The following is a 72,089-nucleotide window of genomic DNA, read 5'->3' on the forward strand; positions in this document are numbered from 1 at the left end:
AACTAAACTTTATGTCACAGCTACCATATCATATCATTTCCTATCCTGTTGTCTTCACCCTTATCCTTATGACCCCAACCATCCTAACCAAGGTTCCCAGAACCAGTTAGCGCCTAACTGGGAGCAGTAATGTAATAAATAGGAGAAATAATACATACTCATAGAGGAGAACTTTTTTATTGTACTTGGAGTCAGTTATTAACAGCAGGGAAGCTCTGAAGAGAGATTGTTCTTTTTATCATATCTTCTACAATACTGACCAGCCACAAAATTTAAATTGAAGCCAGAAGGCCAAAGGGTGGAAGGGTTAAGAAAGATAAGAGAACTGCAAGAATAGAGGAAGCCAGAAAGCATAAATCAGATCCCATAGCTATTAAATCATCTGTAGGGTGAGAAATGATTTAGGGGAAGGAGATGTACAGCGTGCAGGAAAATAACACAATGAAAAAGCTGAACGGAGTAATAACCGATCTTCTAACGTAACAGAAAAAAAAAGCGGAAATTGTGCAATGGTTTGGTGATTTAAACACTTTCAAATAAAAAAGTTAACTTAAATTTTGTGGTTTTGGAATTTATGATCTTCTTATATTTATTTTAATTTGGTCAAGTTTCTCTATAACTATGAGACAGATAAACACTGAAATAAAAGCTGCTTCACTACATTTCCAGTATGGCAGCTCGGGGATTGACATTTTATCCGTTCTATATGTAGGATATATGGATCTTTTTAATAAATAATTATATGCTAAATTAATGATAAAGTTGGGAAGGTGACAGGTTCCTTTAAAATGTTAACCTAGCTGTACTTAGGATCTTCAAAAAGGGCCAAGCAAGGAAATATATCGCTATTTGCAACTTTTTAATGGCAGACGGATGCATTATGACAAATACATTGTGCCAGGCACCATGATCTAGACTCTAGAGTGTGTTCGCCTAACACTGTATAGGCGTTAGAACATGATATTTAGTCTGCTGTGTCTGAAGACTGTATGTTCTCCATAATATCTCAGCAGGTATATGAGAACACAGCATATGTCAGAACAGAAAGTGATAGCAAGTGACACATTTATATTCTTATTTATCTCGTTTCTGGCTTATCTGAAAACATTGTTTACACAGTACAGAGTATTGTATGTGAATAGTTATGTTCTGCCAATAAAACAGGTATGCGACCAGACAACAAATTGGGATATTTGCTCTGCTTCGATCTATTACCGTATTTGCTCGATTATAAGACGAGGTTTTTTTCAGAGCAAATGCTCTGAAAAATACCCCTCGTCTTATAATCGGGGTCGTCTTCTAATCAGACCTCAAATAGAGGTCTGATTAGGAGACTAAGATCCAGATCCCCCGCACCGCTGCAGGGGACCTGGATCCTCCTGTCGTCGCCCCCCCCCACTTACCGGTGCTTCCGGAGGTGAAGTTGGCAGCGGGGGTTTGTATGCGTCCGTCGCAAATACCTTCCCCGACTGTCAGAGATCAGAGTTCCAGAGTTCCTGATCTCTGACAGCCGGGGAAGGTATTTGCGACGGACGCATACAAACCCCCGCTGCCAACTCCACCTCCTTCCGGCTGCCGCGGAATGAGACGTCAACCCGCTGCCCCGGCAATACAGCAGGAAATTGGAAGCACCGGTAAGTAAGTAAGTGTGTGTGTGTGTGTGTGTGTGTGTGTGTGTGTGTGTGTGTGTGTGTGTGTAGGGCATTTCTGGAATGCCTTACACCCCTATATGCCACTCTGGCACTTAGGGGGTTAAAAGGCATATTATGGGGCAGAGTGGCATATAGGGAGGTATAAGGCATTTCAGGAGGCAGAGTGGCGTTAAGGGGGCATTTAATAGTGCACTCTGCCTCCTGAAATGCCTTATACCTCCCTATATGCCACTCTGCCCCATAATATGCCTTTTAACCCCCTAAATTCCAGAGTGGCATATAGGGGTATAAGGCATTTCTGGAGGCAGAGTGCTCTATATAATGCCTTTTAACTCCCTTAATGCCACTCTGCCTCCTGGAATGCCTTATACCTCCCTATATGCCACTCTGCCCCATAATATGCATTTTAACCCCCTAAATGCCAGAATGGGATATAGGGGTATAAGGCATTTCTGGAGGCAGAGTGGCACATAGGGGGTCAAAAGGCATACCATGGGGCACAGTGGCATATAGAGGGTTAAAAGGCATATCATGGGCCACAGTGCCATATTGGTGTGGCAAGCCTGGGGGCAGATGTGCGTAACTGGGGGACAGGTTGGAAAATACAAGAAATAAAAACAAAAAAAAAAAATTTTTCTCAATCATAGCTTTTATTAAAAAAAATAGTTTACATGAATTAACATTTACTGGTAAAACTTTTTTCCTTTAGGGTCGTCTTATATTCAGGCTTTTTCTTTTTTTCCTAAGTTAATATTCAGATTTTGGGGGGTCGTCTTATAATCAGGGTCGTCTTATAATCGAGCAAATACGGTAATATGAATGTTATCAAATTGAGATTCAAAGAGGATATCTCGCAATGCACCTACGGTGAGCGAAACCTGCCAGATGGTTGCTATCACATTTATTTGTTAGAGGAAACTCTTTATTCTTTATTCTGGCTTTATTCTACTTATCGTACAATACATTATATATATAATGTGTTTCTGCGGGAATTGGCCCATTCAGCCAAAAAAGCATTTGTGAGGTCAGGCACTGATGTTGGATGAGAAAACCTGGCTCGCAATCTCCATTCCAGTTCATCCCGAAGGTGTTCGATGGGGTTGAGGTCAGGGCTCTGTGTGCCCGATCAAGTTCTTCCGCACCAGACTCATCCAACCGTGTCTTTATGGACGCTGCTTTGTGCACTGGGACACAGTCATGATGGAATAGAAAAGGGCCTTCCCCAAACTGTTCCCACAAACCTGCATTGCCTAAAATGTCTTGGTATGAGGAAGCATTAAGATTTTTCTTTGCTTGCTCTAGCTCAAACCCTAATTCCAATAATTAAGAGGTGTGTCCAAATACTTTTGACCATATAGTGGTACACAAAGTCCATAAAGACATGGAAAGTCATCACAGAACAGGATCAACTACATATATATGTTTATGTATTTAGAATACAATGTCATCAACGTCCCTGTTGGTGTAATGGTAAGGTACACATCCTTTTAAATTGAATGTATAATTAGTCTTGAATGTACTTCTTGCGATCACTTCCTTAGTGTAGTCTTTTGCTTGACGTTTGGTTTAATCTTCATGCCAGCTGACATTACGCCTTTAATTTTAGCTTCCACTGATTTGGATGCTAGATAAAGAACAGGGTTACACATGCCTTTCTATTAATATTTATTGATGTACATAGCGCCATCATATTCCGTAGTGCAGTACAATGCTTTAGGTAAATGTTTTAGTCCATTTATTCCTGTCTCTTTCGGCAAGGCAAAGTTGCAGATGGCTCCAATGATCTATGCCCACTTTCCAATCTAGTTTATGGAAAGTAGGTTAAATTCTATATATGAGTGACATCTTAAGTTCTTAGTATGAGTGACATCATAAATTCTATGTATGAGTGGCATCACAAATTATTTCAGCCCTTGATTAAAGTTGCATAGGTTTATACAGAGATGTTACGCTTGTGATTTCTAACTGAATCAACACTTGATGGTCAACTCTTTAATTAACCTGTTGACTATTTGAAACTGGTTTTAAAAGGTTATCTCAATGTGGAAACTTTCTTCTGTTCTGATTATTAATATAATATTTTGTTTCATTTTGATCCATTTTTCTATTTTCGATATCAGGAGCGCATAGCAGCTAGTAAGTCATTCTGGCAATCATGCATTCCATAAGTCGGATGATTCACAATTTCCTGTGAAACGTGTCCTATAGGTAAACTAAACATAAACGGTTATGTGTGTAGTCACACAGTACACCCTTTTAAAATGTGGCTCCGATTGTCTGATATGCAAAGTAGTCACATGTGTGTCAGTCCTGAGACCTTATCATTACATCTCATAAGATATGCCTAATTGAACATCTTTACATAAGTAATTATTCTGGGATATAATTTGGAATCAGACGAGATCTGACTCATAGTTTTCAGAAGGATGAAATTATAGTTCTTGCTTTTATGTATTTTACTGCCAAATCAGGAATGGGAGCAAAGACATACAATACGTACTTGACCTGTTCCGATAAAAAATACATTGGATGGACTTTCTTTCTTATATTAAAAAACGAAACCGTCACTTTAACGCTTTGGAGTGCAAGTCTGGCAGTATATTAGAAAACGACCTGTTAATGAATTGTAAACATACGTGGAGAGTGTATTCTACGCGAAGCCTATAGTGACTGCATGCTGGCAGCTGATCTATGGCTAAGTTGCCAGCATGCAGGAACAACTGTCTGATCCCTGTATATAAGGGAACTAATGGGGGATTTTGCAAACAAATAATTGGTTCACCCCCCAGGTGTAAGAAGTCTGGCCCCGCGGCACTCAGAAGATTAAAAGTAAAAGGTTTGTTTGTCCTCCAATACACTTTCAAATCTCTGAATATAATGACACTTAAAAATAACTTATGATAAAGTATTTTTAGTGCAGCTCCAGTGGTTCTCTTTTGAAAGAACAGTTTGTTAAACGGTCATGAAATATGCATTGCTTTCTTAATCATGGATGACCGTTCTGGAGGCAGTGTCTGAAAGGCACGGTGCTGTGAAACCTCCGAAATTATGTTTAGCGTGACATTTAATGCACAGATGGTAAAAGGCCATTAGCAATAACAACAATAAACAATGGCTTTAGTTCATTGGAAGTGTTTTATTCAACATTCCACTTTACAGAAACTCTCAGTATGCAGGATTTGTATACATCACATACTATCTTATGCGAACATGTTACCTTACTACAGTACCGTATGTAGCTGTCAATAACGCAGCGTATATGTTTAAAAAAATATATTTCTGTAATTCAGAAATAGGACAAACAGGCAATAATCTACGAAACAGTTAATGTCGTTAACCGCGGAAGATTTTTTAAATATATCCACTGCTTTGCTATAAGGTTGTACTTTAATCTTCTCCTTCTGAGAAAAAAACCGTTCTGATCTTTCAGCTTGTTTTCCCAAGATGTGAAAAGCTACAGGGTAACAGAGCAGCTGAATGGAAAGGTCAGTTTTTGATCTTGTAATAAACGATGGTTTGAAATAAAGTTTGTAGAAGGATAGTACAGCTCGGATAAAGAGACATTTCACCGAAAAATGGACCTAAAACCTGCAGTGAAATGAGACATAAATCAATCTCGGTATCTAAACTACCGTATATACCTCTAAATTACACACGCTCAATGAATGCAATGTCAGGTGAGAGGCATGTACACCCGCCACTTTTTCCAGTTGAATTCTATCCATACTACCCAGGACACTAACTCAAAGAAACATTTGATTGATTCTTTTTCCCCCCAGTTTTTATTACAGGTTTAATTTTCCTTTGAACCCCCAATAATAACCAAGGACGGATCCTATTCTGTAAGCATTGAAGGGAAGGTGGGAGGCAGGACGTCAACCATAACATTTCTGCATTTCAGCCACTAGGACGTTTTAGACCCCGCGGCTAATCAGAAACTATGTGATGACTGCACTGTTATAAGCACCTGCTCCACTCTTTAAGGCGCATGCGCAGATTATTGGCCTTTAATATGTTGTGTATTAGACGGTAAATATTTTGTCACAAGACAACTGATTTTGCCATATGCTGCAGAGTCTTCCTACACCATCGATAATTAGATCTTTGCCCGCTTATCAGTAAAATAACTTTGGTATGACCTTGAATATAGCGTGTGTTTTCAGACCTGACCCCTTGGACTGTTTTGTAATGTAAACACGTGCGCACAGACCTACACCTTAAGTATCAAAGGGCTATATTGTATCCCGTTTTATACTATCAGATGCAGAAGGTGGATAGGAATAAGGCTCAGGCGTGAGTCGTTTTATCCGACAATGAATGTGTTGAAAGGTGGAAGTTTCAGGAGTTCATGTTAGATCATCTTCACCACATCAGCAAATCCATCCTTATAGATAATGATGTATCATCAATTATTTTACAGAGAATATCCACACTATACAACTCACCTAAATTATTAACCGTACTAACATTCACCCACTAAAAGTAACCAGTATATGCATGTACATACATACACCCAACTAGCGCCATCATGATAATATGTTAAAAAGGAATCGCCTCTTCGTTTCGGCAATGGTCAATGCTTTATCATTATGATTATTTTGATTTACTGCCTGTAAAATAACATAGAAAACAAGCGTGTATCTCGTTAACATGAAGTTGCAATACAGAATATCCATTCTGCTCACTTTTCCAGCTAAAGAGGAGAGCGCTCATGTATAGCATAAGTAGAAACTATCCTTTTATGATTAATAAGATCCATACCTCCCAACACTCCCTCTTTAGGAGGGAAAGTCTATATTGGGGACCCAGATCCATCCTCTATGTTCCCCTTAAGTCTCTCTTTAGTAATGATGTCATGTACGAGTGTATCATAGTGTTCTACGTTTGTTGCCATAAAACGTCACAATAAACAGGTGATGTTTTTGCAATTAAAATTGTATAAATAAAATCCATTGTTCTTACAACGTTACTTAAATAGTTATCTATAAGTTACAAAGTTGCGTAAAATAACCAGTCTTGGTAAAGCCCTGCGTCAAAGCACGTTCTCTGATTTTGTCCTTTGAAATGCATGGCTCGATTGTGTTTGTTCATTGACTAGACATAAATTTCATATACAAAGCTTGCTGCGACGCAGTGCATGAACACAAACATACAATATGCCAGTATATACAGTGTAAAGCTGTTGGTGTTTGTGTTCTGCGTTGCGTCTCAGCATGCCTTGCATATCAAACGTATGTCTTGTCTATGAATAAACTCAATCGAGCCGACAGTGTTCCAAAACTTTGGCGTTATCACATTCTTATTCTATTCGCCACACTATGAATGTAGATCATGACCTAATAATAATAATTTTATACTTAACTGTAGGGCTGCAACAACTAATCGATAAAATCGATAATAATCGATAATGAAATTCGTTGGCAACGAATTTCATTATCGATTAGTTGAATCGATTATTATCGATTATAAAATGAGGGTTTTTTCAGAGCAAACGCTCTGAAATATCCCCCTCATTATATAATCCGTTTAGTCTGACTCACCGTCTCACAGCAGCAGCTCCTACTTACTCCCCCTCCCTGTAATCACTGTGACAACTGGCCCCGCCCCTTCCTTCTCCAGGCCAGAACCACATGGCTGTGACACTCATCTAACTGTAAGTATATGTACATATATATATATATAATGTGTATGTGTGTATATATATATATATATATATATATATATATAATGTGTATATATATATATATATATATATATGTGTATATATGTATGTAATATATATATATATATTTGGGCTACTGAAAGTTAGGGGAGGTGGGGGTTAATTTAGGGGCAGTTATGGTTAGTGGGGTGTTTAGGGTTAATTTAGGGGCAGTTATGGTTAATTGGGTGTTTAGGGTTAATTTAGAGGCAGTTATGTTAATAGGGTGTTTAGGGTTAATTTAGGAGCAGCTATGGTTAATGGGGTGTTTGGGGTTAATTTGAGGCAGTTGTGGTTAATGGTGTGTTTAGGGTTAATTTAGGGGATGCTGTGGTTGATGGGGTCTTTAGGGTTAATTTAGGGGATGCTGTGGTTAAGGGGTGTTAAGGGTTAATTTAGGGGCAGTTATGGTTAATGGGGCGTTTAGGGTTAATTTAGGGGAATCTAAATCCTGGGGGCAGTGAAGTGACATATCTGGGGGTATAAGGCATATACAGTATATAAGGCATATGTGGGGAGGGCAGTGTGGCATGTCTGGGGAGGACGGAGTGGTGTATCAGGGTGTATAAGGCATATCTGGGGGTAGAGAAGTGGCATGTCTGGGAGGCAGGGTGGCATGTCTGGGGAGGATGGAGTGGGGTTTCAGGGGTATCAGGCACAGTGGCAGATGTGGGAGGCAGCGTGGAGTGGCAGATGTGGGAGGCAGGGTGGCATATGTGGGAGGCATTGTGGAGTGGCAGATGTGGGAGGCAGCGTGGAGTGGCAGATGTGGGAGGCAGCGTGGAGTGGCATATGTGGGAGGCATTGTGGAGTGGCAGATGTGGGAGGCAGCATGGCGTGGCATATGTGGGGAGGGCAGGGTGGCATGTCTGGGGAGGATGGAGTGGTGTTTCAGGGGGTATAAGGCGTATCAGGCACAGTGGCATGTGGGGGGTAGAGTGGAGTGGCAGATGTGGGAGGCAGCGTGGCGTGGCAGATGTGGGAGGCAGCATGGTGTGGTATATGTGGGAGGCAGCGTGGAGTGCTGTGGTAGGCAGCGTGGCATATGTGGGGGGGCAGCATGGCATGTCTGGGAGGCAGCGTAGCAAGCCTGGGCTCAAATGTGCATATATTGGGGGGCTGGTTGGGAAATAAAGACAAGAAATGTATCATCAAAGTTTTTTTATTCTGCTGTTTGTATTTAACATCATTTGTTTAGTAAATTATTTTAAATAAATGAAAAAATTACATTTTTTTATCCGATTAATCGATTAATCGAAAAAATAATCGGCCAACTAATCGATTATTAAAATAATCGTTAGTTGCAGCCCTACTTAACTGAATCTTCATTCTATTGTTATCAACAACATCTATCATAGTTTGTCTATATGTTTTCCGTCTCACATCAATAGCCATGGTTTTAAATGTTTACATTTTAACGGATTGTTTTATTGTTTATTATGAAAACCCTTTATATGCATAATAAATGTATATAAAATGGAAATGAGTCGTTAGTAAAACTTGGAATGTAATTGCGGCACGTATATTTGATCAATTGTCTTAATTAAATCAGATCAGTCATCATTCGCAGTAATTATGCCTAGCAGCACTATAATTATGCTGAGACTATAACCAGGTATGTGTAAGCAAGCAGTCGAAGCTTATCGGCGTTGTATCCAGATTTTCACGTGTATTGAACTCGTAGCGCTATCTGTTAATTACTGCGTGTTTTCTGTTAAACCCTAAATACTAGAGGTTTCGGTTTATCTAGAATACCCCAATGGGTCATCTGACGTCATTGGCATCTGAGAGTTCTGTCCGGCTGGCGCACACAGAGGGCAAAGGAAAGGAAACCATGGAAACGCTCAGGGAAGTTCACCGGCACACGGCTGGGACAAACGCTTTAACCGGACAGCAAAGCCTCACCTCTCTACACCAGAGCAGAGAATTGTGAATCTGGCGGACATTGTGGAGGACCAGGGCTGAAGTAGACATTTCATATACACAGCAAAGGCCTAACTCGCGCCAGCTTGGCTGGTCTACAGGGGGTCAAAATTCATAGGTTTTTTTAATTTTTTTAATTTTTTGAACAATTATGTATAATTTGTAAAATCGCGATACTTTTCATCTCCACAATAAGTAATAAACTAACTCACCACTTTACATTTTTTATTTAAAAAGCAACACATCGTGCAGTAAACAGAGCCTTGTGACTGAATAACACACCGGTGATACATACAGCATGTGCACGTGGCGGAAGTAACGCAGTTACTGTTGTTTATTTAGAGTTTTACAGGAAATCAAGAACGAGCAACAACAACAAAACAAGTGCATACAGATGAATAGAGGAGCGCTGTCCAATGAGCTAATTATAGAACATGCATTCCTCCTATCCAGCAGCTGTAGCCACAGCAAACAGCCAATCACGCGAGCATCATGACTGCTCGGCCCGCCCCCTTGCCAACCTGCACCAATGAACGCGAGGAGCGATGTATCTCCCCGTGTAGAAGGTTAGACGCGAGTGGAGATCGCCCCGCCCTCTTCTCGCCGGCCTCTGACTTCCCAACCTGTTCATTATTGTTGTTGTTCGGGGTGTGGTGACGTCATCGGGCTAGGCCTGCGCTACTCTGTGTTTTTTTTTTTTCGTGGTCGCGCTTCGTCGCGGGAGCGCGCCTCAGTGTCCCGCCCCGGATTTGGCCGGACAGTTCGCACAGTGCCGGGAGATAAGAACTTTTTCTTTATTCTAGTGTACCTGTCACCGTAACCGGGAGGCTGCGGCGAGCCGTTCTCTGGTACGAAGTTTACTTCCGGTTTGTACTGTGTAGTAGTTGGTTCTAGGGGCTGCTGGGGCATGGCTGCTGCGGGGCTGGGGTAGCTGGGCCGCGGTGGGGTAGGAAAGAGTCCCGTGGTCTGAATGTGTGTTTGCCCTGACAGGAGCTGTGCTGTTGGAGGAGGCATGGAGTACCCCGTGCCTAGGGGGGATGTAATGACTTCGCTTCTACAAGACCGGTAAGTTGCCCCCTCCTCATTCGTGCACACGGGTAGCTGCTGTACGGACGGAATACACACTTTCTGACGGTTGTTGCTACTTCAGCTAATTTTTGTTTATTTGTATCTATTTTTTTTGTTACACGAAGAAGAGACCTCTGAGGTCCATAATTTCATTTATAATGCGCCAACATTTTCCGTAGAGCTTCTTCCGGTCGGTACGTTCAAAGTGTCCGATAAAACTAGTATTAACAGACTTATAGAAAGCGATATGTTTGGGGCCGGCTCGCAAGCTTATCATCTAGAGCCGTTAACGACTAAAGATGCTCTTTCTTGGACCAAAGTCTGTCGCTTTTACGGTTACATCCACCCCAAGCACAAAAAAGTGGATCTGTGTGAATGGTTAACATCCGCTGCCAAGTGACTTCTTCCCTTTTCTTCACCGGGTTATTTAAGTTTTCCTGGAAACGTCTGATATGAATGAAAGTTACCGCTGCCCTGTAACCCGGTGAAGGTAGAGCCGTGATTTGGAACGTTTCATTGGTTTCCATGGTGACTACTTTGCCCCGTTATTACTCTATAAATTTGTCATATTGATGTTTTTTTGTCTTGCGTTCTCAGTTTTTTTCATACTTCCTCAATGGCTTTTTTTTCCCCAAGGTTACGCCAGCCTAATGTTTTTTTTTTTCAGATGAATAAGACGTTTCTCAAGAGCGTGACGCTTCCTCCATCTGCAAAAATTATATTAAAAAACACATACTTAAGGGCCTGCATTAGAACCACGACTGCCCCGCACTGCACATTATTTTCTGATGCCCACATCTCGTACAACGGAGTGCCCGGCGTGACTCGCCGTATATTCTGCAGCACTTCTTTGCTTATACAAGCAGTTCATTATATATAATTTATTATATATATATATATATTATATATTATTGAATATCTGTTAAGTGCTGAGCAAAGTTGTGTTTTATGTTTACTTTAGAGGTGGAGATCGTTAGGCCGTATTAATTACAGTCTCTGCCATCGTATGGAAATTATATATATATATATTACACATTACACTCAGTTAAAATTGGTGGTGTTCTGCGTCACTGAAAACGTGTGGGATTGATGAGCGTAACATTTTATGTTTAGTGCCACAAAGTGCTTGAAAAGAATGAAACTCTTATTGGGGAAAAAAAATACAAAAAGTATACCTGTCAAAACTGTTCTGGGTCCAAAAGTTTGACTGAAGTTTTTATTTCGAGTATCATATATATTAGTTTTTTACAGTTTTATTTTTTGCATTATGTCTTGAGGCAGCCACTTGTTAGCTGTTTTGTGTTCTCTCTGTTATCTATGGATCAGTCTGTGGAGGAAAGGATTTCATGGCACAAGCGGGACTTGTTTAGCAGTGCGGTGTTTATCGGCCCGTCTGGTCTGCTAATTCTTCTGCTGTAAAGACTCAGACTAAGAGTCCTCGGTCTCGTCTTCACGATCGGTTTCTGCCCATCTCATGCATGTTTTAGTTCCCTCGCCGTATTAACCGCTTGGACAGGGAACACGATGGGACATATATCACGAGTGACGACAGGTCTGCAGCTTTTGGAGCAAAATAAGCTCAAACCAGGTTTTTGTGAACACTAACCCGCACTTCTGTATATAGCACTGTATTTTATACCCCAGGCGGAAAATGTTTTTTTTTATTGGGCTTCCCGTTTCGCTTGCCACGTTTGTGTTATTTATTCTACTTCCCCTTAACCTATACAAGTGTACATTATTAATTGTGTTAGATCCATACTCCTTTTATGAAAGGAATTTCTCGGCACTTTATTATTTGAAATGGCCGGTGTTATTTTGCCCCGATTTAATCGTGTCACTTTTTTAAGACTCGTATCTTTAAATTCCCCCAGATTGTATTGTTACTTCTTCTAAGTTGTGTAGCACAGCAAAGGTTCCCTCTTTGTTGTTGATCTCGAAACAACTGGCTTTCATTGTCCACGCAAAGAAATAACGTTCCAAACCTTCAGCAGCCAAGGACTGCTTAGTGCTGTGATTATACAGAGATTTCTGAATGACTTCACCGTAAGAAAATGTCATCGCTTGTCTTCCAAATAGTCGTTTGAAATATTATCACCTTTTCGCATGCTGCCTAGCACAGAAGCCTTATTTTAAGTGCAGTTTTGATTCGGTATTCGCTGTTTGCCCTTGAAAAGAGTTCTTCGTTTGGCGAATGTGGTTTAGTTTTAAGCAGTTCGGGTATCTGGGCGAATCGTATGTCTACGGTAAGATTTTTCTGCAGGCATCCCTGTTAGTGTCGCAGACAGGATACTTGAGGGTGGCTGGAGATGGCGCGTGTGTTTGGACTCCACACACATCGGCGGTACATCACCTCGGGGGGCTTCCTGGGGGAGTGATGTCTGTTGTGGAATTGCTGGTCAGATATGGGCAGACCAGGACCCAGGCCATGACTTTTTTTTATTTTTTATTTTTTTTTATTATCTAGAGAAACTTTTTATCTTAAGTTGGCAATGACTTTTTATATTGTTAAGTACGACATTCAAACTTCGATAGAGAATTTAATTGGAAGCAAACATAGTTTGGTCGTGCGAGCTCTCACGCGGTGATAACGCTGGTGGGTTCACATTTGCTTTCTCTTCTCATCACGCGTAACGTTCTGCTTACATCGGCAGATCTGCTTGTAGCGGGAGCGGCCACTTCGTTGTTTTCGCACTTGTTTACACTATGCGATATTTATTAAAGACTTAAGCTATAGAAGTAACGTTAATTTCCCTTTGGGTTTGAGGCTTTCGGTTACACACATGTAGGGGTTGAGTTACTTTGTGACACAGAAAAGCTTCTGTCTGTTCTCGCCGTTGTTTTTGTTTCCTTTCTCTTCCTGTTCTCGACACCATTAATAAATTCACAGTTCATTTCCAGATATCTCCTTTCATCTCTGCGGCTGACTGCAGCCTCGGAATCTGTGAGCCAAGGTTCCACTTGTAATATTATTATGGTTTTTAAAGCAGTCGCTATATTTAATGCAGCTTCTTGTCATCGGAGACTTTCTGTATGTGTCACGCATGCATCAAGGATGTGCAAGTCATTGATTGTCTAAATTAGGGCTCTCAGGTTCCAGTCCTTGAGGTTTGGACACTTGTCAGCTTTTAAGGGTAATGACTATAATGAGATATAGAGTCACGCTAGGTTGTAGCCCTTAAGTAAATACGGGTCACCTCAAAATGTTCCCTGCATTAAAGAGAGTATTACAGATAGTTTGACGAATGCCTTGTTTCCCATTCAGTGTTTGTAATTGTTTCATTGAACCATGTTTAGATATCTTGAACCAAAAATATGATTGAAATAAGTGATTTGCCATTACTGAAGGATTTTTCAAATACATTTAATGAAAGAAAAAACTTTTTTATATATAATGATTGGGTTAAATTAACTATCATATCCTACCAAAATTACTCTTCTCACTTAGACTTATTCCCATTAGAGTTAAAAGTAATATCTTAATGGAATTTCATTTAAAAAAATTCATATGGAACTGTAAATGGCCAAGGGTTGCCTTTAATTGGATGTCCAGAGGACATAAGCCGGGCGGAATTGAAACCCCAAATGTGGGAAGAATTGGTGAGGCCCACACTGTTGGCCCTTTCTGGCTAAATGGGCGCTCATCAGAAAACTTCCCCTTGCTTTTGTCGGGACCAGATAGTATAAAATATAAGGACATTAATGCTATCGTATGGAAAGCTGACAGTTTTTAAACTATTAGCAATCCATTAGTTCAAGACTGTGATAAAATTTAAACAAAAAAGGTTAGATGACATAAAAATAACTGAATCATCTGTCCATTGTAAGAACCTGTTTGAGATTTATTTTTAAACTACTTTGTAGATGTATCTGAAATCTAGCAAGTTAAAACATATATATTCTGATAGCAATCCCACCTGTTGGATATGTAAACAAAAAACAGATGGGAATGTACAATCGTACACGGTGGGAGTATGAGGACATAAAGCCGCTTTGGAAAAGAGTTGTTGTGTTGATATCTAACTGACCGCAGCATACAGATGGATCCGCAATGTGCGTTAAAGGAATTACGATGGCTGCAGTGTCACTTTGGTGACTTCAGTGTCCAACAAGCTGGAGCCTTCTTAGTCCCAATTTCTAAAAGAAGGTCAAACAAACTTTTTGTATGTTGTTTTTGTTGGTATGTGCATTATTTTTGTGTATGATATATTAGATGTGTTGCACAGTAATGGGAAGCTGTATCACGTGCTTCTCTGTTAGTGGGAACAGCGCAGGTGCCCTCAGTGACTGCCTTGGGTGAGCGGCTCGGGAGTGAGCGCTGCTACTGAAGGTGTGCGGATCTATGTCCTCCTTATGCGTTTTAAAGCTCGTTGTTTGATGACGGCATAGAACATTATGAATGGTGAAAAGAGGGAAAACACGGATACACTTAAGAAGATGCGTGCATAGGTCACACGGTAATGTGACCCGCTATACTTTCTGTCCTGTTGCACAGCTCAGCGGAAATAGTTGGCCCTTTAATGTGGGAAATGTGTTTGAAATCAGTGTTGATTAAAAGAGGATATGTTGCATGGATGTATATGTGTGTATATATATATATATATATATATATATATATATATATATATAATTTATATATATATATGTGTGTGTGTGTTTTTATATATATATATCTATATCCTCATACATCAAGCAGGTTGGGTGGCATTTCTGCCATTTATGCTTTCAAAGAGGATATCTCTCATAAACCTGTACGGAAACAGTTGTTTTTTCTTTTTTCTCTTTCTTTTGTCTTCCTAATCTAACACCCTCAGTCCCTGCACATAGAAAGAGAGCTTCTTTATTGAGAAGAAGTGTTGTAAGTTGTACCAATAAAACCTTTATATAGTCTCCCTGGCTGCCTCGGACATCGCAAACAGTTTCATTGTTCTTGCCAAGAAACTCAAGAAAATATCTGTTTTATTGCTGACATCTCAAACTTGGAAAAACTTCATTCTTTTCTTGTGGGCATGCATTTGAAGACTTTACAAATAAAGATTAAAAAATCATTCATTATATATTGGTTTAGATCTGTGGGCTAATTTTGAGTGTTTTAACTTTTTTTGGGGGGGGGCTGCTAGTTGAAATTCGTTGAAATTCATTTCTGCGTTCTACTTTTATTGCAGAAATTCTTATTATATGTTTCCTCTAGGTGGCACTTTACTTCTACCAGAATTAGTCAGAAAAAGTAAAAAGAGAAAAAAAGATGAGCCATATCTATTGTTAGCTAGGCTTAGTTTAATCTACTTCACTGGGATTGGAACCATTAATTATGTATGCATGTAAATGTGAAGATTTGTTGGTTTATATGTCTTCTTTTTTTCCTTAAACTGGTTTAAAAATTGGGAAATGGCTTAATTTTTCTAACTGTGCAATTATTTTGTTATATTAGCTTTCTCACCATGTACTTTCCTCCTGAGCCCCCTCCTTTCTCGTTTTCCGATAGGACTTGCCCCTGATGTTTCTGCTGCCCCCCAATACATGGAAATACAGACTATATTATTCACTAAAGCATTATGTGTTTTGAAGGGGCAGCCATGGCTGGTTTTCCTGCTCAATGGACCGTTGTTGACTGTTGTGTCATTTTGTTACAGTGTATCATATAGCGCCAATGACCAACTTCTCCTGATAGCCTCTGTAATCCGTCAGTCCGATTTAGGTAGTTTATATCGCTGAAACTCCCGGGTCGTGTGATTTTTCTCAGTGCCCCCCCCCCTCCAGCTGTAGATACCTACAATATTCTTCCTTGATAATTTATAAACCCACTATGTGATAAAATAATAAATGGCTGACGTCCGGTGACTGATTTCTGACACCACCTTCTGGTGAAAACAAGTACTAGTTGTGAAATCACTGATAACCCTGATTGTGTTGAAATGTCCTTTCAGTCGGAGCTGATAGTGTTTTATATGGGGCTGTGTGTTTGATATATCGGTGTATTCATAACTAGTCTACAGTAAATTGCATTTGACACATGAACGTGTGTGCCCGCAAAATGTATTTTATTAACCCTTTTAAGGATCTGCTGCAGCGTATGTGTGCTGCACAATACCCTGTGCTTATCGGATGTAGAAAAGTGAGCGCTTTGCACGGTGCACAAAGGATGCCCTATTGTTTTCGGAATTCCTCAAATATTCTCCATCTGTTTTGAGTGCCTGGATGTCTGTTCATCTCCTGCTCTCGGTTGGAAGTCCTACCTTTCAGTCAGTTGTCTCTGGAGGTCGGCGAGCTGAACAGAGATCCGCAGAGTGGTCCCAGATGGACACCTGCACGGCTGGCGTCTCGGTACTTTAGGCAATTTGTGATCTGTTCTGGGGGAGGGGGAGCATGAATTAGATTGTTGATAACGTCCCTACAAGGACTGCTATTAGGAGCACGCTTCTCTGCTGCAGAAGGCTGAGAGCTGTCCCCGAATCCACAGCATGCTAACCATACAAGATTTTGTTCTGCCAGCATGGGGAATCAGACTAGGGAAATAAGAGCCGCCGGCATCTTATCCTTCGCACAGATATACCCCACTTCACCCGTGTGTTTCTCCACTCTAATGAAGGATTAAAAGGACTGTTTTTTTTTTGTTTTTTTTTTTTATCTCTTCTTTCTTCTGTTTTCTTTCTCCCCCTCCGTAATGGCAGTCTTGCATTGTTTGACCAAAGCTTGCTCCAGAGGAATACAGGCTGCTGAATTAAGGCACTGATCGCTTATTAGCCCTGGCCTAAGGCTATGCTGAGATTTATATCCCATTTGTATTGTTGCAGCTCAAAAGAAGAATGTTCAGAGGATGACAAGTGTATTCTGAGTAGGTACGTTTTATTTCATGCAAATCCCCTCTACCTCCCCCTTTTTAAACGGATAGACTTTAGGCGAGAGCTTTGTCTTGTATGAAAGTACTGCAGTGTCCTTAGCAGAATTGCACTAGTGTCAGAAGTGATTCCAGATTCTTTTCATTCAGTGTCCTTTTAGCTGTTCACAGATATATCTGCATTGTACAGTTGTGTGCAGTGCAGTTTTTTTTTTTGTTTTCCCCATCTCTCTTTCTCCCATTCACTGCAGTCAGTGTTTCCCTAACGAGGTGGCACTATTGTTGAGGTAGAACGATAGACTCATCATATGGCTTTAGGGGACAGGAGGATTTAAAAGGCGATGACTGCCAGCCCCATTTTCCAGATTGGGAGCATCGGTTTGAGGGCATTGGCAGAGTCTTCTGCTTGTTTGCAGGGCAGCAGCATCCACTGCTATGTCAGTAGTGTGTGGGATGGAAGTCTTAGTTGGTAGCCTGTTATGGAAACGCTGTTTACTGTTATTGTAGTACCGTGGTGACAACATGCCATTGAAATGGAAAACGAGCTCTCCTGCTATCTGGAAATTCCCCGTTCCTGTGCTTAAAACATCCAGGTCGTCGCTACTTTCTCCAGCATACATGTAAGTGAGAGACATGAGGCTACCTAAGGTGGGCTTTCCTTCAAGAGAATACCCTCTGTCAAAATGCACCGCTAGCGTTTTGCCAAATACCAGAAACCAATTGTTCAGGCTGTATGCCGATTCGGATTATTGCAAAAGAACAGCTAACCTTTTAATTCTTTCCGTTCATAGCAATTTGCCACTCTTGGCTCGATACGCACGTCTAAGACGTTGCTTGGAATCTCTTTCTCGTTGCAGTTACAGGGTATTCTGTATTGGAAAAAGGTCCAGCCTTAAGATTAGTGGTATTTGTAAGTTTCTCTAAACCGTTTGGTGTTTTCAGTTTATTGTGTAAGATAGGAGGTTATCCTAATTTGATATTTATGGTGTTTGGCAAACCATAATTGCTAGTGTTTGAACAATTATGTGTCTGATTTGTGTACCATGCTAGTAATCATTCATAAATCATGTTAACGCATGATTTATCAAATGTGATGAAATTCATGGATCTTGGACCTTTTTAGCCCTGCGTAAGCATGTCTGTATACCGTAAATAGATATATATTACTGTTTTGTGCTCCCTATGTCTATACGTAGAATCATCTGAACAGCTTTCCATGTCCTGGTATTATTTAATCCTGTATATTATGTATTTCTCACTGTTTTTATTGAATAATGCTCATCAAGGTTTGGAATGTTCCCTTTTGCCACCGTAGCATTATTCCTGTTCGTGGCTGTAAATGGGCATCGATAGATGCAGATGACATGAAAACAAGGATCACATGCTATTTATCCTTTAATCTCGAGTCTTGAGTTACTGTTTTGTGATATCGCATTTCCGTGGCCGCTACAAAAGCCTCATTGAAAGCTTCCATTCCTAGTTCTCGTTTTTCTGTGGAGTTGGTGAAAGAGTCGTATGTTTGCCTTCCACGCAGCGCATGTCAAGTGATCTCCTTTTGTAACGATTGATTATGTAATTATTTAAATGTATCCAAGCAAAATGCCCCCTATATCGTAAGATCAATGTAAATATATATGGGCTACCCTGATTCTTTTTTTTTTTTCATGTTTTTTTTTTTTTTTTTTAATTAACATAAGTAGTCCTAAAGCACACCTTTTACATAATGAGGAATCGTTATGGCAACCAAAAATTCTAAGGCCATGTTGCTTGGTTTCTGTATCCATGAGAAAACAGGTGTTGAGATGAAAAACTGTAACAAAGGTGGAATATTCCGCAAGCCAAAGTGTGGATAGTTCGAACGAGCCCTTTCTGCCGACCTTTCTCACTTCTATTGTCTTTACGATGTATGCTTAAACCGTAGAATTTCTATTATATTAAGGACCGAAAGATAAATCTGTTACCCGTGCATTATACCTAATATTTACAGGGTCACATGGAGGAAATGTACTGTTTCGTTCAAGGTTTGAGTACAGCACTGTTTGGAAAACCCATGCTTTATTATTTCATCTTTTCTTTGCAGAACCGGATCTATTTTTATGTAACGTAGATTTTTTTCCTGTTTTTAGACATGTCCAGACGTTAAATAAAACGTAATGTGATTTAAGATATATAAACTTAATTCTGCCATTTTTGGCTGCTGGTTTTTAATTAAAAAAAGGAGGGGGGATCAGCAATGCACAGATAAAGCTATTCCCAATAGAGCGTCTTTGGTTAATATTAGATGGGTCTGCATTGTCTCTGAATGTATGGGGAGTGCCACAAAATGTATGCTTGCTATTTTTAAGACGTTAGGCGCCGTAGTTCACAAATCCTGATGTAAATGGCCCCGTTGGCACCGGCTTTTGATATTTTATACAACTCTGAATGGAGCTCTTCCCCAGCTTTTAAGAAGTTACTTCGTCTCCTAACTCGACACACTTACCAGCTCCCTGCTGCTTATCCGTGATGCCGAACGTGAGGCAGGCAGATGAAAATATTAGCAAACAGGTAACGGTTAACCCCTTAAGGACAATGGCTTTCAAAACAATGCATTGTGAGTCCGTACATGTATGGGCTTTGTCATGAAGGGGATTTTAATAACTATAGGACAACAAAGGTATCAAAATGTATACGTTCATTGTATTGTCCTCATTTCTCTTGTGACGTGGGGAACGCGCCTGTTAGATTGATGTTTCAGATACAGAGAAACGTTGTACTGTTTGTCATTACTGTGATGCAGTGGTGTTGGTATGAGAATCGTACAAGTTTGTTATATTGTTTTTTTGTGAATCGGTCATAATTTACACAAACAAATTGAACCTTCTACCCCCTCGTTAATTATTTGTGGAGTGCTACTCATTCCTCATATCTCCCTCAAAATAGGGCCACGGTTATATAGCCTTTTTACTATAATACTCCTCATGCAATAGGCTGCTAAATGATAACATTCCATATAAATGTATTTAGTCTGTGATCCTTTCCTCTGATTTCTTCTCCATAATACCAAATAAAATCCTCTATTAATGGAATAAAAATCCTTTTTATTACTGTTCTGGTTAAGTGAGATCTTCATTACTTAATAATCAAGAGCTATCCAATATGTTTACATTAATTATTAATTATGTTGACACACAAATTGCAATGAGCGCCAGCATGATACTTTTCGCAGAACACTGTAAATCAAGTAATTTTTTTCTGTCTTAATTAAGTTGCCACAAATAAAAACAAACTATAATTAACACCATTAAACAATATGTTGTAAGGAAGGTCAACTTGTATACCTTTAGTTATAGCACCGTATTTGCTCGATTATAAGACACGGTTTTTTTCAGAGCAAATGCTCTGAAAAATACCCCTCGTCTTATAATCAGACCTCAAACAGGTCTGACTATGAGACGACTAAGATCCAGATCCCCCGCAGCTGCAGGGGACCTGGATGTGTAGCTGGGACAGCTAGACTTCCGCTGCAGCAGGAAGGAGGCGTGGCTAGCAGCGGGGGTTGTCTGCGTCCATCACGCAGACCTTCCCCGACTGTCAGAGATCAGTTTCCCCGCACCGGTGCCGCGATGGACTCAGTGCGTGGGATCTACACGCTGCCCCGGCTACATGACAGGGAAGTCAGAAGCACCGGTAAGTTGGGGGGGGGGCGGGGGAGTGTTAAATGGGGGGGCATAAGGCATTTCTGGAGGCAGAGTGCTCTGTGAAATGCCTTTTAACCCCCTTAATGCCACTCTGCCTCCAGAAATGCCTTTTTAACCCTCTATACGCCACTCTGCCTCCTGAATGCCTTAAACCTCCCTATATGCCACTCTTCCCCATAATATGCCTTTTAACCCTCTAAATGCCAGAGTGGCATATAGGGGTATAAGGCATTTCTGGAGGCAGAGTGGCACATAGAGGGTCAAAAGGCATATCATGGGGCACAGTGGCATATAGGGTTAAAAGGCATATCATGGGGCACAGTGGTATATAGGGGGTATAAGGCATTTCTGGGGCAAATGTGCATAACTGGGGGGCAGGTTGGAAAATAGAAGGAAATAAAACCAAAATATTTTCTCAATCATAGCTTTTATTAAAAAAAATAGTTTAGATGAATCAACATGTACTGGTGAAACTTTTTTCCTATAGGGTCATCTTATATTCAGGCTTTTTCTTTTTTTCCTAAATTAATATTCAGATTTGGGGGGTCGTCTTATAATCAAGCAAATACGGTATATTGCTGGCGGTTCTCTTTGGTCCTGCCCTTTGTTGTCACAGCCTGTCAAACTATTGTCCTGTGTAGAGCGCTGAAGGTCAAAACTGATTCTGGGCTTGGAAGATGGCCACTTTTTTGCAAAAAAGAAATATTACGTCTGTGGATATGAACTTGCTTCCAGTTTGCCATGAAGCCTGGGGTATCGTGTATCTAGCATCTCAGTGCTTCACCTGATCAGACTCAATACTTGAAGGCTTCAAAGACCAAAATAGCTATTGGCACGATGCTGGTGTTGTAGACATGTAGAGGTTCTGACCAGTGTTTGGAAAACAAAGAACATACTTAATATTAAATATAATTTCTGTATCCAGTGCAGGGTTTGATAATACTGTGGAAACGGACTCCCCCCATAGTGCCTCCCATATGCTAACCTTGCTAATTAGATCCCTGTCCCGTTATTCACTGCGCATGGGTATTTTCAATTGCAAGTGTCATTATAAAAACAAAGGGGCAACATGTCATCCTGTGGGGCACAACGCTTCATCTGTACATTGTGCCAGGCAACTTACCTGAACATATCAGCCTTAATCGCTATGGTGTCCCATGCGTCCGACACGGACATTACTAATATTGCTGGCTGAAGGATTGGGACGCCTCTGGTCGCAGCGGTCGTCCCAGAATGCAATGCTGAAAAGGATTGGGCTTGGCCTGCTTGCCCAGCCCCCTGGCAGCTCCTTCAGGTGCGTTTAATATTTGCGACTACCTGATCCGCTTTAATAAGGAACAGTGTAATGGACCCATCAGATGCGTCCTGCGTGATAGACTGATCTAGTGCGGCTCTCCTTTACGCATTGTCTCTAGGTAGTAGGCATCCCTTTTAAGCATGATATGATCCAAAGTGCTAACAATCCCGTGCTGGCAATGCAGTCTTATCAGAAGAGGCTTCGCAGATCTCAGGCACATAATAAGAGCTGACCTAATTCCAGGGAGTCAGAAAAACTCTGCATCTACACAGTTCTAAAGGACTCAAAAAGGTTAGGAGCCTTGTGGATATTATCCAACACCGTGCTGACCTGGCCTCTAAAATACTAGAGCAACCTGCTAATGGCATTTCAGGATTTATAGCTTCACTGCAGCTATAGTTTGAAATAGGTTTGAGGATTCTTAAACCTTTCCTTTACCCTGAGCTTTAAGATTCTGGATGATCTAGGGAAAAAATAAATAAATAATAATAAAAAAATATATATTTATTTTATTTATATAGCGCCAACCATTTACGCAGCGCTTAATACAATACAATACAAATATTCAAGGGGTATTACAAGAGCAGAATTGACAGACAAACCAATATACTAGGTGGAGAGAGCTCGGCTCGAAAGCTTACAATCTATATTGGTGTGAAATGTAACTAATTTTTTTCTATTCCCATGTCTGTGGCCTTAATTGACTCAAACAGAAGAGTCTTTACTGTATTATGGATGTATTATGACACAAATGTGCGACAGACTGAATTAACCTTCCTGAGTTTCAAAGGATTCCAGTATGTCCTGTTAATACAGAGCAGCGGAGAGCAGGGAGATTGCTGCTGATGGCAGGGCACAGAGCCGCGTCGTTTGTTCTAGTCTAGTAGACAGTACCGTTGGCTAGATTTTATCACATCTCTTTATTTCTTCACTTCTTCTGCTGCTGTTGTGCTCTGTCTGGAATTTTGTGCCGCAGATCTCTTCCATTAACTTTTGCAATATTGAAACTAATTATATATATATATATATATATAATATATATATACCGTATTTGCTCGATTATAAGACGACCCTGATTATAAGACGACCCCCCAAAATCTGAATATTAACTTAGGAAAAAAAGAAAAAGCCTGAATATAAGACGACCCTAAAGGAAAAAAGTTTTACCAGTAAATGTTAATTCATGTAAACTATTTTTTTTAATAAAAGCTATGATTGAGAAAAATATTTTTTTTTTGTTTTTATTTCTTTTATATTTTCTATTGTATTTTCCAACCTGTCCCCCAGTTACGCACATCTGCCCCCAGGCTTGCCACACCAATATGGCACTGTGGCCCATGATATGCCTTTTAACCCTCTATATGCCACTGTGCCCCATGGTATGCCTTTTGACCCCCTATGTGCCACTCTGCCTCCAGAAATGCCTTATACCCCTATATCCCATTCTGGCATTTAGGGGGTTAAAATGCATATTATGGGGCAGAGTGGCATATAGGGAGGTATAAGGCATTCCAGGAGGCAGAGTGGCATTAAGGGAGTTAAAAGGCATTATATAGAGCACTCTGCCTCCAGAAATGCCTTATACCCCTATATGCCACTCTGGCATTTAGGGGGTTAAAAGGCATATTATGGGGCAGAGTGGCATATAGGGAGGTATAAGGCATTTCAGGAGGCAGAGTGCACTATTAAATGCCCCCTTAACGCCACTCTGCCTCCTGAAATGCCTTATACCTCCCTATATGCCACTCTGCCCCATAATATGCCTTTTAACCCCCTAAGTGCCAGAGTGGCATATAGGGGTGTAAGGCATTCCAGAAATGCCCTACACACACACACACACACACACACACACACACACACACACACACACACACACACACTTACTTACTTACTTACCGGTGCTTCCAATTTCCTGGTGTATTGCCGGGGCAGCGGGTTGACGTCTCATTCCGCGGCAGCCGGAAGGAGGTGGAGTTGGCAGCGGGGGTTTGTATGCGTCCGTCGCAAATACCTTCCCCGGCTGTCAGAGATCAGGAACTCTGGAACAATGATCTCTGACAGTCGGGGAAGGTATTTGCGACGGACGCATACAAACCCCCGCTGCCAACTTCACCTCCGGAAGCACCGGTAAGTGTGTGTGTGTGGGGGGGGCGACGACAGGAGGATCCAGGTCCCCTGCAGCGGTGCGGGGGATCTGGATCTTAGTCTCCTAATCAGACCTCTATTTGAGGTCTGATTAGAAGACGACCCCGATTATAAGACGAGGGGTATTTTTCAGAGCATTTGCTCTGAAAAAAACCTCGTCTTATAATCGAGCAAATACGGTAATATATATATATATATATATATATATATATATATATATATATATATATATATATATATATATATATATATATATATATATATATATATATATATATATATATATATATATATATATATATATATATATATATATATATATATATATTGCACCTGAAAGCTGTCAAGGTTTGTTTACATTAACGCTGTCTTACCAATCTCTTGTACTTCAGGACCACAGAAGCAGAGCCATAACCTTGGTATTCTCTAATGCACGTCTAAACCAGTAGTTCTCCGGATTAAATTTGTTTTCTTCCAGTGCTGCCCCAACCATGTTCGTGTACCTATAGCCTTGTTTTGGAGACCGCAAATACATGACATACATATAGAAGCCTTATTCTGACATCTGTATATATGTCTGTGCTTAGTATAAATAAAGTTGGTCCAATACGACTTCCTTGTTCCAGGTTATTCCACTGTAAGCAAGTCTGAGGAGAAGACAGAACAGTTATGAGCTCTCCCTTTTTCTTACACACAGGCCTTGGAAATATAAGTCTGTAACTAATTGTTTGAAATGCATTAGTATATACTTTCACTGATTTAAGTACGGTTTCGTGTTGATGTATATTATTTTCATGTCAGTAAGGTGATATGAGCTTGGCTAGCAAGGCCTTTGTTTTCTGTCAGGTGACATTTGAATAGTCATGTATGCCGGTCACTTGTATGCATTGTAGTTTGAAAATGGGTTCAAACAATGTTCTAATATATGTTCCTAATTCTGTGTATTTTGCAGTTTTACAAAAAATAAATACAAAAATAAAATCAAATAAAAAGTAAAGTCAGTAAGAATCCAAACAGTACCCTTGCTTCCTGGGTTCGCTGTCTACCAAACCTTGTACTAGCAACACATCGTGAGGGCAGAGCAAGCCGTGATAGATTTTGTTTCAGGACTCTACATGGTCCTGGGGTAAGACTGCATGGGCTGGTGACTGTTCTTGAGAGCCAGAGAAGAGGGCGGCATAGTTGGATTCTGATTCGTTTCATAGCCCTGCCTAGAAACGCATTTCAAAGAAATTTCTAAATCCATAGAAATTAACTTTTTTTCCCCCATTGCCTCCTATGTTCTAACCCTTTCAGTCAGATGATTATATCTTAAAAGGGCCAGACTGAAATGCAGTTGTTGCTCAGTTTTGCTTCTCATCTTAATCTGTAAGACGTACGTTAGCACCATTCGTGTCCTCTTACCCCTTCCGTTGTTCCTTCTCTTTTCCCTCTTCTGCATAAAGAATGGCATTATTAGAACCTCAAGGTCATATCTAGGAAATTGCCTGTTATGGGGCTTACAATTTAGCCCCTGAAAGCTTTTTTTCATTACTTTACTAATTAACCATCCATGTGAAAAAACGTAATCCTATTTTCTCAGCATAATGGTTAATATTCATAGGAATATTGCATTGGCCTGCTGCATAAGTCCATATTTTTTAGAAGTATTTTCTTTTTTCGTGTTGTACTAACAACAACGATCACACATCCATATAGGTTTAGCCTTTTGTGGTATTTTATGTAGATCTCTGTTGTATCAAAAAACAAGTTGACTCCCGGATGTGTCTGGCTCCTACATTTCACATAAATTCAAATTCAAGGTGTTTTTTTGTTAATTTCTTCTATTTTTTTGGGGAGGGAAATCAGCGGAGCAAACAATAATTACCTGATTATCCCACTCTCTCTGCAATCTAGCTGGCAAAAATGTGGTAAATTACCGGTAAATTAAGCCATAAGTAGACTATTACACTGCCTACACTCGAGGTGTGAGCTAAGGTGAGGATACATTTCTGTTCAAATATACTTTTTTTTATCATATTTTATGTACAAAAAAGGACATGGTAGTTTCTGATAACCCTCGTTTGTTGCAGAAATGTGTTTTGTTAGCACTTGAAATCTTGCAGGCTGACCTTTCCGATAAGTATATTTTAGATATCATAATGTTTGGAGTATTTAAACCCGGGAAATGATAAATTCCCTCAGTATCCGCTGCAAGATTCTTCTGTCCTCCTTTGTTTGCTGTAGTCCTGATCCCAACAGAAGGACGCTGACTGTTCCCATGTGACCTCGGCCATGATTTAGGCTATTTTTAGTCTTCATTTATGTTAATTCTCAAAGACCTGCATACATATAGATTCATTAGTAAACTATCACTGCCAATCTGGTTCTAAAGTATGCTTCTCGGTGTAAGCACAGGCGAATGAATGGATGGGTCATTTTGGGTAATGTTTTCACTAAAAGACCAAGTAAAAGCTACGATTAAAGTCTTATTTCATGCGGCTCTCAACCTGTGCTATAGTTTTCATCATTCATCGTCTTTGCTAATTTGTAATCCAAGTTACAGCGATTTGCCTGTCATCGTGTTAATGTTGGAATAGCATCAGATACAAAACTGGAAATTTAGGATTTTTTTTTTTTACACAATGATTATTATTTATACAATAACTATCGTTGGCTATGAACACTGGGCAGCTTTTTGAATGGCTTGTCTGTTAATGTTTGTGGGAACACCCCGGTGCCCGACACCGCCTGTCTTTGGATGCAAATTCTACATTTCATAATAATGCAAAAACATAGACCCCCCCCCGGACCCAGACATTAGAATCTCTACATCTGTATTTGGTTACCAGGCTAAGCTCTTATGTGTTAACTTTCCTGTCGGTCCGTTTTATTGTGATATGTGTGCATATAGCTATAGATATGTCTGTTTATATGTGTAAATAGATCATGTGTGTTTATGCTATAATGTCATGGAGCCTGAATGTGACGTTATAATGCTGAATGCCGCTCGCCACTCTTTTATTACATAAAATAAAGAGAATATAGGAAGCTGGGTAGAAAAATAAAAATAATAATTTTACGTTAATAGAATAAAAATTGTGGGAATGTTGTGTTAAGAAATGAACCTACCATAGCCGATGTTTTAAAAAAAAAATATTGGCAATAAAAGATGTGCCGTAGCCCTTTAGCTGATGGCAAAATATATCCTGACGTGCAGCTGAGCTCCTCTCCCTTTTAGCTGCTCGAGTATTGAGTCATCTTGATATTTGGAACCTTTTTGTTATTTTCTTTAAGTGGCGAGGAAGAGACAAGATACAAAGTTTACCCCGCGCGTTATGTCTGTTACAAGTGCTGGACTGGGCAGTTTCCCTCTACTAATGCATTGGGCTGCTGTTTAGTACATTAAACATGTTAACGTATATATGTTGTGTTTTGTATTCTGCCGATTCAGGTCTAACTAATTTCCAAGCATGAATTAATAAGTAACATCATTAATGGCAAATGATCAGAAATGGTAGCCTTGACTCATAATCATTTGATCAAAACCGTCTAGTATAATGGGTTAGTAAGTCGTACCTGGTTTGCCTAAGAGAACGGTACCGACACATCCTCGTAAACCCTTATCCTCCTAACTTGAGAACCTCCTCTCCTTGCAGAATCTCTAAATGCTTTAGGCTATGCTTTTATTATGGGTGAACGTATTGGGTTCCACTCTGCAGTGTAATACAAATAGGGCTTCTCCTGTGTTATATTAGAAATCCGTTTCATGTAAAAGGCGGTAAACCACTGGTTACCATTTTAATCTGCAGATCATTGGTCGAAGAGGAAGATCCTCATTTGAAAGTCTCTCTTGGGAACAACGATATGGGTGTCTCTGCTCATCTTCAGTCCTCAAAGACCGGAACCACCAGATTTTTCACCAGCAATACTCACAGTTCAGTGGTGTTACAGGTATGAAACTTTTTTTTTTTTTTTTCTTTTCTTTATAGTGTTTTGGAAATCATTATTGAGTGATTCCTTTTGTTCCGGATCTGAGATGAAGGAACAGTTGTAAGCTTGACGCAGTGTGTTTTCATATTAACACGTTCAAAAGACACCTCCCAAGTGTTGCTCTTTAGGACGATGATCCTTTATTGGGTCTCACAGGCTTCTCTTTCCTACCTGAGGCAGTAAAGTAAATCAATTTAGAGACGATAAACATCGGGGAAAGTAGAAGTTAAGCTTAAGTTAAGCTGTCTTTTATTGACTCGCAATGTAACATCTATGCAGACCTTACATTTAACACAAATGGGTTTTGCTTGCGTAACTCTGCAAAAACGTTTGAAAACTGGGTATTCTAATCTAGTCATAATGCCAAAACGGCTACTGGTGGTTACATGCTCATACTCGCTGCCAAAGAGAATCTAATGGCTGCTTCCATGTTTTCCAATCCTCCTGCCCTGCAGCTTCACCATTGATTTTCTTCTGCAATGTGGAATTGTGTATTTCCATGAACTGAATCCTTGTGTAGCAACAGCAGGCACGTGCTTTTGAAAAATTGAGAAATTTGTTGATAAGAACATAAACAAACCATCACCTAAACCCCCCATGTAACCCAATGAAAGTTATGTTTCCACTTAACTGGCCTCTAGGCATATAGATATAAACTATGCATACATAGTCCTATTGGGACTGCCTAGGCCGAACACTGCATTGTCATATCCAACGAGACAAGCATGTTTTATATAGTTTTATTAGTGCATAAACTAGTAATTTTGTTATTTCAGGAAAAACAATATGTAATAAGAAATCCTGTTTTTTTTTTTGTTTTTCTTTTCTTCATCCATAGGGCTTTGACCAGTTAAGAATTGAGGGTTTACTCTGTGATGTGACACTTGTACCGGGGGATGGGGATGAGATATTTCCAGTTCACCGAGCTATGATGGCCTCCTCAAGTGACTACTTCAAAGCCATGTTCACAGGTAAAACGATTCATGCACGGTGTTTGTTTAATAAGGTAAAACCCTAAATATTTAATATATACAATTCTTTTTTGTAGCCCCTAAAATATATATATATATTTTTTAAATTTTTTATTAAAGCGACATTAAACTTAAAAAATATCCCCAGCTTCACTGAAATATGCCAAAATATTAGGCATTATTTCTAGATTCTGAGTTCTTTGATTATTTACGGGGCCTGGCGCCATCAGATCACACCCCGCTCCCAATTATAAATACTTATTTGTTTGAAAATTTACATGTAAAGGAAGTTAGTATTTTTTGTTGAGTGGCGTCTCGTGCATTACCAACCTCTGCAACACCCCTAACGATATCTGGAAATGTACTTTAGGTAAGCTTAATATTCAATGAGACTTTCTTATAGCATTCCGTTCGCAAATGTGGTGTTGACAGAATAAATACATCTGCCTGTGTTTTTAATGTTTACTGACACTTTGGTTTGATGGACACCTGTTTGTTAGCAGAATGCCATGTAAATAAGATATATAGGTGACATTGTGTGTCCTACGAAACACCTTTATGATACAGTAAAATGCACTATATAGTTAAACGTGTTGTTGAACAAAGGTTTAATGTAAAACTGTTAATGCATTGTAAGGATTATTAAAAATGTAGACTGCTTTCTTCTCTAGGTGGAATGAAGGAACAAGACTTAATGTGCATTAAATTACATGGCGTGAACAAAATTGGATTAAAAAAAATTATTGATTTCATATACACTTCAAAACTTTCCCTGAACATGGATAATCTTCAAGATACGCTGGAAGCTGCTAGTTTTTTACAGATACTGCCAGTTTTGGACTTCTGCAAAGTGTTTCTTATATCAGGGGTAAGAGTGTAAACCAATTTACCAACTTCTTGACTTAATCTGTCTTGAAAATGCATGAAGTGCTATGGATAGGAAAAGTCACGGTGTTTGAGGGATTTACCAAACGCGCTACATTCTTCCTAGCCTCTCATGCTTGACAGCGGCACAACAAGTAACTGATTGTCTGGGTTTTATATACATTGTGGTTTGACTACTTGAGTGTAAGAATTTTGGGGTTGCATCATACTCGTTTTGTTTTAATATTTCTCTTAGCTGTACCTTAAATGTAGATTGAAATAATGGTTATCTTTAATGTTACTCTAACACAATATGGCCCTGTTAGCAGGGATAATGCCTAAATATCACGTTATATTTTTTATCACTTGAAATTTTATTGAATTTTCATAACAAACAAAAGAAAAGGCACGGACAAAAAAACAAAAGATAAGACTGTACCGAAATCAGTAAACATCAGACCAATACAGTACAACGTACCACCGAACGGAGTAACAGAGCCCGGCCAGGTAGCAAGGAAAACGTAGCGCTATACAAATACATAATCGGTGATCAAAGGAGCAACAGAAAATGCAACAAACAGCACAGCAGCCAGACACACGAAAGGAGTATACAATCGGTGACATATTATATTTTGTCCGTTTTGTTCTGTGTATCGAGGTCCGAGTATAAGACTACGATCCAGATCCCCCGCAGCGCTGCAGGGGACCTGTATCCTCCTCTTTGGCAGCTGGAGAACGCCTGCGCGATGCGAACAGACAACCGCCGCTGTTGCCCTGCACTTCCACTAGGGCTTCTATGACAGAGTGCCGGGGTGACATGACCTTTCCGGTGCTCCATCCATAGAAGCCCCAGCCGGCAGCAGCAGAGGTTGTGTATTAAGATTTAACGTGTATCTTTGGCATTTGGTGGTCTGCATTCTTTTTTAGGGGGGGTGATGCGAAGGACCCATTATCCCACGTGAAGGTTAAAATGATTTGATGCCCCTTATAGATACACAGCCTTTTATCCCCTTTGTATTTGTTCTTTTCTGCATTATTCCCACCTTATTCTCTTCTGAATCATTCCTCACTGTGAGAGGTTCGTCCCGCTGTGAAAATGATAGCCTTTTCTATTACAAAGATACTCTTGATTAAATCCTGTTTAATAGATGCAGAAAAGCCTCTAGCTGCCGCAGAGGGCAAAGAAAATGTAAATACTTGCATGCAATTAATATGCAAGCCCGAAACAGAGAGAGGATTAATTAGGCTTGCATAATAATTTGACATGTTTTCTCTCATTAATTATGGTAACAATGTAATGGTAATCATTTTCTTATGTTTGTGAAGTAAATGTGGATTTTCCGGAATGTATACAGTAGGTTTTAGTGGAATAAGTGTGTTTGGTTTGGGCTCCTCGTTCATATAAAGTCTTGGTACTTGGGTAGCTGTTGGTACCGCGTTGCCTTCCTGGCTTCTAAAAAAGGGTTAATTTTTACAGGCATGTTGGTCACATTTTGACTGTTGCTAGATGTTATGCATGCCTTTCTCCTGGAGACATTAATGACTCCGGTGACGGTCCGTTGAGTGCCTCTTATAGACGTGCGTTCAGTTGGGCGCTGAATTCATTCGCTCGTTCCTTTGTGTGTTTTGACTTGTTGGAATCTTGGAGATAAGACTACCGCTAAACATGTGAACGCTGAACATCTCATTTAGTCCTCCATTCTTCTGAATCGATTTTTTGTAGCAAAATGAAAAAGTTAATCAATGTCTTTTAATAAAAAAAGAAGATCGTTGCACACAATGTCGCGGTTTAGATTATCGTGATATCCAGTATAGCTGCCTCAGTAGTGAATAAAAAAAAACTATTGTGCAAGAACCCAGTCTGTGGACGGCGTCGTCTCTAACGGCCAGTTTCCAGTTTGGGTGCTTCACCTCGATTCATCCATCGGCAGATATCACTTAGCGCCATTCCTAACAGAATATTCTTCAATCACGTGGCTTTGGGTGGATGAACAAACCTTTCTGTCCTTTATTCTGTTGAATATCCTTTCTCTTAGACCTCTAAAAGAATGAAATGGTTTAATTGCATGAACAAGGTCAAAACAGAAGGGATGCCATTTTATTATTTTAAAGAACTGGACTGTCACCCGGCCTCAATAAGTGTCCAGGAAGAGAATGCGGCTAAAAACGGTAGAACACGTCTGGATACATTTTTATAAAGACGTGATATCGTGGCGTTTAATACTCCTAAAATGTATTTAGTAGAGCTGAAACAACGAATCGATAAAATCGATAATAATCGATAACGGAAATCATCGATAACGATTTCCGTTATCGATTAATCGAGTGATCAATTCGTTGTTGGAGCACTCGGCTCCTTTTACTTACCTCCGCGAGCGTTCCCCGCTTCTGCTACACGCTCTGCAGTCTCCGCCTTCTAGCTACGTGACGGATGTGACGCGTTCCGGAGGTAAGTATTCTTCATGTCTATGTGCACGGATCGCACAGAGCGAATCGCTCTGTGCGAATGGAGCCACTCGCACAGAGCGGTTCGCTCTGTGCGAGTGGCTCCACTCGCACAGAGCGGTTCGCTCTGTGCGAGTGGCTCCACTCGCACAGAGCGGTTCGCTCTGTGCGAGTGGCTCCACTCGCACAGAGCGGTTCGCTCTGTGCGAGTGGCTCCACTCGCACAGAGCGGTTCGCTCTGTGCGAGTGGCTCCATTCGCACAGAGCGGTTCGCTCTGTGCGAGTGGCTCCATTCGCACAGAGCGGTTCGCTCTGTGCGAGTGGCTCCATTCGCACAGAGCGGTTCGCTCTGTGCGAGTGGCTCCATTCGCACAGAGCGGTTCGCTCTGTGCGAGTGGCTCCATTCGCACAGAGCGGTTCGCTCTGTGCGAGTGGCTCCATTCGCACAGAGCGGTTCGCTCTGTGCGAGTGGCTCCATTCGCACAGAGCGGTTCGCTCTGTGCGAGTGGCTCCATTCGCACAGAGCAGTTCGTGAGTGTGGGTGCAGGGCAGAGTGGGGGTGGGGGTGCAGGGCAGAGTGGGGGTGGGGGTGCAGGGCAGAGTGGGGGTGGGGGGTGCAGGGCAGGAGACTGGGTGCAGGGCAGAGTGGGGGTGGGGATGCAGGGTGTGAGTGTGGGTGCAGAGCAGAGTGGGAGACTGGGTGCAGGGCAGAGTGGGGGTGGGGATGCAGGGCAGGGTGTGAGTGTGGGTGCAGGGCAGAGTGTGAGTGTGGGGGCAGGGCAGAATGTGGGGGCAGGGCTGGGTGCAGGGCAGAGTTAGAGACTGGGTGCAGGGGCACAGTGCAAAGTGCTGGGTGCAAAGTGCCAGTGCTGGGTGCAAAGTGCCAGGGCTGGGTGCAAAGTGCTGGGTACAAAGTGCCAGGGCTGGGTGCAAAGTGCAAAGTGCTGGTGCAAAGTGCTGAATGCTGGGTGCAAAGTGCTGGATGCAAAGTGCCAGGGCTGGGGCAAAGTGCTGGGTGCAAAGTGCTGGGTGCAAAGTGCCAGGGCTGGGTGCAAAGTGCTGGGTGCAAAGTGCTGGGTGCAAAGTGCTGGGTGCAAAGTGCAAAGTGCTGGGGCAAAGTTTCTTGAACAGTAATAGTCCACCTCTTTTCAGAATGTTTGGGGTTATTTTGTTTCATAAATATTGTGTTTGGGTTCTTGTACTTTGAAAATATTGTTTTTTATTACATCATAACAAAATAAGAATGTTAATGTAAATTTTAAGTTGTTTTTTAACATCCAGTTCATTAAATTCTTTTAAATAAACGAAAAATTTGCATATTGTTTTTTTTATCCGATTAATCGATTAATCGAAAAAATAATCGGCCGATTAATCGATTATTAAAATAATCGTTAGTTGCAGCCCTAGTATTTAGTATTATCCTTTTTCTAATGTTTTAATTTGTCAGATAATTGACGGCTTGTGCCCCATAGCCATAGCTTTTACACAGTAATGCAGTCTGATGCACATCAAAGTCTTCATGGTTAGAGGTTAAACGCAAGCTTGTTTTAAAGAAAATATTTAGACGTTCCAATGATGATGCCTGTAATTGAGATGCCTCTTAATGTCCTGTGTAAACGTTAAACAGAATGAAAGCATTATAAATCACATGGAAAATGTTTCTTCCAATTGGATATTTATAGGCTTCTCATTTTTATATTTTATTTTTTAGGTAACGTTGGAAAATTGTGTTGAAGTTGGACGGATTGCAAATACTTACAATCTCACTGAAGTTGATAAATATGTAAATAACTTTATCTTGAAGAACTTCCCTCCGTTATTAACTACTGGGGAGTTTGTGAAACTCCCGTTCGATCGTCTCGCCTTTGTCCTCTCCAGCAATAGCCTTAAGCACTGTTCTGAGCTGGAACTCTTTAAGGCGGCCTGCCGATGGCTACGATACGAAGACTCTCGGATGGAATATGCTGCAAAGATAATGAAGAACATCAGATTTCCTCTGATGACACCACAAGACCTTATCAACCACGTCCAGACTGTGGATTTCATGAGGACTGACAATACTTGTGTAAACCTACTTTTAGAAGCTAGCAATTACCAAATGATGCCATACATGCAACCTGTTATGCAGTCTGAAAGAACTGCCATTCGCTCGGACAGCACCCATTTGGTTACTCTTGGGGGGGTTTTGCGACAGCAGCTGGTTGTTAGCAAGGAGTTGCGCATGTACGACGAGAAGGGGCACGAATGGAAAGCCTTAGCTCCTATGGATGCTCCCAGATATCAGCATGGAATTGCCGTCATTGGAAACTTTCTGTATGTAGTCGGTGGCCAAAGCAATTACGACACAAAAGGTAAAACCGCAGTGGACACGGTCTTCAGGTTCGATCCTCGTTACAATAAATGGATGCAAGTGGCCTCTCTGAACGAAAAGCGGACCTTTTTCCACCTAAGTGCCCTCAAAGGTCATCTGTATGCAGTCGGTGGTCGCAATGCAGCTGGCGAGCTTGGTAAGAATCTTTCCCCGCTGTCACTGATCCTTCATAAACATTATTCCGTATAGCAATGGAAAATCTCGGCTTTCCAACTAATAATATTAATAATGTTTTACGGAGTGAACATATGCAGAGTATGCAAATCTCGCGTTAAATATGGTGCAATATACCTGAACCTGTAATAATTAGGCTGTTCAGCCGCTGTGATATCCGTATACTTATAACTTTAGACAAAGCGGAGAATGCTTTATAATCTCAGATAAATTGTAAGGAAATGAAGATGGGGCTGTGTTTAACCTATATTCTTTCTGTGTTTCCATATATATTCTTTATTCTTTGTGTTTCCATATATATTCTTTAATCTATCTGTGTTTTTATATATTTTTTAATCTCTGTTTCTATATGCCGGAGTTAATTTTGTTTTAGACATTTTTATGCATGAAGGTAATTTGACTAATTGTGTAGTGTTCCTGGCGTGTTTTGTAATTATGACTAATTTATAGGCGTTTTGGCAGAGCTTTCTAAAATAGCTTTCGTGTTTTATTTTTATTTATTTTTTCTTTACGTGGGAATATATTTAGTCACCTCTGGCGTTTTTTTTGTGCGTCTGCTGTGAGGGTGTGATGTAGCCTCACGCTATGCAGTCAAGACAATCTGCCGCTTCGAGATCACCATATGTGCGGCGCCTTTAAATGTTTGTGGCGGCTGACTACAGAATCGCCCCTATGCATTTATCCCGCACCCCAGCTGGTTTCTGAACGTTTACCCCCGCGTGTGACATGTTCAGCTCCGGGGATGGGATCGCTTTACTGCTGTCGGACCACAGGGGAAGAAGTAACTTCAGAGCTGCAACTTCTACCCCAGCCATGAGTTTTATTTTTAATTGGGGAATATGCAGTACCGTACTCACAAAGTACTTTAATACGCTTTCTTCAGGTGCATACGGTGAACATGCCGCGCCGAATTGGGTTATTTAGGTAGTTTTAAAGGTTAGGCTGGTTGCCTCTATTGTCTGTTATGATAGAATGAGCTATTAAAGGGGCTGTTCCACCTAATCTGCTGATTTATTTCTTTTTAAATGTATTTACAATTCCCAGTATTGATGAATGTCCAAGCCCAATCCTACTAATTCTTTAATGATGTGAAGGAACTCTTGCCGCGTGACGTGCAAGGTCCAAGGTTTACTTGTTTAAGATATTCTAGAGTGCAGTGAATGTTTTAAGTGGAACTTCATTTTTAAATAATATGATTTTAATTTGATGTTAAAAGGCATCTCCCCTTTTTAAGGCGAGAAAGAGGACATTAAATATAACGTCAGAAGGTTTTCTGGCCTCGAGGTGGCACTTTAATTTATTACTTATGTTAATAAGTCACACTCTTGCAGTAGTAAGGATATACCGGTGAATGTTACAGGGGATATTTTATATATTTCTTTATTTTTGTAGGCAGTGGCAAGAACTTTTACTTCTTCGGTGTTCCAGGTTTAGTTTGATGTAAAGCTGAATTTAATTTAAATTGCAAATGTCCTTGAGGTCTATGCTGTGAGTGTAGGTTGTTTTTCTATATTCAGCCATCGTCTGTTCCATAGAATATGAGTCAGTGATACAATCCTGTAAACAATGATAAAAACTCAGACTATTATGGTCCCCAAATGGTTATCTGCCATCGAGTCAATGTTTCTGTGTATTGTGGGTTAAGACATCGTGGTTATGGTGAGGAGGAGCAGACATTTAATCCAGGCTGTGGTATACTTTATACATGTTTCTGCCCCAGGGAGCATGCAGTCTGAGTTTTTTCATAATGTAGTTTTAGCTCACGGGCCGCCGGCAGTTCTCGGTTCGGGGTTTAATCAGCTGTTTTCTGGTATTAAGTCGCCTCCGCGCTGCAAGCCCTGTGCTTCTGGCAGCCTTATGTAGAAGTTGGGTGTAGACTGTAACCTATTCTGACATTTAGCAGAACAATGATCTTTGGGGCTTGACATGTATATAGAATGGAACATATCAAGGGAATCATTAACATGTATGTAGCGTGCTAGGCGTTAGCATGGGATAGGCATATATCAAAGACAAGACTGATTACGGTCTGAATCTTACAGCACAAAACCAACAGATGGGTTAGATGGGCCCAATGGTCCTTATCTACCATCAAAGTCTGTTTCTGTACATGAAGATCCGTGTGAAATGACACGCGGTGGCCGTGCGGGCCGCAGCATGTTGGGATTTGCCCAGCGGTGTGTTATTCAACAGACCAAAACATCCCATCAAATCCATGTAGCTTTTTGCCATGAGTTGACCCACTCTCAACGTATGAATCTTCCAGTAATACAAACGATGCCCTCCTCACACTCCCCATCCGTTTCCTAACAGTGTGTATTTCTTTAGAAATGTATTTCAAATGCTAAAGCCAAAGCTTATTCCACTATTTAAAGTTGTAAAATAAACGTTGGTGCCTCAATGAGTGATAAAACCGCACGGAAAGTCTGATTTTATGGAAGCTGCTGATGTTTAGAAGAGAAATCTAAACTGCCCTGTAAATGTGTGCTTATGAGGACTGTAAAAGCTTCTAATTAGCGATGATATGTCTCGGTGTAACTCATCCGTGCTCCGTTGTGTTGTAAAAGCTCGAATGCTGGTCCTTCTGCGTCCTCCCTCCCAAATAGCTTCTATCTGTTGGCTTCGGGAGACTCAAACAATGCTGCGGGAAGACCTAAAGGATTTGGTCCGAACGATTTATCCGAACGATGTATCCGAGATGAGCAGCTTTTATTGCTTGTGTGATCCTCGGAGTGCGTTTTATATCACGTGGACGTTTGTTTATTACGGTGTTACTCGCTAAGCTCCAAATATCCATTATTTACAGTTTTTGCACTGCAGAGCAGGCGAGTTGCCATTTATCAGTCTGCAGAACATCTAATCGTCTCATGACGTGGATGTAGAACGACGTTCACTGGGATGTTTAACCCGAAGAAAGCTTGCTGGCAGATTTGGGTGATTCAAAGAACAAACTGACGTTCGGGTCCTTCTTCATCACGCGTTGTTGGCAATGCTCCCCACTAAACACAAAGCATGCTGGGAGTGTTAACCATTTCTATATACATTAGTCCAGGGGTGGGCAATTAATTTTCCCATGGGGCCACATGAGAAATTGGAATGGTTTTAGAGGGCCAGACCTCTACAAACTACAAACTCCGAAGCCTTGTCCATTTTGTTAACTTATGTGCTGTTTAATAAAGTTATTCAAGCCTACGTCATTGGTAGAGGTGCTTGAATAAGTAAGGCCTGAATAACTATTAGCACAGCACAGAAGTGAACAAAATGAACAAGGCTTCGGAGTGCATACCGTATTTTTCGCTCTATAAGACGCACCTGCTGATAAGACGCACCTAGATTTTAGAGGAGAAAAAAAAGGAAAAAATATTTTGAGCTAAAAAATGGGCTAAAATATTTATTACAATAACTGAATAAGCTATGAACACAGTAAGACACACGCAGTAAGACACACACAGACACAGTAAGACACACACAGACACAGTGAGACACACACAGACACAGTAAGACACACACAGACACACACAGACACAGTGAGACACACACAGACACAGTAAGGTACACACAGACACAGTGAGACACACACAGACACAGTAAGACACACACAGACACAGTAAGACACACACAGACACAGTGAGACACACACAGACACAGTAAGACACACACAGACACAGTGAGACACACACAGACACAGTAAGACACACACAGACACAGTGAGACACACACAGACACAGTGAGACACACACAGACACAGTGAGACACACACAGACACAGTAAGACACACACAGACACAGTGAGACACACACAGACACAGTAAGATACACACACACACAGTAAGACACACACACACAAACACAGTAAGACACACACACACAGTAAGACCTCCCTCCCTAACCCCCCCTTCTCAGTATCTCCCCTCTAACTCCCTAACCCCCCCTTCTCAGGATCTCCCCCCCCGCCCCGGTCACTTACCTTAAACTCCTGTGTTGGAAGCGTGAGGCGTTTGTCTCGGGTGCCGGCTGATCGCCGGCGTCTGACGTCATATGCCGGCGCCCAGCGTAAAGCGCCGGCACCCGAGACAAACGCTTCCAACACAGGAGTTTAAGGTAAGTGACCGGGGCGGGGGGAGACACCGGACTCATTGGTGAGTCACCAGGACACTCTTTGCGGGCCGGTCCGAGCTATTCAGCGGGCCGGATGTGGCCCGCGGGCCGTGCTTTGCCCAGGTCTGCATTAGTCCATAGTTACAGTGGATCTGTCCGTTTCCCAAATCATCATTTACCGTTCAGTAAAACTAATGTTAGAAGATTAAAACCTGTATTATTATAAGATGGGAAGAGTCCTCTTAACTGCCTGTTGAATATTAGCACCTTCTTTCTCCCTCATTAAACTTTTAGCACGTTTTGGTCCAATAAACCAACCTGGAAGCCGTTGTCAATGAGTTTGGGTGACTTTTCCGGCTCGAATACTGCGATTCTTTATGGCAATGCTAATGAAGTCCATCCTCCTCATTAGTCACAGTGTCTGGCTGTATGATTAAGACCGAGCCATTCTACTGTTTACTGCCGGCAGTATGATATGGAGTCAGGGTGTTTGTCTAGTGAATGGGGGTAAGATAGCAGAGTAGCTGCCGGAAACATTACAAAATGCAAAGACTAGACTGCTTTTAAAAAGGGGAAGCAGCACAATGTTTTTGAAAATGTGAAACTGGTATTTGATGATCCAATACTAGAATAAAAAGAAATGGGGATGGTTCTCCTTTTATGTTTATGCCTCCGTGTTATAATTCGCTGCTCCCCTTCGGTAGAAGCCAATATTTCATCGTCCGTTAGCTCCTCATACGCAGTGATCCGTGTAGGGGCTTCTTTACTGTATGTTAAGACGACCCCTAACATCATTTAAACCAGCTAGTAAGACTGTATAATAAGACGTATATATTTTGTGTCATTTTGCCCACCTCTATACATATATGATCTGGGCAGTTATTCCCCTTTAATGTAGATGTACTGTGGTTTGCTAAAGAGGGGTCTGTGATCAAGTGGATGTTAGCCGACTACTTAGGTTCCTTGTCACTTTATGCCACTTTATTTCTATGTTTGGGTGAGAGAGACGACGACGTAAATATGTAATTGCTAAATGTAAAGTGCTTTGTCTCTGGTGTGTTAATTGTATTCATGTTCTTCCTTTCAGTCACTGTAGAATGTTACAATCCTAGAACCAACGAGTGGAGTTATGTTGCGAAGATGAGCGAACCGCACTATGGACACGCTGGGACGGTGTTTGGTGGACTCATGTACATTTCAGGTAGGAGACCATTAACACGGGCATGCTTTGCTGCATTGTCCTGGACGGAGTAAAAAAAAAAAAGTGCTGTTTGGTTTGTAACTCGCTGTGTGCTCGCTTACATCACTTCAGCGAATGACTCCGTTTTAGAAGAATGACGTTTTATACCATATACACAATGTAGTGTGCTAGGAAATTGGTTATTTCTGAGTTAAAGGGAATGTGCTGAACACTGAACAGTCATGCCTTCCAAAAATTGGAACCTAATCCCTTACATCATTATTTGTGTTGTTGCTAGGCAACATGTCTCCCATAGAGTGGTTTGTATCTGTGAAATTACTGACACAAAAGGGTTATTGATATTGACTTGTATGAGAAGCTCTTGGCACCTTATTTGATGACCTGGCTTATAAATGAAGTCTCTGATAATAGACCTTTCCAGGCATGACTGTAACAGTAGACTTATATTATAATGAAGTTCATAAAAACGTTCTTTTAACTATAGCAGTTGGCTTTGATTGAAGTGCACTGAATTCCAGATCTGTGTAGACGGCCCCGTATGCAGGGATTTATTATCCGGCGTAGTTGAAGCCGCCCCACGTTGAATGTAACGCGCAGTTTTGCTTCCAGATATACATTAACAAAGGATGTGTAAGTGGTCCTTGTTTATGTCGAGCTGGGATGCTCATCACAGGAAGAATGTTCTTCTCACAATGAGAAAGTCAATAGACCACAGCTGCAGCTGTCCGGCCGTCTTCATCACAGCCTAATCGCAGTGAGATGGATGCCCTTCCTGTGATCGGCGCTCCCTTCCTGAGAGAGAGTGAACGGGATTTCTGTTCTGCCTTCGCTCCGTCACAGATATTCTCTTGTTAATTTGTTTTATGCTCTGAAAACGTAATCCCTCTGAATGATTTCCTTTATAGTCACTGAACTGAAATAATTTGCTCTTTATTTAGACTCTTCTTTGTTTTTGCCGTGTCTCTCTTATTTCATTAGCCACCTATTTCTATTAATATCGATTCTGACCGACTCTTTTTTTTTTGGCCATTAAACGTTCTGGAAATATTAGCCACAAATTGGTCTCGAGGAATATGTAAAATCCAGGCAGACTGCAAACAGGAAAGCAAGCATAGGATCTTTTTTAAAGGGACACCCCTATAGAATTCATATCTCAGCACCTCAATATACATTTGGCCAAAACAAATAAAATAAAGCACTTGCCCAACACAAGAAAGGGCTGTCCTCTTTTTCCATTTCCCGACGGTTCTTTCCACTGATTGGCTGCTTGAAGCTTTCAGTCGGCGGTAAGAAAGTGCTCCCATTAAAATCAATGGAAGGCCGTACATACGCATAGGAGTCTGAATGGAATCTTCCCACAGAGTATATCGCTTGGTGTAAGATATGTCCGGATGAACACATCTGCAAGATATTCAGGAGGGGGTGTAGAAAGCTACAAATGCATTGGGGGGGGTGGGTATTTGCGGAATCTGGAAAATGAATGTGAAAATGCGGTGAGTATTCTGCTCATTCGCTTGTGATGTGACGGGCTGCAGCGTGATCCGCTGTACTGCGCATGCAGAGGCTTTGGGCACGGTGGCATACAAGCCTGCTAGCTGCCTTAAGTACCATCAAATGAACAATGGCGGGTCCAAGCTACTGCAGAAGGGAGATGTTTTTCACGGCGAACATAGAGAAACAACTAAAGAAAATCCCTTTTGATGTGACTGCTGCTACCCGTGGTACATGCCATGCAATCCTATACACTGTCACACAGTTACTATTACACATTTGTATTATTTGAGCCTGAGACTAGCTTAGCGCACCGACATTTTTTCTTTTCCCTGTCACACAGTTATTAACCTCTTCCTAGCCTCTTTATGTGCTCTTTAAGGCAAGCATTGCCCCAGCTCTTTCCAAAATACTTCTCATAAAATATATTTTAAAATGCAATAGCACCTTTCGTAAAGAATGAGACATTAAATACCTAGTTAGTGGATTGACTGTCTTGCCTTTTGATGTGAGCATGTATGTAATTTATGTATGTAGGTCAGGAAATTTCCGCTCATTTCTAAGAGCTGCACGTTGCCCTGATGTGCGGAAACTCCACCGGTGCTCTGCTAGCTTGGGTTGCCAATTTTCTTTTGGACCTGGCCAGATGTCCATAGGAACATTACCTGAACGTGAACAATACATGTAGGCTGTATTATTACGGTTAGCTTGGAATCTTTTTTAGGATATATTTGGGAAAAGAATATTAAAAGAAAAACAATCTAAAAGAGGAAACTATTGAGGACCCGTATAGTTCATTATACATTAGCTGTAACCGAAACACCACCTGGTTGCTTCCAGTCACCTTAATAACCGCTCTAGCATGTATTTTCTTTTTACTAGTTAGGACTCTAGAAGCCCTAAAATTATTTTCCCCTATATCGGCAGGTATAACTTTTTCATTAGTGCTGCGAGAGACGTATTAAAACACAGCCGAGCGTCGGGTCAGAGAAGGAGGCTGCTGCCTTTGTGCATGACGGTCGCCTGTCTTTACGTTTGAGAATCGGCAAAGCTCTGATCCGAGTGCCGTTTCCTTGTCTTTCCGTGTTGTGTAGCTCTTTCCTCGTCGCTAGTGTGACGCAAATAATTTCCAGGCTATCCACTGGAATAGATCTAATTCTGATTCTTCTTTCTCCGCCCAGGTGGAATTACACATGACACCTTCCAGAAGGAATTGATGTGCTTTGACCCAGACACTGACAAATGGACTCAGAAAGCACCAATGACCACAGTCCGAGGGCTGCATTGCATGTGCACCGTCGGAGACAAACTGTATGTCATCGGTGGCAATCACTTCCGAGGGACTAGCGATTACGACGACGTTCTCAGCTGTGAGTACTACTCTCCATCTTTGGATCAATGGACACCTATCGCTGCAATGTTACGGGGACAAAGCGACGTCGGGGTAGCGGTTTTCGAAAACAAGATTTACGTGGTTGGAGGATATTCTTGGAATAACAGGTGTATGGTTGAAATAGTCCAGAAGTATGATCCTGAGAAAGATGAATGGCACAAAGTGTTTGATCTGCCAGAGTCCCTCGGGGGCATCAGAGCTTGCACTCTTACCGTTTTTCCACCAGAAGATAACAGCTGTTCGCCTTCTCGGGAATCTCCTTTATCAGCACCTTGAAGACTGTAATATCTTTGCACTGTATTATGGATTTTTTTTTTTCCCAGTAGTATCCGATAAGCTTGACCAACTGGAATTGGCAAACCTACTTAGGGAAAGACTATCATTTTATTTATACTATCCATTTGGCTTGGGATATTTATCGAAAATGTTAATTATATTTAAAACGGTCAAATGTTTAGCAAAACACTCCGTAGCCTGTCAGAGATTTCGATGAGGTACGTCTGCAACGTGAGAAATGAACGCTCTTGGTATAAACCCAAATAGAAATGGGTAACGTGGCTGTAATATTATTGAAATCATATGATGATAATTTTACGTTTTTTCAAATATACAAACATATTGGTTTTCAGTTTTAATATTTGAAAAGTTATTCTGCCATGAAATGTCTGCTGTCCTATCTACTTAAATACTCCCTAAAATATACTTTATTGGAAATATCTGAAACAGAACCCTTAAAAAATCAAAAGGAAAGAGTTAGTTGTTCCCTGGTTTAGCTGCACCAATCAATTAATTTCAGGTACTGCATTACCCCCTTGATAAGAAACTTTTTTAATTTAGCTTGGAATTGTTTCCCTTTACTGAATTAGATAAGGGCTAGACATGACACGGGACAAAAGTAATTCACGAGACCAAGGATTATATTTGCGTCTCTGGCTTACTCCCTTTTATTTCTTTCATGTTGAAACAACCTGCGTATCATTTTGTTCAATGTACAGTCTTGATTGAGGTTATTTAGCACAAAATGCAGCTTGGGGCTGGAAAGCTGCTTTTGCTCAGTGGACTCCCATGTTTTATCTTCCTTTGTTCAATAAAATAAAAAAAAATAAAAAAATAAAAAAAGAGATCCGTTAACTGCAATTATTGGTAATGGTGAGGTACTTCATTGATATGTTTTATGTCCGGTTGCTCTCCTGTTGCCTAGATACGTCCGTGTCTGTATGTTTGTGGGTTAGCGAGCTCTATTTGCTGTTTGCACAAATGGGTACAGTGACCTACATTTGAGAAACTTCCCTTTTTTCTGCTGTTCTGAGCCTCCTGCACACAATAGGGCTCTGCAGTGCTTTGGGTATGAGACTCCAAAAAGGATATATATATATATATATATATATATATATATATATATATATATATATATATATATATATATATATATATATATATATATATATATATATATATATATATATATATATATATATATATATATATATATGTATATATATATATGTGTATATATATATATATGTATATGTATATGTAATCAATTTTCTCTCCACTTAAATAATAACTCCAAACATTACATTAAAGCCAATGGCAAAGACATTTCATTGGTGTGAGGAGTGCCACTCCAAAAAAAATAGGTGTACAAAATGAGAAAATTCAGACTAAATAATAGTGCAAAATGCCAATTGAAATACCCATTGTTTTGTTAGGACAGTGGAAATCAATTAACAACATTTTGTCTATAATTGGACTAATTCGAGTGCTCAGGTTGAGAGTACAGCATACACTCATGTTCTGTTATATGTTGGGACCCCGCAGCAATACCAAACTGCTCACAAAATACGTGCCTTCCAAAATGGTCAGGGAGGGACACTTTTAAGTAGTGGTGGCTGGGGGGATGTAGCTGTACTGCTGTACGACTTCAGCAATTTATAAACTGTTAGACACTTAAAAAACTTAAAAAAGCAGCACTAATAGTAAGATATTTGCTTTAAGGTGTTTTTTTTTATTAGCATCCATTTATGCTGCAGAATGTTGCCGGCGCTTTATAAATAAATGTAATGTGTCAGTATATTACAAATAATAACTTTTATTTGCATGCACAGTTACACAGTTGTGCTGCTCGTATACGTGTGTTTCAGTCCTGCGGAGTACTGAGATACACTCGCGCCCCGCAACACTCTGAGCTCCTGGTAAAGAGGAACAGAAGTATTTGGGTTCCAACGGAAGTCCTTCACTATAGAGGGAGTTTTCAGGACGGTTGAACGTTTCAACTCCCCGATATCCCTATACGTCATATGACCAAAGACAAAAGAGCGTCCGTGGTAATTTCTACCTATTCAGCCAAAAGAGCCTTTGTGCGGTCAGGCGCTCATGTTGGATGAGAAGATATTCCAATTCATCCCAAAAGTATTCAGTGGGGTAGCGGTCAGGGCTCTGAGTAGGCTACTCGAGTTCCTCCACACCATACTCCTCAAACCATAAACCATGTCTTAATAGACCTTGCTTTACACCAATCCAGCCGGTGCTTGGCCTTCTGTTATGATACTCGGAGATAGAGACTCATTCCATAAAGCCTCCAATGCACAGAGCTTGTGCTGATGCTGCTTCCAGAGGCGGTTTGGAACTATGTTATGAATGATGCTAAAGAGAACTGTCTGTTTTTATGCACTACACGCTTCAGCACCTCTCTGTGCGTGGTCCAACGCTTTATGACTGAACTGGTGTTGCACCTAGACACTTCCACTTGACAACAATGGCACAGTGAAGCCGGGCAGATGTTCCATGAACGGACTTGAGGCAAAAGTGGTGTCTTTTGACATTAATGATTTCATACTTTTGGTCATATAGTGCACGTTATGAAGGGCAAACCCCAGCCAGCAGGAAGGGCTTAGCTGATCCTGCGTCATGTATATCGCTACACATCAGTGAAGAGAGCTTACAAAATATCCTACTTTATTGCGGTCAGATCTATATTTTATCCATATGGCGGAAGTCTCATTGCATTACCTGTACTTTGAGTAAACCCCACGTCCTAATCCCTTCCCACTCCCCCCCTTTTATTTTCTTACCATTTTCCCTGTATCCAAAAAAAGAGAAACCCAATAAACATTGATTTATCCTACTTTACCTGTGCATTATACAGGGCCAAATCAGCTCTTCTTGCAGTTGAAGCTCACAGGGGATGACCCTTGAAAATGCAGAGTGGTATCAAGGAGTTGAAATGTTTAGCTCCTCTGTACGCTCCCTAATTCATGAATATAATCCAGAATAAAGTCCCACAGTCTGCTTTGTTTCCTCAAAAAGACTCATTGATTGCCATATATAATTAGACGCTGAGTTAACGCTAGACTTTGTGTACTCCCTGTAGGACGGAGGTAATGTAAGGGTGTTATGGAGCATAGTAAAGCATGTAGGAATTAGAACTTCATTCACTGACATTCTTGAAGTACATCAAATATAAGACAAGAAATCATCCAGAATGGTTCCTGGTCTAGAAGATTTAATTCACACGGAAATACTGTGGAAATTAATTTTTCTGTAGGCAGCAAGAATTGTGATGAATGTGGGACTTCTGTCTTAATCGCAAGGTAATGGAACGTAAAGGCATTCATCGGACTGGAATCATCAAACTCAACGCTTTCCAGTCTGGCAAAAAATATAAATCAGATTCCACAGGAAGGTTGGCCTTGGTAGAAAGTTATTCATTATTTTTAGTGGGAGTGGCGCCATCAAGATGAATCGCTCAAGAAATAGGTTGGTAAATAATTCCTATTTTCATATTTTTTTTTCTTGAATGATTTCCATGTAATGTATTTCTGTATCTTCTTATGGGCTTCTCAAGGAGAGTTCATGGTTGGGACGCTTAGTGTGACAGATGATTCATGCCTTACATAAAAATGATAATTTCCTTGACTTTACAATCTATAACCATAACCACAGATCATGAATGTATGTATGCAATAGCTTTAAGTCTTTACCGAGATAAACAGTACGAATGCCCACAATATATCAAACTGAAATGTTCTTTACATGAGTTTCTTTTAAGAAAGAAAAAAAAATATTAAAAGGAAAGAAAATTGCTTTTTTTTGCAAATCAATCACAAGTTCGTTACATCAGCTATAAAGAAAAAAAAATGCAGGAAAATTAGTTTCCTAATTAAAAAACATGTTATAATTTATTTTGATGCTTCACCATTTCTTTTGATTTTAATTGGACTTTGATAATGTACTGCAGAAACCTGGAGAAAACTGATATATATATACGCTGATCGGCCATAACATTATGACCACCGACAGGTGAAGTGAATAACACTGATACATTTTCTTATCACGACACCTGTCAGTGGTCGGGATATATCAGGCAGCAAGTGAACATTTTGTCCTCAAAGTTGATGTGTTAGAAGCAGGCAAGTGGGCCAGCGTCGGGATCTGAGCATCTCTTAAACTGCAGCTCTTGTGGGGTGTTTGTTCAGCAGTCCGTCCCTGTCAAAAGTGGTGCAAGGAAGGAAAGGCAGTAAACGGGCAAAAGGGTCATGATTGGCCAAGGTGCGACCCCTTACCTGGAAAACACATGACACCAGGATGCATCCATGGAGGCCGCACCTCACAACTTACAGGACTTAAAGGATCTACTGCTAACGTCTTATACCACAGCACACCTTCAGAGGTCTTTTGTGTAACATTATTTTTATTGTTTTTTTTTAAAACATTTTTATTATACAGAAAGGAAAAACATGTCTTTTGGAGTCCATGCCTCAACGGGTCAGGGCTGTTTTGGCAGCAAAAGGGGATCTACACAATATTAAGCAGGTGGTCATAATATTAAGGCTGATCTGTGTGTGTGTGTGTGTGTATATATGTATATATATATAGTATAAGTTACACTAGCCATGTGTACCATGGACACATGGATGGGAACCATTTTCCCTCTGATCTTAATCACGTCGCCCCTTTCTTTTCTTTCCTCAAAGCTATATACATATTGAAGGCAAAAAAAAAAAGTGAAGGAACCTAATCCAACAGAGTCCTGCCCATCTATTCAACCAGCTCAGTCCACAGGGTCTTGTACAGGGAAGAACGTTGTGTGTGGTTAAATTGAAGTTCTGTTTAACTATATATCTTTCCAATTCATAAATGATGGAATAAAATCTCTTTACATCCAGGTAACAGATCGTGAACGAGGTATATGACCAAAAAATATATATTGCAGAACGTAGGCAACCTCTAAAATACCGATTTATCTGAGATTGATGCATTTATTTAGGTGGATTGGCTGGAACTGAGTAGAACATTCCCCTTATCATTCTTCTCTCATTATATGAACATGTTAGAGCCAAACAATCCAATTTAAACATGTGGGATTTCAATTTTAGCTTAATATAACTGAAGATATAGAAAAAAGGTGGAAGTCGGTCAGAATGGACACCATTATCTAATTTAAATGCAAAGGTAAGTAATCCTTTTCATGATAACAATTTGCTGCCCTTTACATATCTTTTAAGTTCTATGAGGTGCTAAATTTAAAATTCTATTATAGCAATAAACCGCTGTCAGACACTAGATGTACTTGGTCATCAGTAGAAGTCCTGTGTGAGTTCTGTATGCTGCGCATGACCTCCTGATGCATTTTCCTGGCCACTCATAGAATCTGAAACACAGGATTTGATTGCAGATGAGAATGATGAGGGTGCCCATCTATTCTGCCAATTTACTCCTCCTATAAACGCTCAAACCTTATATGATCCTTGGTCTTGTCTTATATTCAGAAGTTCCTTCAGAAATGTCCAGCCCCATGTTAGCATAAGAATGCGGCTTGTATTTTATATCGGGAAAGGGGCAGATGCAGAAGCAGCCAATCATTGGCAAGGACAGGTGGATCATGGAGGAGAAGGGAAGCAGCTTCTCCTATGTCAGGAAGGAGCTTTCATTTTATTTTTTGTTTTTTTTTTAAGGAATGCATATTAAAATACTCATTCTTAATTCTTAAATATTCAAACTTCTTTAGAAGGGGTGTTGGTGACATTAGACTGTCCCTTTACGTTGCTCTTAGTTTTGCTCTTATTCTTTCAGAGAAGAATGTTGAAACAGATTTGTCACTTTTGTTCAAATCTTGCATGTATATTTCAGTACCCTAAATTAACCCTATTTTAATTGTGTTTACAGGTTAAATTTAGCAAGGTATTCATAACCTATCTTAATAGTGGGGGCAGTGAGCCCACCTTTACGTTACCTAGATTTGCATGGTTATTCCTCCCCAGTAAGTTATTCCTCTTCGTTTGTGTAAGTTGTAGTTCTCCTTTGGCGGAAACAATTTCTTGCAGCCTTTGTAACGATGCTCGGGAGAAAAGGGGTCATTTTAACTTTTGTTGGGTAAAATATCTGAAACCGTAATGTTGAACAACAAAAAGCACGCGCTTGAAGTGTTTTTATGTTAATTTAGCAGTGACCAAAGCTGTGAAGGTGACAATTCCCCTTTAAAGGTTAATTTTTACTACTGCCAGAGCTACCTATGGTGTCAGAGGGAGACTGATAATATCACTCGCCACGTTCAAGGTCAGGGAAATGTCTCTAATAGAGGATGCACAGGCTTGATCTCCAGCAGGAACCTCATTGCAATGCAAGGCAGATCAGGTCAAAGAAGAGACTGCGTGTGTGCCACAAATGTCTTTTTATAATTACCTCAACAGCAAATGTTAGCATATAATACCACCATAAAAATCAAATATCCCATTTTTGTGTGGTTGTCTCCATAAAAAAAAAAAAAACCTCTTTAAGGTCTGTAAAAAGGAACATATTTAATGGCATCGACTGATCTACAAGAGAGAAAGTGGAGCTGGAATGGTTAAAAACACAATACTGGCATACATTCTGCTGTAGAAAACAGTTTAAATAAGTAAAACATGACTTTTCGGAATATTCAGCGTCTTATATGTTAGATGCTTCCAAATACTTGGTCAAACATGTTTAACTTTGGTAAAAACCTAACGTGCCTCGTATTATAAAAATCGTTTTCCCACCGACATTGCTTTATTCTAGTTTCAAAAGGGAACCGTAACTTAAAAAACTGTAAAACATGCTTTCTTCTATAATGCAATTGCCACGAGGATCCATTCTAAATGTGCGTCGAGACTTTGCTCTTGCCCCAGATCTGATTTTCCTATTGATTGGGGGCAAGTCACAGACTTGTATGGCTAAAAGTAAATCCCTTGTTGCCTATTGATCGAAGAATCAGCTTGGAGTAGTGAAAATCGAGGCCTAGAACATTTTAAAGCTGTTTTTCCTAAGGGTGTGTGAGCCCTAGTGAAGTCATAAATTAAACCCGGTACCACAACACTTCCCTTTCAAAGTTCTACGTAACATGATGTATTAATCAGAGACTGATATACATAAATTATTTAAAGGGGAAGAGAAGAATATTAACGTACTTATTAAGAACTGAATTATATGTTTGTGTCTCAATTTAAAAATGTAATTTTTTTTTTTAAATCCGCTTACTTGCTGCACACCACCCCCACCTCTGCATTTGTTGTGTGCAAGTTTTAGCTGTTTAAAGGCTTTCATAGGCATTGAAATTATTGGGCGGATTGCGCATGTGCAGAAAGTGTTCCAGTCAGGAGCATAATTAGAAACTACAGGGTCACATCGAAAAAGGGCCACTGATCAGTATGTCAGCAAATCAGCATGTCCCACAGTGCCAGCCAAACAGCTTGTGAGTGACACCTTTGCCCCCAAACAGTTTATCGGTGTCATCTATGCCCCTAAACTGTTTGTGCCATCTCTGTCCCCGAACAGCTTGTCTGTGTCATCTTTTGTCCCTAAAGAAGAGCCCCCAAACAGCTTGTCTGATCCATATTTGCCACCAAACAGCTTGTCCGTGCCCCCAAGCAGCCGGTCTGTGACATCTTTTAAACCAATCAGCTTGTCAATGTCATCTTAGTCCCCAAGTTGCTTGTCAATAACCCTAAACAGCTTGTCTGTACCATCTCTCTCCCCAGCCAGCTTGTCAGTGACCCTAAACAGCTTGTCTTCGACATCTTTATCTCATTGCCTGCCTGTGTTCCTGCCTACACCACTTACCTGCAGGAGTGGTGGGTGTCTTTCTCCATACTGTATGCATACTGATCCAGAAAGTAGGAGGTGAATGTGATGTCACTTCCTGTACGCTGGATCACTCAGACACAACGTGCAGGGGTAAAATGTGAGAGATCTTCCGATGATCTCTACGCTTTCTGTCCGAGGATTGCTGGCACCTTGTGGCCTGTGGGCAGAAAAAGCCATGCAGCCCCCCTCGATACGCACTCAAACACACATTTACACACTTATGTAAACATACACATTTACATATATATCCTAATACACACATGCTACTATACACAGACTTACATACACATACATATCCCTATATGCTAACACACACACGCAGACCTACACACTCATGCTACCACATAGACATTTACTGTTACATACATGCATTGTATACACACATATCCACTCCTTTATCTCTCTCTCATATTCTTCAGCAGGGCTGCAACTTCTTTAAAATGTATTTCAGTTTTGGAAGTAGTCACAGTGAATTATAATATGCATTCTTCTTTAGAGTGTCAAAGGCATTAGACTGCTTAATTTAAAGGTGATGCTCAACTATCATATCCATTAAAGTGCATATAATAAGAAGTTCAAAGGAAACCATGCATCCCTTCCTGCCTTTGTAATGATGCTCGGGAGAAAAGCATCTGGCCATCATAGAAAAAGATGTAGTGATTACAAAATGCAAAAATAAATAATGTTATATTTAAACTAAGGTATTCTTAACTTTACTGATGGGTTCCTTTTCATGCCATTAAACAGGAATATCAGGTGTCCCTTGCATAATTAAATTATTATGCTTTCTGAATTGATTGTGTCAGCATCTTAGCAGGTAACCATTGTCTGATTGATTGCACCAATTTCCGCTAAGTTAAGTAATTAACTGAGCTAGGTGATCATTGCAATGAAATCATTAAATTGTCTACCTGTCTGATATTAAACAACCCTGCGGTTTTATATCTCCACCATATCTTCCATAAATGAAGAGTAAATCAGACACACGCACATAGTTTTATATAATGATAGTTTCACTTTATATAAAGAGTTAACTTCTGTTCTTAATCTGTTTCGTTTTGTGCCTGCTCCGAGATTTCACTTTCAAGACATTTTTTGTGCATGTGTGTGAAGAATAGGACAAGCCATCCCCCCCTAAAATAGAACATTATTGTAGATATCGCTTACTTGAAGATAATTACTGTTCTGGTGGTTTATAGAAAAGTAAATAAACGGGCGTTTTCTAGTCTGAGATCTTTGGCACAGCCTGCCCACGCAGTATCTGCTAAGTGGAGCAATTAATGTATTCAGATTCCTGGCAAGAAATATTTTTTGTAATAATACTTATCCATTGAATGGAGTCACTGGGTTACAAAGGATTGATAGATACTGTTAGGAATAGTTATTACCTTTTTTCCTGTGAAGCCCAATATATGAATAAAAAATACCCACAAAATGATTCAAAACTATCTGATTGTTACATTGATGCTGGGTTCTGACCTGTTGTATTTTTAAGGTTTATAAAATACCCATGTTATATTTACTTGCTTACATCCATTTTCATTAAAGAAGCACTTTGCGGTTTCTACTTACCACTTAGGGTCATTGCTTTTAGTAAGAACAGCTAAAAACCGGTGAAATAACCAAAAAATTTAATGACCCCTCTGCGGGTCACATGGTGGGGAGTCCCCAAGCTCCTTCCACCACAATCTCATCACTTAAAGTGGTGCTTAACTGCCCCCAGAATAGATGTGCAGTGGGCAAATGTGTCACCTGGCTTCGCATGGCACCACACACTTACACTAGACGACCCGTCAGCGTGCACATCGACATCAGGCAGCCTGTTAAGCTTCACAGGTTGCAGCAATTAAAAAAACTGATTAATCAAAGTAAAGTATCCTGGCAAGGAGGATACACTGCGAGAAGGGGGAGTTTGTCAGTGCTGATGTTGGAGACCCTCAATGGATGGGGAGGGAGGGGGTTGTTACACCGGTGCTAAGAACTGTAACCAAAGCTCATGCAAAGGGAGTTTTAACAGAACATGGAAGGTCACAGCTCCTTGTCCTTGCTATAGTCTTCTGGCATTTAAACCTGGGTAGCTTCATAATTAAGATAATATTCTTTGGTGACAATATACAATAATTCCCAGTAATCACTATAATCCAAGCCTTTAAATGTGAAATAACCAGGACCTACACAAATAAATGTCTTATGAAGGTTAGACTATGCATGAATCCATTTTACAATGCTTGCTGTTTACAGATGCAGATGAAGATAACCATGCTTTTCCCCCCCTCCTAATCTGTTTTTAATTAGACTTAGTGGAATCTTGTCTTCGATAACAAAGTCTGATTGCCTTTCTGTCCTTGAGAAATAATAACGGTTCTCTTCACAGAAACCAACACAAAACAATATTAGTTTCCGTTTTTATTGTTAGCGATAACATGTATTAACAGTACGGAGTACAATCTTCAGGCTGTCGGCCTATAAACCGGACTACTCATTCCCTCCCTGATTACATTGTATCTTGCCCAGAACCTTCTTTCTAGCTGCTCGCAAACACTGTGAGCCAGCTCGCCCCTAGTATCCCTGTAAATAAGAGTCTCTTTGTATGAGGAACGAGCTTATCACAATGTTCACAATGTTCTACAGCACTAAAAGTCACAATACTGCTTATAGAAAAGCACAAATGTGTACACAATTATGTAGTGTATGGTGTTAGTCCTTAAAGTAGCATTTCAGGTCTCCGAGCACCTTTGCTGGTGGGATGTGGGCAGATGCCATCACACTCAGCTACACGGTGGAGTGAGGTAGCCATGTGGGAGCTGTGACTGAGGTCCGTACTCCAACAGCTCAGGCGTCCATCAATATTTCAACTTCCTGGATCGGTCATGAGAGATCAAAGATCTCCGCACCCAGGCCCATGATCCCCACTTCCTGCAAAAGCAATACAACGGGGTAGCTCAGCATTATAGTGTGACAGTGCCTGAAAGTCAGGACTGTCCTGTGGGAAATTAGACTTCTGGAAGGTATAGTACAGTGATTTCCTATATTTATCCAAATCAATTATGTAACCGGTCTGTCAAAATGTCAGCCACCTTTAATACTTCCAATTGATCACCTTGCAGGTAAATGTCATCTGTTAGGGATGTCTGAATAACACTGTGTTTGTGCAGTGCTTAATTAAAGGTTGGTGTTTATTTTATGTGATATAAAGCAGTGTTGGACCATAGGGGATTATTCCATATAGAGTTTAAACAATAGATTCTAATGGGACATTACGCATTTAGAGGCTAACTCAACCATATCAGATATACTTGATTGAAGAACTGTTGGGTTAAAATCCTCTCTTGACTTCATTGGAAATGTTCATCCCTGATATTCTATGTGGTTGATTACCCACAATAAATATGTAAATTTATGTTAAAATGATCAAAAAAGAATACTGTTCTGTGTTATGCATATATTTGTAATATCTTTGTATTGTAAAATGAGTCGGTGAATCCATAAACCAAATGAGGGGATTCCTAATGATGATGAAATCCCCCTTGCCAACCCTCTTTGTGTTGGAATATATAGCATTAGTAAAAAAGAGAGGAAGATGGTAATGCCACAGATTTCTGTTCAGACCTCACCTGGAGTATTGTGTTGCTTCTTGACCTCTTGGCTATGACTGTGTGTCATTTAGTATGGATTTCCAACTGTTGTTTGTGCTGAAAGAGCCAATGGAGCCATATCTCTTTGGGAACTTAAGCATGCACACAATCTTTGGGGGTTTCTAGAGAAACTTTTTTAGGCTTTGGCCTTGCAAGGAAGGGGCTAGATATATCCATGTGGAGAGTGCAGCCCCAGAAGAGGAAGATGGAGGATCTGGTTCCAACGGTGGCTCTGCCGCTCTGGAGAGAGCTCCCAGAAGGGCTACTTAAATGGTGACTAATCAGTTAAGACTCGTCAATAAGTATAGTTTGGAGGAATTAAAAAGATGACATTAGTTAAAATTGACATTAGAGAAACATTTAAATATATGAGGAGATTTAACAAAGTGCAAAATGTAAACCTAGAGGGTCAGAGGCTTAGATGCAATATATGCAATATAAGTTTTAAGTGTAATTTAGAGTTACATCTGAGTCTTTACATCAGGAAAATCAAGCAGACTAGAAAGGTCAATGTTTCCAAAAAGCCATCAAACCTATATTTCAATATATAGAGCCTATACAATCTTACTCCTATCCTCGTCTCTGGATAAAGTTAACATTACATGAGAGCAGTCCACCTGGCCAGGATGCGATGTCACTATGATGACACACTCAGGGTCACCACATCAACCATGTTTTCCAGGACGCACATAGTTTTCACATATTGCTGACCAGCACAGGTAAAATGCTGCCCTCCAGTGTTTATAATGTATAACCACCCTAATTAAAAAAACCATTCCAGCTTTATTGTATTGTGTTTATTGTATATTGTATTATAAAAAGATTCACCTACGACAAACAACAAAGGTGTTAACTATACACCATGCTTGGCTTATGTTATACTCGTCTGACGGTTTCCTTGCCTGGGTGTATTAAGAGACTATTTTCTAATTGACAATCACAGACTTGAAATTAATTACGCCTACACTGTAATGAAGATGCCTGATTGCCACAATTCATAAATTAGCTCACGAAAGTTTAATGAATACAATTATAGAAATCTCATTTTAATCATTTCTTGTGCAAAGACATGGGGGGGTAGACTAACATTTTCTCTGTATAATTTGATTAAATTCCATCAAAGGTTAATATTAAAAAACCTTACGTTATCAAGTGGCGATCACCCACATCCGTTATTTGACCCTGATTTATAATGCATAGATTGATGTGTTGTCGTAATGGTGGGTCTTGAACAACCAAAAACCAATACAATACCTACTTTCTGAATGAAATCCAATACTTTCAATTAAAGGGAAAAAACCCACAATATTTGGAATTCTGTTCTAAATATTATTCGTTACCCTTTTGCCCCCCCTCCGTATATAGTGCTTGTTTTTCCACCTCACATGTCAATCCAGAGCATAGATCATTACAGCCAGGTCCTCAAATATAGGCAATGAGATTGTTCTGACTTAAAAGGGTTTATTGTAATTGATGTATTGGTAGTGATTAGCATGGCTGGATTAACCAAGGGAATGAGGAATGCTCAAGGACCCTGAGTCCCCATCCTATAGTAGAATGAATTGATTTGCAGCCGCCTGAGGGGCTCCGCTGCTGCCTGTGAGCTCCGTTGCTGCCTGTGAGCTCCGCTGCTGCCTGTGGGCTCTGGTTTAATATGAGGGGCCATGAGAGACTATCAGAGAGGAGCCGTTCCACGGCAGGTATGGCTATCACCTGATTAATACAGTGAAGAGCCGCTCCTCTCTCCCAGCGTCAATCCCCACCCAGGCAGGAAGAGTGGGAGGGCTTTAGGTCACAGAGTGTGCTCTGATTGGCTGTTCAGCCCTCCTCATCTCCGCAGTTCACTGTCCTCCCTTTCCTTTCTCTCCATGTTATCCCACTGGTGTGAATACTGCAGTTCCCAGACAAGGAAATGGCCTGAAGTACAATGGCTAACAGTAAATCTAGGTATGTTTTTTCCCCACCTCTCTGTTGTGTTGTATATACCATTATTTTGTGCCCCACACCATGGCTGGACTGGTGATAACTGGGAGGTCCTGGCACTTTAAGGCATACAGCCACCGACGGCAGGATATCCGCAGCCACATGCTACATTTTTATGCTTGTGTAGAATGCAAGCAGGCATACCCAGCCGAAGGGCGCACATTTCAGTATGTGATCTGCAGCTGGAGTGGCAGATTGGGTAAGTGTGCGGTGCTGCCAGATGGCCAGTATTGGTCTGCCCCGCGTTAAATGTTTTGTCCTCATATGAATAGTATAGTCCTGACCATGAGTTATGTGCCACTTGCCAACTGTCCTGTGCGATGTAGAACAGGACTGGACCGGCGATGAAGGGAGGCCAGTGGCCCATTGAAGACGTACGTACAGCCGACGACTACATATGCACTAGCGAATGCTACATGTGGACATGTAGTATGTGGCCAGGCATGCTGTGCCAGGTGCCCAATCCGGGCCTGCTATAGGAACATAAAATGAGGAAAATGATTGCTTCCCACTAGATGGGCTCCATCCAGACCTCGTCAACAGAGTACAGATTGCCATCCATTAAAGATTGTGTATGATCAAGTAATTATAGGTTTATTCAAGACTTTGAGACAAATGTTCTAACAATTCTATTTACTCAATATTTTCTTATCTTGCCCTTCTCTTCAGGAGATTTAGAAAAAGCATAAACCAAATGCAATCTAATCAGTATTCAAGAGCAAATAGAAATGTAAAAGTATATTTGTCTGTGTGCAAAAAACCTTGACCGTTTACACAAATCATAGAAAACCCACATTTCTGCGCTTACTGAAGGATATCGACGTTACCTTTCGGGACAACTTTGGGATCATGATTATACCACGGTACAAATCACAATAATGACTTAAATAAAATATAATTAATGCGAGACAGGAATTAGATTTCTCCGAAGCCTCAATACTATAAATATCCTTATAATATTTAGTTTTATATAGTTCCACCTGGGGGAAGAATAAATATATTTTTGAGGGTATAGTCAACCATGAAATTAGCACAATGAATATAGAGGAGGTAACGCATTACGGCAGCATGGAATAATAATTATTTATTGGTGATTTGTAGCTAATACTTCTGTATGTTCTAAATGCTATGTGTGATTTCCATGAACAATGCAGGTTTTTGTAGTTTTGTGTATTCAAACTTCAGGTTCCTTTAACTCACTGATCCAATCAACGGGAATTTGCATAATTAAAGGTGCTGTTCCACTTGCACAAAACTTTTTTTTTTTAGTGTCTGAGGCAACAACCGATCAGGGCCTGCTTTTGTGCCACATTACCGTTAAGTGCTCTCCTGGCAAAAATGATGAATGAGGCAAAATGTTATTTAATTAAAAATATATATTTCTGGGAAAGATATGAGTATTCAACAGTTACAGGAATGATGTTTTTCAATCCTGCATTTAAGTTACAACCATCTTCATTTTAGCAGAGCGGCTGGAACAGCACCCTTCGTGGCCCTCTAGAATGTAAGCTTGAGGGCCCCTAATATATTGTCCTAGTCTGTCAATTCTAGTTTTGTCAAACCCTTTGAATATACGGTATGTAAGAAGCACTGTAAATTGTTAGTTCTATATAAATAAAATATACCGTTAATACATGAGATACAGGATTGTTGTCTGCCTAGTGAAAACTGTGCAGCTTTTGAGCATTTTGCTGTTAATTGCAGCTTTGGTGCTTACCTGCCTCCTGATGTCATGGGATCAGGAGGTGAATAAGATCAGCCAGGAGATCATACGTTTCGCTCTTACTACTGGGTTAACAATCGACTAGCCCAAAATAACCCTTTTCCTCTCTCCCTAGTCCTCTCTCTCCCTTTCTCCATTTTAAACCATCATGCCTGCTTTCCTCCCTCTTTCTCACTATTATAAATGGCATTTTTATGCCCCCTTTTACAACAACGTGATACCAAATAGCAAATAATAGTCTCTGGGTATTTTTAGTGGGTGAGTGAAATTGGAACAGTCAGGCTCCGGAAAAACACTCCAGCATAGGACAACGCCATGGTGTCATTTCTCAAAGGTCGAACGGCCATCACAAGTAGAAGGTGCTGTTAAACATGGGAAAGGATCGGGTGGTTTTTGTAGAGGAAAAACTCCAAACCTATAGCTCACAGGCACCCTCTAACGTCACTGCAGCCCTGGGCTTTATAGAAGTATTTGCCTTTCTCGTGTGCAAATATCTGCCTGACACAATTTTCTTAAACCCTGCTGCAGAAATCATAATTCTTCTTAAGAAGGAATTTGTAAATGCCTGCAAAATGAATATTCCCAATATGATGTGATGACTCATGAATGATCTTTATGTATCCTTCATTTTCAACAGAGAACCTTTTATAAGCCTTTTTATTTTGGCCATAACAGATATATATGTAATCTGATGTGAAATAGGGATATTTATAGATCTTGTTACACCGGATTTATAACTTCATAAATTGCGCCATCCTAAATCAACAAGTGAGTGTCAAACCAAGACCCGCTGGAGAGAATGATGTGGATTTTGGTTTATACAGCTCTGAAGAGCAATTTCTCTGAGAAAATAAAATTGTAACAGTTTTTGTTGCCATGTTACTAAAACATTTTGATACATAGGCCAAAACAAGGGAAACATAGTAAAAACACTATCCAAAAGGTTTAGGATTAAAGGGACACTTCAGTGCCCCAGACGGCTTCCAAAACAATAAATACTTTGTAAGTACTTTATTATATGCATTCATTAAACCGCTTTAATGCACAATGGTCTGATGTGTTTGCATGGGGTAAAATGCAATGTGCCCAGGAAACAATCACCCACTTCAGAGTTACAAACTTCTTCTGGAAGCCACATCAGCTGTGCGTCAGGAGCTTCATGAAATGCCAAAGATCACTATGCGCAAGGCCAAGCTTCAACTGGACTGGTGTAAAGTATACTGCTGTGGAAACGTGTTCTCTGGAGTAATAAATTACACTTCACTGATAGTGCCTACTGCAAACTTTGGTGGTGGAAGGATAAGGGTCTTGGGTCTATTTTTAAGGGTTCGGGCTGGTCGCTTAGTTCCACTGAAGAGTAATGTTAATGCTACAGCATACAGATATAGATAATTGTAAGCTTCCAACTTTGTGGGAACAGTTTGGGGAAGGCCCTTTTCTATTCCAGCATGACTGCGCCCCAGAGCACAAAGCAAGGTCCATAAAGACACGGTTGGATGAGTTTGGTGTGAAAGAACTTGACTGGCTGCACAGAGCCCTGACCTCAACCCCATCAAACACCTTTGGGATGAACTGGAATGGTGATTGTGAGCCAGACCTTCTCTTGTCCAACATCAGTGTCTGACCTCAGAAACGCTCATAGGCTAAATAGGCAAAAACTCCCAAATTTTGTGGAAAGCTTTCACAAATGCTGAAGCAGTTTGAAACACAGACAAATCTGTCAGTGGATGTCATTTTTGCCGACAAAGGAATGGTGACAAGGTATAAGAAGCTATTAATACGTTAATATTTTCATTATTTGTAATAATGTCTTGCAATCTTGCTAGATCACCAGATTCAAAGTCTCTCTGAGCAACTTTCATGTAAGGTGGTAACAAAGTGTGGGGGCAAGAATCAGTAAAATCAGTTTTCAATCTTAAAAAATAGAACATGGAGTAACCACCTTATAGTTATCCTAGTTGAGTTCTATGAGTATGAACCAGAAAAAAACACAAAAGCTTTTCCTCCTTTAATGCCGAATGATAACAGAACTCCTCTGTATGATCAGATGAACACCAGAGTCCCCGGCACAAAAACAACACAACTTCAAACAGGATCGCAAGAGGTCAGATGCTGCCTGAGGTTACTCTGTCTTCTTACTGCTTCTGAGTTGTACAGTGGTTGCATTGCTTACATATGAATAAAATGTCAACAGAGTTTTGTTTTTTAGATTTTTATTTTATCATTCTGCTATCTCATATAAACAATTATATTTACCTGCTTAGTTAATGATTTAAAAATATACATATTTGCCTAGTTTCTACTAAAACTTCTTAGTGAATATATTATAATTATTTAATATTAAAGACCGCTAACAACCCTCTTTAACCCCTTAAGGACAATGGGCGGTCCCTAAACCCATTGAAAACAATGCATTTTGAGCCCGTACATGTACAGGCTTTGTCATTAAGGGGTTAATTTAAAAAGCACATTGCCATGTATTACCAGTGCATTGAAATTGAAGCATGATTCCGTTTTGTTTTAGAAAATGAGACTTCTGTTTTAGAAGGAGCAGGCCGTGTACTTAAGTATGCTGCCTGTGCACACTCAGTGGTTCATGTTAAGTAAACTTGCAAAACGGACATACCCCCCATACCTAATACCGCTTTATCTGACTTTTCGCTTAAGGAACATAACAGTGGAGTGAACAAGAGACAATTGTGCCTCTGACTATACCTGTGTTACTTAAATCAAGGTGATATGTGTTACGCTAAATGTGCTTTAATTTCAATCCATCAATCACCAAATATACATATGTGTGCACCCTGCCTATATCCCTGAGGCTTTGACTTATGTCCAATTCCCAAATGTATAGGTATAAATTTTGATCTGTGCCTAATTCCCTGTTGCCGAAGCTCGCACATCTACGTCGCGTAGCAGCGTAACACAAGTTTGAAATCAATTAATGTGAATCTAGGTCAGCTTGTTCTATACCTTTAGAAGAAGAACAAAGCTTAGGATATGTTGGTGATATATTACACGCGTCACTTTGGGGAGAAAAGGAAAGCCAAGGAAGAGGTTACACTGAATGCTGCATATTTAATAGAAACAAATAGAGGAACCGTAACGCATTGGCATCTGGAACCTGTTAACCCTGTACCAGCAAAGGTCTCTGGGACAGTACATTCATTTGGGTTAAAATGATCTCAATCAGTATTTAACAGTACTTTTCTGCCATCTTTATCTGACAGGGCATGTAGTGCCTTTGAGCCAGCAGGTCTGTTTTTGACTCCCATAGAATCTGTTGCCCTTTGGCTACCTAGGAACTCCAGATTCTGAAAATAATTTGAAGAGTGTTATTCCTTTACTGTGTCCTGAAAGAAGCTGATCCGTATCTCATTGCCCGCAGCCTTTCTAGCTGACATTTTAAATGTTTAAAAATAATGTTTATTAAAAAAATTGACTTTTTGAATGACTCAAACTATGAAGCATTTCCATTTATGATTTTTTTAAAATGTCATGGCTTCAATCTATCCTTCTCCTGCTGCTTAATCGGATAAAACTGTCCTATGCATCTTAAAATGTAAATTGGGCAAGGCAAAATGCAAGGCGCTGGAATAGGGTCTTTTAACCTCTGCAATTTAATTACTCAACCACATGATTACAACAGAAATAATGATTGCATTTTACCCTGTTATAACATTTTAAAATCCCACTAACCTAGGCATTTTTTGCAGGAAGAGACAGGTGGATCTACCACTTTGCACATCTCTGGTCAGATCTCATCTAGAGTATTGTATTCGGTTCTGGTGACCCCCATATCCAAAAGGATATTGCTATTATAGGGAGAGTTCAGAGGAGGGCAACTAAAACAGTGAATGGTCTGCAGGGTAAAAAAAATATCAGAAAAAAATGAAAAGACAGGTGAGTATTAGGAAGTTGAGATGAACAAAGATGTAGATAACGGGGTATTGTAGGTTGTAGAATTTTGGATTCCATGTTTGCTTTTATGCATGGAAAACAGTTAATTAAATTTAAACCTTTTGACATACAGAAAGACCTTTAACCTAGACATCGGAAGGGTTAAATCTTTAAACTGATGCATGCATGCATGAAGGTTCTGAATGAGAGCCGCATTATTGAGATTTACTCTGCATTCTCTTAATACATTTCTTTCTGGATAGATTTAATCAATATTGTTACAAAATGTCCCTTGTGGCAGAATTGATAACATCTTCAAGGTTAATGCCAGACCTGTTCGGATCGACAGAGTGAAATGAATAACTTTGACTATCACTCCCCCAGGGGGTCAGATTATTATAATAATACAGATTTGTATTAGCTTGGCCTAGAACACCATTTATTATAATTATTTGCATGTCTTCACCATTATAATTAATTTCACTGAGATATTGGAACATTAGTCATTATTTATCGGTCAAACCGTATAAATAATTGCACCCTTTACATTTTTATCTACCACCATTGAAAACACACACAATGCTGGCAGCACATCAAGTCTTAATTAAGGAAAACAAGCTGAATGCTCAACAGCGCAAAAAAAAAAAAAAACGTTACAGGCATCTCTGTCTGTGTTTAGGTTTATTTAATAATAATAATAGGTTTAGGTTTATTTCATATTAAAAAAAAGTTTCCTTTTACCATAAGCTTTGTATTGTAGGATAAGCTCACAGTAGTTGCCAATTTTTTTTAGGATTGTTGCCTGCTTTAATAATTTGGTGGACCTAAAGGATATCCAGCTTCCAGGGCCATGGAGATCCACATACATGGATGAATTATTCTTTGACACTCACTTTGTATTATTATTATTATACGAACAGCATTAAAGTTCTTTGGAACCACTAGTGGACTCTAGACACATTTAGTGGTAATTTTTGGAGATTGTATATAATGTAACATATGATAATTATGTATGTGTAAGTAAGAAAACCATAAAACAGTCTTTTCCTAGGGAAGACAGACCCAGTACCTGCAGCGCCTCTTAAAAGAAGTTTATACTGTCTCTAATGCGTGAGGAACCTGCGAGATCTCACCATCAAAGGGTCCCTGGAGCTCTAGGGAAAATGTTTTTTTTTTTATTCCAGAGTTTTTATCAGCTAGTTTTAGTCTTTTTTGGCATTTTTGAAACCCAAATGACATCAGTGTCAACTCATGCTAATAGCAGAAAAGCAGAGCCTGCTTTGTTTTATACCACCAGCAGGGCTTCCTATGTGGTCCACCACACTAAGCTTCCCATATGGAAGGGACTGCCCTACCATCAGTGCCTTAAAGTGTCCATTTTGAAACTTTTTATCGGTCTGTGGGAGAGATTCAGTAACTAATAAATGAGTCTTACGGGCCACTGGAAAAAATAAAACAAACAAGATGGAAAAGTTCAAATACAAAAGAGACATCCTGATGGGGAAAAAAAGTGTAATTCCAATTTACTGTAGCACAGTGTCATTATAATTCATCCCTTAGCAATACTCAAAATGCAAGCACTCAGGACCAAAGTAATATGTCATTTCCCCTTCACTTTTTATTTTATTTAAAATCTCTGCATACGCTCAGCTTTCTATTAAGAATGAAGACTGTTGGATCAGCAGTTTCCTGCTATGTTTCATGAATAATGTATTCTGTAGATGTAGAGACAAATATAAGGTTATAGACTATTTATGCAATGTCCTTAGGCAGTGTATTCGGCAGGCCATTGTTACCCTGTCCATAAGGCACCCAAACACAAAGGCAGATTTGCCATAAAAACACGTTCTGTTAGTCTATAAAATCTTAGCACCAGACGTTCAAAATAGAATGTGTTTTTTTTAAGAGGAATCATGGACTAAAAAAGACAAAAAAGAGTCCCCATTTTGAATCATTGAAAATAATTTAAAAAAAGATCATTGTCAAATGTGCTATAGAATTTTGCCAAAATGACATTTTTTTAATGTAGAAATGTGCTCACATTTGGTGTTGTAGCTTGTAGCAAACATGCTGGGACACACAATGTGAGCTGGTGCTATCACTGCATTTCAATGAGGGTGTAAAGCACTGAGAATATGCCCTACGTGTGGAAAATAAAAACAAACAAACAAACAGAACAAAACAATTCCAGAGATGTTAACCCTTTCACCTCAAGGTCTACTGAAATTGTATTGTGAAAAAGATAGGGGTTCAATACTCTATACATATAACCTATTGAAATAATAAAGAAAAAGGGGTTAAAAAAACATCAATGATTTGGGAAAATTCTTCAAAAAATGTAATCCCTTTTTACAATAATAAATCCATTGGTAATCTATCCAGAAAATCCTCATGGTTCTGAAAAAGTGTTATCATGTGCTGGATGGTTGAATGAAAAGGGGTAAGATAGAGATATGAATGGCAGAAAAAACAATGAATAGGTGTTGCCAAAATGTTGGCTCGAGCGGGACGAAAGTTGGGGTTAGAGCGATGGAAAATAATAAGACGAAATGGCCAATAATAATGAATAAAACAAAAAAGCCAAGGGTAGAAATCTCCAAAAGGAGGAAAGGAACAAAATACCTGGTTGCTTGTTAATGGGATTTAATGTTTAAATTCTTACATCTTTTATATCCCTGTTTCTTGCACACTTCCCTTATTATGTAAGGACATGCATATAGCCATATGAATTATACATGCAATGAAGCCAACTGATAAGATTTTTTGATTGTTTTTTATACGGTACTTATCACCTCGTCTGGAAACAGCTTTTTAAGAGAGATCCGCACACTGATGGATTTTATAGCAGAACATTTTGCCAAAGTTCCTCTGAAACTATTGAACGCTGTGAATTCCAGGACTCTGCACAGGCATCCCAGATATTTTTGCCAAATACATATTCAGCAGCGGGGGACTGCAGCCATCTAAGCCTGACCTGTGGCATTCAGTTCTCTTCTCATATGTCAGTACTTTATTGCTACTTTTCACAATATATGTAGGCTGAGCAGACGTCCTAAAGGGCGTCCATGGCAGCATATTTAAGTATGCCGGGCGAAGGAAAACAAGACAGAAGTCTTATTTACTAACTTTTGAAAAACAAGAACCCTGCAGTGGTTTTCATGCAGTCACGAGCATTAAAGTCCATGGAAAATGCACTACAATCAACATTACAAAATGAAAAAGGGACCAGAGTGCTGCTTTAAAGTTGAGTAGACTTGACCAACTGCTCTTTGTCTAGCAGTCCGTAAAAGTCCCCTCTCCTGGTAATTACTTCTTGGCAACGTCTGCACCGCCTGATGCCGTTCCTTTAAGACATGCCAAGCTGTCGGACCTGAAGCTTCGGAGGTTAATTCCAATACATTGCTGTATTTTGTTAAGCAGATGGATAACATATTATTCTATCTATCTATCTATCTGTCTATCTATCTATCTATCTATCTATCTATCTATCTGTCTGTCTGTCTATCTATCTATCTATCTATCTATCTATCTATCTATCTATCTATCTATCTATCTATCTATCTATCTATCTATCTATCCATCCATCCATCCATCCCCTTGACATAATCAGTTTAGTGTCCTGTGTCTGCATTTTGGTCCTGATTTGGATAATTTAACATCTCTATAAAGCTTGCTGTCATTTTTCTGTCGTTTTGGAACCAAATGCGGCAAGATGTAACTCAGATTTTCTAATCTTGTTACTAGTCAACCGTCATATCCAAATACTATGAAAGACAGCATAATGATCCTGGCAATAAAAAATACGTGTAATATCTGTTTTCCGAACGGAGCTGTGAGTAAGTGTTGTATGATATATTTATACGTGAGCTGAGATATTATGAAATTTTATCAATATAAATATTTTGCAATGATGCACTAGAAGTAATAGGATCGCTTACATACTTAAGGAGTGTTTATGATATACCTTTTTGCCCCCCCTTCCTCACGATCTACCCTCTCCCTCGCTACCCCCCCTTCCTCACGATCTAACCTCTCCCTCCCTTGTAGGTCACTTACCGTCAACTCCTGTGTTGGGAGCGTGAGGCGTTTGTCTCGGGTGCCGGCGCTTCACTGCGGAGCGCCGGCATATGACGTCATATGCCGGCGCTCAGCGTGAAGCGCCGGCACCCGAGACAAACGCCTCAGGCAGGCGGCGGCGACGGCGACGGCGGCAGCAGCGGCAGCGGCGGGGAGCAGAGGCATCCTGGATTTCTGTTAGTCAGGGGGGCCCAAGAGTTGCCGAGCGGTCGTTTTCAGCAACCGCTCGGCACCCCTTGGGCCCCCCTGACTGGCAGAACTCCAGGGCCCGGTCGCAGTCGCGACCCCTGTGACCCCGGTAGTTCCTCCACTGCCTTTTTGGATCATATAGCGCTAATTCCCAGCAAAAATGATCCCAGCAAGTTATCCCTTTAACTGCCTTGTAAAATCTCAAAAAAGAGAAATGTATCAAAATTAAGAAATATGTTAAGGTTATCGGGACGGTGTTTTATTTACTGTGTTAAAGAATTGGTTTCATCTTGTTTTTGAAGTTATTGTTGCAGACCATTTTACTTTTCTATAAAAGTTAAGTTATATTATTATCGAGACATAAGGTTGGTTCCTGCATTAGACGTTTTTGTTTGCCCTAGGATTACACATAGATCATTATATCACAACGTCCAACTACTAAACATAATATCATTTTTGTTAAACTTAATTAAACAGCAGCAATTTGTTTTATTTAGAATTGATCCATTTCACTTATTTTACCATTATATTTGTAATATAGAAATGTTTTATTACGTGGAAGTATAAATCTTTCTTTTTGCTAAAGCAAACTGAAAACCAAAGACAGCGCTGTATTTACCTCAGGAATTGCCCTAGGACTGACCTCCCTCTACAGTCACCATCTTTACTGCGGAGCACTAGGACATGATGTAATCGGCGACGCATTTAGCTTTTGCGCTGCCTTAGAGCAGTACACCCAGCCGCAGTTAAAAGGCGTGCCGTTAAGACACAGAGCGCCAACGTATGATGTCATATACTGGGGCTCCGTGTTTTAAATGGACAAGCAGTCTATGGAGGTTGTGGTGAGCGGCATAGCCACCATAGTGTAAATGGGCTGGTTGACGAGATCAAAGAGGGTGTTCTGCCCCCCAGTTTTGCAGCAGGGGACTGCAGCCCCCCTGGACTTGTCGTAATAGTTGGCCTAAGCCAGGATGCATCAATCATAGTTCAATCATACACTTAAGTACAGGGCTGGCCTTAGGTGTGTGCGACCTGTGCGCCTGCACAGGGCGCCATAGCAACAGGGGCGCCTGCCTGGGACTTAAATTAAAATATCGTTTTTTTTTTTTGTTTTTTTTTACTTTATTTAACATGGAGGATGTTAAATAAAGTTTAAAAAAAACAAACAAACAAACAATGTTTTAATTTAAGTGCCGGGCAGGGTCGCCGAGTGGTCGCTCTTGAAGTTTTCAGCAACCACTCGGTGCCCCTCACTTCACGTGACTCCATCACGGTGCCGTCGTTTCATGCTGAGCACCGAAATATGATGTCATATTCCGGCACTCAGCTGTGAAGCGTGCACCGCGGCAGAGCGAGAAGACGGACGCCTCCCGCTCCCACCGCAGGACTCAACAAGGTAAGTAAGGATAATGAGAAGTAGGGAGAGGGGGGGCAGTGAGAAGGGTATATGGATAGTATGGTAGATAGTGATAAAAGGGGAGAGGGGATAGATAGTGAGAAAGGGGAGTTTTGTGACAAGATTTTTTTCCTTTCTTTTTTTGGGATGGGGGCGCCAGAGGAGTAGTCCGCATAGGGCGCCAGAACACCTAAGGTCGGCTCTGCTTAAGTATATGCCTACAAATTCGTTGTGCGAGTGTACCCAGAACAATTTATGCGGTTCTTCTTCTGTTCACTCACTTTACAGCTTTTTTCACACCTGCCTAAAACTTTTACACAGCACTGCATGTATATATATATATATATATATATATATATATATATATACACACATTTAACATATTAAATAAATCAGTACTTCTTAAAATCATTTATAGTTAAGAAAATGAGATCCAACTAATGTCTGTCTATGTAATGAATGTTTTTTTTTCAAATGAAGATTTATGTCTGTAGTGAAACGTCTTTGCCTTTAATAAGTTTAATGTTCGGCTGTATAGGCTTTGCAAGGGGTAGATGAAGTGAAAAATCATAATGACTTTAGTATAAATTAGAAGGCATTAAAATTAATGTGCTTTGTTGATATAATCAGTGAGTAATTAAGAAAAGCGCCATGTCTGCTGGTGCAGCTCAATGCCCCATTTATATTCCAGGCGTAGAACAGTTAATACATTTTATTTGCACTTTTGATTTGTTAGCTACTTGGTGAGACTTGTGAGGGGGGGCATTAACTCTTTACAATCTGCACAGAAATGAATTTTTAAGTTGAAGAAATGGCTGAATTTCTGCTTTCCCGAAATACTGGATAGTTTCCCATAGTTACTGTGTCTACATGTCATTTTTGCCATTGTGAGGCAAAATAGATGGCCAGTCAATGTTCTTTCCAGATTTTTTTTATGCTTCCTTAATACTTCCCATGATGGAGTGTATAAACCCTTCCCCCAAACAAGCCACCAAGGGGTTAAGGCCTCCAAACAAGGGTGAGGAGTCAGACCTTTAACCCCTTGATGGCAATTTTTGAACCTGAGACGGGTGTGAGAGGTTTCCTGGTTGGGACTGGACGCTACTTCATGGATTCCCAGTAGAACACTCATGGAGTTGTATTTCCTCCTACGGATGAAGAGAATTGTTTTTCGTTTATTTGCAGGTTATTAACAAGCTGTGAGTCTCTGCTGTTTATTCGGCCTGGGACACCTTTGTGTTCCAAGCTAAAGGCTGATGGGAAACGATGTAATTGTGATTATTGAGATGCTGCTTTTGATGAGTGTCAGGAAGTGGGAAGAGGGAAAATAAATCCCACGTATAAGCCATAAGCACTATTCTCCAAGCTTACAATGTACTGACGTATTTAAATTGTTTTGTGTAATTTCTATGAAATGACAGGTCACGAAACATTAATATATTACTTTTGTTAAGTTTCTTGCTTTTTCCCCCCATTAGCTCCTCTGTGCAGTAATGGAACCAAAATAATCACTTTCCTGGAAGCACAGAAAAAAACACAAAAGAACACATTTGCCATTTTCTTTAATTTAGAGAGCTCTAATGTGCTTATTTAATAAACACAATTATGTTATTTTTATCCTGTGTATTCTTAAAGAGCAATTACCATGGAAAAAATATTTTTCTCCGTGAGCATGAAACCCAGTCCTGGATACGGTAATGTTGGGGAGTCGAGGGGGGGGGTTGACTAACCTACAAAAAGGTTTGAGAGCCACTTAATAGCCTGCCCTGTGGTGCATCTTCACTCAGTGCCTCAAGTATCTCAAGTTTAAGCTCTCTCGAGCAAGGAGGTCCATGTTTGGACTCATCTTTACACACGGGGTGAAGCCCCAAGCTTGAGAAAGACCTCTGTGTGAAATAAACTCATCTTGGGTTGTTGGTTCGATCGTGTAGAGGAGGCCTGCCTCACATTTTGGTTTTAGACGACCCTTGTGGCAGGGTCTCTAATTGTAACCCTACTGCAAAACAATGTTGTTGTAGGTAGTAGAGTGACCCGCTGTTGGATAACAACTGCACTGGATTTTCATTGTATGTAAATAAATATGTAGCAGTTTTTTTTTTAAGTTTAAGGTTACCTAGCACATTTCTGCAATATGTTGTTTCTTTTTCATTTCTGAAAACATATTAATGCAAACATTCTCCCTTTCTTGTCTTTTGTACAAAATGATTTTTTTTTAAACGGATGGGTTGTTTGCATTTTCTTTGCCCTTGACAATGTCTCGTTCCCATTCTATCTGAGAACTGATGCATTATGCAAAAGGCTGAATACAGTTACATTCAACTTTGCAATTATACATTTGTGATTCTACTTTTGTAGAAAGTACCTACGTGACGCCATGTCTGAAGCAATGTTTGCTTGGAGTGCCATAGCTTTCCTTTGGTGGAGGCAGAATAAAAATCAATACTTTATAGTAATATCAGTATAATATCAGTATAAAAATCAATACTTTATAGTAATATCGGCCCGGCCTGGATTTAAATCAAAATTATTTCCATGTACATAAGTAGAGTCCTTGTTGGTTTCTCTGGTATTTCCTAGTCCTACATCAGCTGTTGCTGGACAGAGGCAGGTCCTGGTTTACCCTCAACTATTTTTTAAGTAATTAATTAAAAAACATATTAAAAAGTTTTTTTTTTTTTCATCATTACTCACGTGATAAATATAAAGGGACATATTGGGCAGATGCCAGAGATGCATCTGATGTCAGTTGATGCAATGTCTGGTAGTGTGTTGGTTTGGCAGGTGCCTTGCAGTGTGTGTGTAGATGGTTGGTTACCTGCCCGTGTGACAGCATGTGGCACCCTGTATCTGGGAACATCCGAGGGGTGACGTTCTTCTTGTTCTCTGACAGTAGTAATGGTTTGGGGGCTATACTATAAAATAAGATTAAGGCTAGAGTTTGTTATGGTTAGGCTACTTTGTCAGAAAGTCACAAAATGAGGATACGACTCTTGCTGAATATGTTAAAGCATTTCAGCATCAGCTCAACCAGATAATTCTTAGTTCTAAGTTGTAGCCTGACCAGTCTCTTCTGGCATTTCCTAGATAGCTTTGCAGTCTTGTCTGATAATGCTTTCTCCAAGTTATCGCTACTGACAGCACTGTCCTTCCAACACTCCTCAGTTTTAGAATTTCTTTCTGCCTTGAGCTGCTAAATTACTTAAGATGCACGTCTTACCAGAGGTCATGCAGTGTACAAGTTTTCCTTGTCCATTACAATGTGACAACAGTTAAGTAGTAGCATTAATACAAACAAATTAAACCACAAGTATACAGTTTGGAGTTACTTGCATAGTTTCCTCTCCAGGTAAAGCGGAAAGCAGCATCAGAACACCACACATAGTTGTGCGAAGAGCTCTATAGGTTGCAAATGCATTTTCTTTAAAGTATATTGAACCCAACTGGCCATGTGTAGGATGCATCAGCTGTGCTTGTGACCCTCTTTTATCCTTGATCATTTGATAGGGTTGTCCATTGTGATAGACGTCAGTGTTCCTCAGCACTTTTATTAATTTCACAATTTAATTTACTATTACCTCATATGTTAGACATTGTATGGCTTTTGGATTTGACACATCCATAAGAAATCTATTGAAAAATAAGACCATCACAAAACAAAACAAAACAAAACAAAACAAAAAAAGATACAAAACAACATAGAGCCTCTTGTTATCAACAGATTTACAATGTTTGTGTGAGAAATAATGATGTATTAGAGAGCTATCTTCCGAGATAAGCACCTAAACTTCACAGGATGATCC

General features: G+C 40.2%; 1 protein-coding gene across 6 annotated transcripts; it reads left to right on the forward strand.

The window, feature by feature from the left end:
- The first annotated feature begins 9,990 nt into the window (after positions 1 to 9,990).
- KLHL13 (kelch like family member 13) lies at positions 9,991 to 44,399 on the forward strand. Of its 6 annotated transcripts, XM_053472881.1 has the most exons (9): positions 9,991 to 10,124; positions 10,267 to 10,341; positions 17,136 to 17,180; positions 28,093 to 28,234; positions 29,112 to 29,244; positions 29,916 to 30,112; positions 34,265 to 35,060; positions 40,283 to 40,396; positions 43,069 to 44,399. In XM_053472881.1, exons 2-9 carry the CDS (start codon positions 10,289 to 10,291, stop codon positions 43,554 to 43,556), a joined length of 1,968 nt encoding a protein of 655 aa, XP_053328856.1. In that variant the 5' UTR covers positions 9,991 to 10,124; positions 10,267 to 10,288; the 3' UTR covers positions 43,557 to 44,399. The 6 variants fall into 6 exon arrangements, with proteins under 6 accessions (XP_053328856.1, XP_053328859.1, XP_053328858.1 ...); XM_053472884.1 differs by lacking the exon at positions 17,136 to 17,180; XM_053472883.1 differs by lacking the exon at positions 17,136 to 17,180 and having other exon boundaries at positions 10,009 to 10,142.
- The last annotated feature ends 27,690 nt before the right edge of the window (positions 44,400 to 72,089 follow it).

The sequence above is a fragment of the Spea bombifrons genome, chromosome 8 (assembly GCF_027358695.1).
Source record: "Spea bombifrons isolate aSpeBom1 chromosome 8, aSpeBom1.2.pri, whole genome shotgun sequence".
In the NCBI taxonomy this organism is placed as follows: Eukaryota; Metazoa; Chordata; class Amphibia; order Anura; family Pelobatidae; genus Spea; species Spea bombifrons.

What these genes read in the sequence shown, in the direction of transcription:
- KLHL13 (XM_053472881.1), top strand. Translation starts at nt 10,289, where the DNA reads ATGGAGTACCCCGTGCCTAGGGGGGATGTAATGACTTCGCTTCTACAA. An exon ending in ACTTCGCTTCTACAAGACCG is followed by an intron (nt 10,342 to 17,135) that starts GTAAGTTGCCCC and finishes GTATTGTTGCAG; the next exon opens with CTCAAAAGAAGAATGTTCAG. An exon ending in CTTCAAAGCCATGTTCACAG is followed by an intron (nt 29,245 to 29,915) that starts GTAAAACGATTC and finishes TTTCTTCTCTAG; the next exon opens with GTGGAATGAAGGAACAAGAC.